This window comes from Ochotona princeps, chromosome 15 (genome assembly GCF_030435755.1).
Source record: "Ochotona princeps isolate mOchPri1 chromosome 15, mOchPri1.hap1, whole genome shotgun sequence".
Lineage (NCBI taxonomy): Eukaryota > Metazoa > Chordata > Mammalia > Lagomorpha > Ochotonidae > Ochotona > Ochotona princeps.
In genome coordinates, this window is record NC_080846.1 from 43,042,765 (window position 1) to 43,114,853 (window position 72,089).

General features: G+C 43.8%; 1 pseudogene; it reads left to right on the plus strand.

The window, feature by feature from the left end:
• Positions 1-2,976: 2,976 nt before the first annotated feature.
• Positions 2,977-42,268, plus strand: LOC101535196 (THAP domain-containing protein 1-like; annotated as a pseudogene).
• The last annotated feature ends 29,821 nt before the right edge of the window (positions 42,269-72,089 follow it).

Consider the following 72,089-nt stretch of genomic DNA (forward strand, 5'->3'; position numbering starts at 1 on the left):
CTTATAGATTGTCCACGTCCCAAACAACATTTGCTTTCTCCTTACATATCTGTGTCTATAGCTTTATAGATGGATGTACATATTTATTCACTTTCTTACTGAACTATTCTAGTTACGGAAATCATGATATTGTATTTCTTAGTACTTAACATTTATATCTACTTTTAAAAAAAGGTATTGCCAGGGCGCAGTGGCGTGGCCTAGCGGCTAAAGTCCTCGCCTTCAATGCGCCGGGATCCCATATGGGCACCGGTTCATATCCCGGCTGCTCCAATTCCCATCCAGCTCCCTGCTTGTGACCTGGCAAAGCAGTTGAGGACGGCCCAAAGCTTTGGGACCTTGCACCCGCGTGGGAGACCTGAAAGAGGTTCCTGGTTCCTGGCATCGGATCGGCGCACACCGGCCCATTGCGGCTCACTTGGGGAGTGAAACATCGGATGGAAGATCTTCCTCTCTGTCTCTCCTCCTCTCTGTATATCCGGCTTTCCAATAATAATAAAATCTTAAAAAAAAAAAAAAGGTGTTGCCACAGAGACCACAACATTATTGTCACATCATTGTCATTGCCATGAAATTTTTCACTAATTCAATATTATCGAATATTCAGGTGACAGCATTGTGGAACAGTAGGTTAAGCAACCACCTGAAAGCCAGCATCCCATAGGCGTTCAGTTTGAATCCCAGCTGTTCTACTTCTGATCCATCTCCCAGCTAATGAAACTGGGAAAGCATCAGAAGATGGTCCTAAGGGCCCTGTATGGTAGCCTAGCGGCTGAAGTTCTTGCCTTGTACATGCCGGATCGCATATGGGCGCCAGTTCATGTCCTGGTGCCCTGCTACCCATCCAGCTCCCTGCTTGGGGCCTGGAAAAACAGCTGAGGATGGCCCAAAGCCTTGGGATTCTGCACCCGTGTGGAGACCTGGAAGAGGCTCCTGGTTTTGAATCAGCTCACTCCCCATTGTGGCCACTTGGGGAGTAAATTAGCGGACAGAAGATCCTCCTCTCTGTCTCTCCTCCTCTTTGTATATCTGATTTTCCAATAAAAAACAAATAAATCTACTAACCTAGCCACTAACCTGAGAGACCTGGATAAAGTTCCTGGCTCCTGGCTTCAATCTGGCACAGTCCTGGTCATTGCAAGCATCTGGGGAGTAAACCAGCAAATAGAAAATATTTCCTCTGTGTGTGTGTGTGTGTGTGTCTTTCTCTGTGTGTATAACTCTGCCTTTCAAATAAATCAATTTTTAAAAGGAGATAGAAATAATATCTAATACACTACTCATAATAAAATTTCCTCCAAGTGCCCCCTAATATATTGTATAATTGTGCATTTTAAGGGAAGGGGATTATCCATATCCAACCAGGTTTCATGCATTGCTTTTCTTCTCTTTTATTCACCTCTATCAGTCTGATTTCCAGTTCTATTGACCTGGTTCTCAAGTTTATTCAAGAGTTCAGGCCAGTTATTTGGTAGAATGTGCCTTTTTCTGGGTTTATCTTTTTCTCTGTGATTCCATTCTGCTCACACAATTTTGGCAAGAATGATGCATTGAAAATGCTGGTCCCATGAGCTTTGAAAAAAATTCCAGAACAAAGATTTCACCAAGCCTGAGTGATCAGATTCAAAGGAGTAATACAATAAAATAAAGGTTTATTTTTAAATGGGAATTTAGTAGACACTGCTTGCAACAGAAAAATGTGATGCCCACAGTAAAATGTAAAATGGAATGTTCAGGATCATTAATAATCTGTGTGTGCTTGAAAAGGGCCCTTGTTATGTCTGATCTAGCAACCTCTGTTGAGCCATCAGAGCTGGGCAGGGTCAGAATCTGTCCTTCCTAAGTGGATAATGACGAACTTGGTGCAATCTCAGGAATGCAGAAGGCCATTCTTTAGCCACTTAGCTACACTGCCCCTATTATGTGAACCGCAGTTTCCATCCACAACTCTGATTCATCAGCGCCATTCTCTAATGAATACCTATGATCTGCAAGACCGCGTGCTTACTGTTTTATTGATCTGTTTCTTACAACCAGTTTATAAATAAATGACATTTCCATTTTACGGATGGGACACTAAGGTTTAGCAGTGTAACTTCTCAAAGGACCCAAGCAGTTCACTTGGGATTTGAGTACAATAATTAAAGAAAGTTCCATCATTTCATGCTCCTTCTTGGCTCCCCTGACTCATCCTACCCCGCCCCCCCCCGATTTTTCTCTTCTCTCTCTCTCTTGACCATACTTTGCATTTGACGTCTGAGAACAGCTTTCTATCCAAGAGGTCCTTGCAGCACTCCAAACCGTCACTAATTGTGCCATGTTTACCTTGATTGTTGAATGTTACATGCCAAATACCACACAAGGGAGGTGTGCTTTAATAATGCCCTGTGGTCACTCTGCCAGTTAAGCTCTGAACCTAATCTGACTTCAAACCTAAACTGTTAACCAAGACACTTTTCATCCTGACTGCAGGAATACCCTAGCAACTTGAGGCAAGACAATGGCCAGAGACTTGCTGGTAATAATAAAAGCCAAACTATGCACTCATTAAGCTCTGAATTCCGTGCTGCCAGAACAACACCAAAAGAAGCTGCCCAGAACATTCCCCTAAAGGGCCATTGCCTCATCATCTCTTGTAAGCAAGTCATTCCTCAAAACAACTCCTGCACAGAAAAGGTGTTCCCCTCTTGCTACAGAAAGAAACGGAGTCAAGATCCATTCACAGAAAGGAAGCACACATCCTGCCTGGGACGGTTGTTCCTCCTACACAAGCTCTTCAACATGCCTAAATTTAATAACAGTGGCTATTTCCCCGAAGCTTCAGAGAAGAAACGTTCCAAACGATACATCAGTACCCAGTCTGACTATAATCATAATGCCAGAAGCAATGATACCTACAATCGAAGTAGACACTGAGACGTAAGAATGCATATATACTATAGGCTTCCTGGATGTAGCCTATTGCAGGCAAACTGAATGAACTCACCGAAACACACTCAGGTGTTCTTCCAGTCCACGGAGCAGGAAATCCAAAAGGTGAAGAAAATTGTGGTAACTCTAGGAAATACTTACCGTGGTGTCTGCCTTTTCCATGCCTAATTTTTTTTTTTTAACTCCACATAGCCCTACTCCACTGCTGGTGCAATTGCAGGCTGGTGCAGCCACTAAGGAAGCCAGTATGGAGAATACTCAGGCAACTGAAAACTCACCTACCATATGACCCAGCAATCCCACGCCTGAAAATATATCCAAAAAATTCGATATATGAGAAAGCAGCTCTCATCCCTGTGTTCATTGCAGCACAAACAACAATTGTAAAAACATGGAAACAACTTAGATGCCTATTGAAAGAAGGCTGGATAAAAAAACTGTGGTGTATCTACTGTATGGAATACTACTCAGCTACTAAAAAGAATGAAATCGGCCCCGGCTCAGTAGCCTAGTGGTTAAAGTCCTTGCCTTGCAGCCTTGCATGCGCCAGGATCCCATCTGGGTGCCAGTCCTTATCTGAGCTGTTCCATTTCCCATCCATCCCCCTGCCTGTGGCCTGAGAAAGCAGACAATGATGGCACAAAGCCTTGGGACCCTGTACCCCTATGGGAGGACCCGAAGAAGCTTCTGGTTCCTGGCTTTGGATTGGCTCAGTTCCAGCTGTTATGGCCACTTGGGGAGTGAACCAGCCACAGAAGATCTTTCTCTATATATCTCCTTCTGTCTGTATAAGTGCCTTTCCAGTAAAACTAAATAAATCTTAACAAAAAGGATAAAATTCTGGGCCCGGTGGCATGGCCTAGTGGCTAAAGTCCTCGCTTTGAACGCACCGGGATCCCATATGGGCATCGGTTCTAATCCCGGCTGCTCCAGTTCCCATCCAGCTCCCTGCTTGTGACCTGGGAAAGCAGTTGAGGACGGCCCAAAGCTTTGGGACCTTGCACCCGTGTGGGAGACCCAGAAGAGGTTCCTGGTTCCCGGCTTCGGATCAGCACACACCGGCCGTTGCGGCTCACTTGGGGAGTGAATCATCGGACGGAAGATCTTCCTCTCTGTCTCTCCTCCTCTCTGTATATCTGACTTTGTAATAAAATAAATAAATCTTTTTAAAAAAAGGATAAAATTCTATCATTTGCCTCCAAATGAGCCAAACTGGAGAGCATTATGCTAAGTGAGACAAGCCAGTACCAAAAGGACAGATATCAGATGTTCGCTCTAACATAAAACAATTTACATTGAAAATACAAAACAGAAAAACAAAGATGAATAAATATACATGTGTAATCCCACAAATGAAGTAAGGAATGAAGGTAGACTCCCAATGAAACTTTTAAATATACCTAAACAATCAAAAATTAGAGTCTCTACTATTGCCTGGGCCAACAGTGTCATGACCCATGTAAAGAGCAGAAAGTTTGAACCATTTCTGTTTCATCTCTAATCTTAACTGCTTGTTCTCTCTTGACACTCTTTCTTATTATGGCTTAGGGGTTGTTTTGCTCATCTTCTTAGAGAATGGCTCTTTTTTATTTCAATTTGTACTTTTATGCTTTCAAATCCAATTATTTTTACTATGACTATTACCTTTTCGCATCTCCTATTCATTTGTGTCTTTTTCAATAAGTCCTTGTGGTTCATCAATAAATCATTCCTATGAGACATTTTGATTGTTTGTAAGCATCCAATGTTATAAATGTCCCTTTCAACACTGCTTTTGCCACATGTCATGGGCATTGATATTCTTGTTTTTATTGTCATGTCTTCCAAAAAGTATGCATGTATGTATGTATGTATTTTCCTCTTGTTGATTTCTTCAACAACACATGGGTTGTGCAATAGCATCATTTTCTACAAGAAGGATTTTGATTTTCTTTTTCATCGCTTTAGCAATGCCTTAGTCATTCTGTAGCATTCTGTTTGACTTCATGTTGATGTAAACGTTCTGGTTTTCTCCCTGTTGTGGTCTGTGTTTTCTGACTCTGTGTTTAAGAGGATGTGTAATAGAAGTGTAGTGGAGACTGACATGTCTAAATGTGGAGACATAGTGCAGCATGCATCCTTGCACCCAGACAAAAGAAGGACTCCCAGTGAAACTGTTAATTATATCCTGACAGTAGGATGCTGGACTCTCACATTGCCCATATCTACAATGTTGGGAAATACTTCAATAATGGAATGATGAACTCATGATTATTCATGAAGGATTACCTGTTGTAATAATAGAGGGGAAATTAGTAAGAGGGGAGTAGACTAGGGAGGAGGAACGGAAATCTCAGTGTTTATGTAACTGTATCATAAAACAATAATAACAAAATATCAAAAAAATTTTATTTATTTGTTTTCTGAAAGGAAGATTCACAGAGAGAAGGAGAAGGAGAGATAGAGCAAAAGACCTTCTGTCTGTTGGTTCATTTCCCAAGTGGCCACAATGGCCAGAGCTGAGCCAACCCAAAGCCAGGAGCCAGAAGCTTCTTCCAGGTCTCCCATGCAGATGCAAGGTCCCAAGGCTTTATGCCATCCTTTGTTGCTTTCCCAGGTCCACAAGCAAAAAGATGGATGGGAAGTAAAGCAGCGGGGACACGAACCAGAGCCACGATTTAGCCACTGAGCCATTGTGCCAGGCCCACTGTCCAATTTATCTGACCATTGTGGCTTCCTGTGACTCCATCTCCCTTCCAAGGCTGGCAGCACCATGAGTATATGCCTACTAGGGCATCATTACTAAGTTACCTTGTGAACATTTGAATTGGGAATCCTTGACGCTGGTGTGGTACAATTGTGTGCTAACCCTCCACTTGAAACTCTGGCATCCATATAGGCACTGGTTTGTGTCCTGGTTGCTCCACTTCCCATTAAGTTCCTGGCTTATGACCTGGGAAATGGCCCCATGGACCCACTGGACCATTGGACCCGTGTGGGAGACCAGGAAAGAAGCTCCTGGATCCTGGTTTTAGATCAGCTCAGCTCTGGCCATTTCAGTCATTTAGGGAGTAAATTAGCTCATGGAAGACCTCTCTTTCTCTGCCTATCTTTAAAATAAAATAAATAAATATTTTTTAAATCCTTTAAATAGAATTGGGGGATCCTATGTTCATTGTTCTTAAATCCAAGGAAAATTTCCATGTTTTTTAAAAAAATATATTTCTTGATTTAAAACGTCAAGCCTATGCAAAACTAGAAGGGATAATTCATCCAACCACCATAGATGCACCTGTTATGCATCTTTAATAAGTATCTAATCAAATCAACCCTGTTTCTTTTGTGATGTCAAGGTAAGGTAGCATTTTATTTGGTCTATAAATGATAAGCTTTTGTATACATATGCTGCTTTTAAAGATAGAAAACTTTTCAATGCAACTACATCAAATGAAAGAGTAATAAAGATCCCAAACAATTATTTTATTTTTAAAAGGCATAACCACATAACATTGCAGTGTGGTGCTTTTGTAACATAAAGCAAATCATGTCACTTCTCCTGAACCCCTTTCCCATGGTTGCCATCCTATTTTGAAGAAAGCCAAATTCCTGAACAAAACCAGATTTCACCAGGCCTTTCCTGGGTCTCCTATCCCGTTCCCAACCAGGCTTTCCCTGGCCAGGGTATACCAGTTGCTGGCCTTCTCTTGTTCTGCAAATGCTCCAAGCTCAGGCAACCCTGGAAGCTCTCCATCCAGTTGTTGTCCCTGCCTGGGAGGCACCTTGCTATGCTTGGCTCCTTCCTATCATTCAGGTCTCAGCTTACAGGAGGCCCTCTTCAACCACAAGTGTCAAGTAACCACCAAGTCCTTACTACCTTACCCTATCCTAATTCTCTCTGAAGTCCTTTGCCCGTGACAATTCCAGGATGCCCTGGACAGATTTACACTTATTGACAAGCAGGACTTAACGGCGGCTCAATCACTCAAAAGTTGGCCTCAATTTTATAGGTACCCTGTTTACAAGAGCCTGATTTGAGCCTGTTTGCTTTGTTCAGGATTTTTCTCCTCCTATGAGGATATAAGCTTTTTGATAACAGGGCTCTCTCTCACTGATACGTTCTCTGCCGTATCCACAGTGCTTGGCTCCAATGTGGTGGGGGGAGCCTTGATCCTGAGATCTGTAAAAGGGAAGAAGTGAAGAAAGGGTGTAAAAAAATGGGGATAGGCTAAGGGAGGGAGGAAGGTGTCAGGAAGGAGATCTCGGGCCCACACTTGCCAATTCCTGGTTTCAATTGTCTTGTACTCTTTGCACTAGACTTCCATACAACTTGTCTTTTTTTTGCTTACCATAGAAGGAATGATTTTCTATGGCTTATACATAAGCCATTACCAAGAAAGTTTTCTTTTTCCACTTCATATTGTACTTTGCTTACAGTCAATTGCTTTCTCCATTAAGGAAAACAAGAACTATTATCAGAGCCAATTAAAAAAAACGTGTTTTCCAAAATCATAAGCCATTGGGAAATCTAGATTTGCAAGCCAGCCGTCCAAATAAACAAAAAGTAATTGTTTCTGCTCCAAAATCTATAATAAATATCAGTGACATTGGTGATAAAACTGCAGAGTCTGATTATACATGGACTCCTATTTACAAAAAGGTTTCCGTGGAAGATCTAAGTACAATGTCAACGTAGCAATAAATCCTTGACATGACTAAGATTTTTTTTTATTACTATTCAAGTCTGTAATGCATGTGGGTTTCCGTGACCCTCCGGTCATTCCATTTCAGGAAATTCATGCTGTAAGTAGTCATTGTCAAATAAGAGCCATTCTGTAAGGCAAAGAATGGTTGAAGTATTCATTCATAAGAACAATCTACGAATCAGGCTTCATTCTGTTTTGTTTATGATGGGGGAATGGTGTGGACTTAGGATTGTCCCTGAACTTCAGATAATAAATAATGATAAGAAGATTGATTCATAATGCACAATATTGAGAAAAACTGAACCAGCTCATTCCCCAACTAGCAGTAGCAGTCTTGGAACAAAGGATGAGGTAGCCTGCTGGGGAAGAAAGGCACTTCGTACGGCTACTCTCCTTCCCAGCCCAGAGCAAGGGGATTTCTAACAGCCAAATGAAAACCAGAAGGCCTCAGCTGCAGACACATTCCTCATCTTCCTCCAGGCAGCCCAACCTCTTTACTTTCTTTCTTTTTCTTTTTTGAAGATTTGTGAATTTTTATTGGAAAGGCAGATTTACAGAGGGAAAGAGAGACAGAAAAACCTTCCATCTGCTGGTTCACTGTCAAAAGGCTGTATCCAGGAGCCAGGAACTTCTTCCAGGTCTCCCACATGGGTGCAGCACATCCCAAGGCTTTGACCATCCTCTACTGCTTTCCCAGGCCATAAGCTAGATCAAAACTACACACACAAAAAAAGTCCCTATTTTCCTGAGATTGCAACCCTGTGAAGGCCCAGGAAGAATAAAAGGCGAGTATCCCTTGTCTACAATGATTGGAATCAGAAGTGCTTCAGCTTTTGGATTTTTGTTTTTTGGATTTTTGAAATAGTTGGATTTAATACACAAGTGTGACTACAAAAATAACTCATGTTTCATGTATAGGCCATCCTCATTGGCTGAAGTTAATTTTATGTAATACTTAAAATAACTTTGTACATGGCAGAAAACGTCATTGAGCAGAATTTTCTACTTACGGAATCATACAGGCCCTTAAACCTTCAAATTTGGGGGTTGGTATTTTGGTGTCAGAGCTTTGTATTAGGGGTGACTATCTGGTGTCCAAATACCAGCCTATGACACTTTTCTGTAAAGGAGGTAGCCTTGTCGTCCGTCAAAGCGTGTGGGTTCAAAATGCTGTCATTGCCGGTTGGTCCTTGTGTGATCATAGGCTGGTCACCTAACCTCCCTGTGCTGCAGGTTTCTCTTCCATGAAAGGAGGATAATAACATGTACCTCATAAGGTTGTTGGGAGGAGTAGGCAGGGTCAACAGCATCGACAAGTAGAGCAACATACAACACGGAATAAGTGATTCAGGAGAGCTCCTTGTACTCACTGCTACCACAGAAAAGTATGGGATTGACCGAAAGGGCCTGTATTTGCAACATTTATGCTATGAACTCTATATTCCCAAACATCCCTGAGCAGGTTCCTGGTACCAGGCCCTTTTTCCCCAGACAAGAATTCTGAAGTTTCTTTGCTAGGGAAACTGAATGAATCCAGAAAAAAAAAAAAAAACTGCATAGAATGGCAATTACCCAGCACTCAAGCCAGACTCTACTAATCCCTCCAAGAACCATTGTCAGAGCTCATGTCACATCCAGGCAGGAAGCACGGCAAGTCTCCAGCAGCTCTCACTGAGACATGAAGGAAGACTCAGAGTTCATCACTTCATTTCAAGGTCACCATAAATTTATTGCTCCAAAAAGGTTATGATATGAGATCATCCTTTTTTATTATGTCCAAAGTTTTCTTCTTCCAGGGACTCATTCTAGAGTCCTCTACCATTCAAGAACAAACAAACAAAAAAAACTTTTAACAACAGAAAATCCTCAAGAAAGCTCATGGCATCTTATGGGAAACAATGAAAATACAGGAGGCTGAAGAAAAGCTGAAGCCTCTGAAAGATCGAGAAAGATGCCATATCTGTCAAGTACAATCAGACTCCTAAGAAAGAAAGAATAAACGGAGAAAAAGTTTGGGGACCTTAAATAAAATGGCTAAAGCTGACAAATGCCTACAACCACTGGTAAAGATAAGTAAACAAGTATGTACTGACCAATTGTGTCTCCCTCCTTCAATAGTGATGGCAAGAGCCTATTTTCCCTAGCTTGTTTTCCTCCCAAATCCCCTGTCCTGGGGTACACTGGAAGGCTCTTGATATCAGAGACATCGGCTGCATTACAGTTGTTGGCACTTGAGCCTGGAAGATGTCCACGGAGTGAAGGAAGGAATGAGTGATGGCAGAAATGGACCCCAGGTCTCACGCCTTCACCAGCCCCTTGGCTCAGTGTCTTCTGTCCCTCCCCCAAACAGATCCATCCCCCTGCCTGGAAGAGATGCCTGGGAAAGGTTTCATAAGGACATTAGTGCTAGACTGAACTACAGAGCTTGGATATGTGAACAGGCTCTGCCACGAAAGTTTCCCAAGAGAGTCATGTCTTTCAAAGTACCTATTAGCTTGCAATCTTTCTAAATGTCAACATCAACCAAAAGGAAAGTATCCATTTCTTTGAATGGTCTTGACTAATGTTGTTCTGAGAACATGCAATTCAAAATAACAATGATTAGTATTAAGTTCATGTGACAAATATACATCAAGTATATCAAGAATAAATTCTAGATTCCAAATATCTGACAAGAGTTCCTGAAACAGAAAACAAATAGAATACTCAAATAAAGAACACATCATTTCCCCAGAGTTTGAGCATCATTAATTTTTAGAGAATTTGTCACAGAAGAAATACAGCATTTTGAAACCAGACATAAAGTGAAGAGATACAATCCTTACTTCAAACCATAAATCAAAATTGATAGCAGGCAGATTTAAAACTGAAATGTGAAAGTCGAAATGTAAAAATGTTTAGAAAAGAATATAGCATAGAATCATTATGTACTTATAAGACTTACTTTCTAAATAAAACAAGTCAATTAAGAAAAATTATGACAATTTTGATGACATTAAATTTAACACTTGTATTTCACCGAGGATACCGGATTGAAGACTAATTGTTGCCTCATCCCTTGCTGCTGTTATCACAGTTGGACTGCATTTCTATGAACCATGGCCATCTAACTGCTTACTGGTCAATGAAGTGCATTTATTTGGAACAAGTTACACTCCTTCACTTTAAAGATCCATGAGTAACTCTTTTGGTATTTATTAGTGTTCAAGTCATTTTAAAAAACATTGGCTTTCTGCCCAGGAAGTAGGTGGACATGGCTGAGAGGAAGGACTGCTTTTTGGCGAAGGCGACCACTCTGAGCCCTCTCACCTGTCAGCTACTGCCTGTGTACCTTAGGCAAACGACATCACCCATGTGTGTCTCATGTATCTTCTATGTAAAATGTGGGACACGATGGGACCTGTGGTATGCAGGCATTGGAAAGCTCCTGTGCTACATGGTAAGTGTTCAAATACTTTTACTTTAAATAGGAAGTACAAGTACATACAGTAGAAGTGTACAAAGATACATTTTTCATTGTATAGGAAAACCCTGTCACACTGCAAGTACACAACAGCATTTTTGAATGAGCAAATAAATAAATAATATGAAAATAACTAACCACAAGGTATCTTTGGAGGCTGGCATAATCAAAAGGAATGTGGGTCTCCCTGTGCTATTCAGCAGTTATTCTCATTGTCCACAGCAGTTTGCATTAGCATCACATCAACTGAGGAGCTTTTTAAAAACGCTGGTACAGTGCAGGCACTTGGTACAGCAATTAAGATGCTGCATGGGATCCTTGCATCCCAAATCTCAGTGCCTGATTCTGGTTTTGACTCCTCTACTTCTCATCCAGCTCCTGCTAAGGTGCACCCTGGAAGGCAGCAGAGAATAGTATTCGGGTTCCTGCTGCCCACAAGAGAGATCAAGAAGGAGTTCTTGGCTCCTGGCTTCCTCATATTCAGCCCTGGATTTTGTAGGCTGTTGGGGAGTGAATCAGCAGATGAATACCTCTCTGTGTCTTATAAATAAAGTGAAAATAAATCTTTAAAAAACATAAAAACATCAGAGGCTCCTGTTGCTTGGTGTTATATCTGTAAAATGGAGATAATAGCAATTCCTACCTCATAGGAATGCTATAATAATCAAATGACTAATAAAAATGAAGAGTTTAGGTTCGTCGTGATGTCCCAGTGCCTAAATTCTCTCCTTGCATGCTCCAGGATTCCATAAGGATGCTGGTTCATGTCCCAGATGCTTCATTTCTCATCCACCTCCCTGCTGTAGCCTGGGAAAGCAGTCAAGGATGGCCCAAAGCCTTGGGACCCTGCACCAGCATGGGAAACCGGGAAGAAGCTCCTGGCTTCGGATTGGCTTTGGATTAGCTCATCTTTGGCCATTGCAGCCACTTGGGGAATGACCTAGTGGACAGAAGATCTTTCTCTCTCTGTATATCCTTCTCTCTGTTGATCTGACTTTCCAATAAAAATAAATAAATCTTTTTCTTTAAAAATGATGAGTTTAAAATAATGGCAGACATATAGAAGTTACTATATTCAATGTTATTCTTGGAGCCAGTATTGCCAGCATTCAAATGAATGCTTGATAGAGTCCCAGTTGTTCCACTTCTGATCCAGCTCTCTGCTTATCCAGCTGGGAAAGCAGTGGAAGATGGCAAAAGTACTTGGGTCCCTATACTTCTGTGGAAGATCCAAATGGGGTTTCAGTCTCTCAGCTCATCTTGGCCAAACCCTGGCAGCTGTGGCCACCTGAGGAGTGAACAATCAGCAGATGGAATCTCTCTATCTGTAACTCTGCCATTCAAATCAATAAAATACATTTTTAAATAATGAAGATTATCCTTAAAAATGTTAGTGTTTGTAGTCCACAGTCAAGAAAAAAGAAGAATGACTTAGGAAACTGTACAGAAATTTATTAGGCACCAGACACTTTCCACATGTAATTTGAACCCTCCTTGCAAAACTGTAAAGTAGGTAACATTGTGCCCATTTCACAGACGAGACTATAGAGGCCCCAAACCATATGATTTACTGAGTATACCTTAGGTACGTTTTCCTTCTACAAGGCACTATAAGACCATCTGGTTTTCTAAAGCCTTTCATTCCAAGTATACAACCTCATTATAATGTGCTGAAGATTGTTAAAACTGTTTACTTGCCAGATGCACCATATTCAAACTGTCTAAGGAAGCATGGAAACCTAAAATTTTTTGCTAAGTAAACTTTGTACCTCCACATCACCGGGAAAACTGACCTGCTCACTACTTCCTGTAAGTGGTGTTTTCCCAGGCTAAACCTTGCTGCTTTGGCCACAGTCCTGAACCTCAAAGGCGTCTGGAAGAGGCTGCCTCGGAGCTGCTCATCATCCCATGTTCCCCACCCTCTCTGTGTGTCTGTTTTTGGCAGCCCTGCTTAACCTCACCAGAAACACCTAATTTTGTTAATTTTCCCGAAGAAGTGACTTACCATTATTGATGACTTCTACTGTATCTTTGCTTTCATTTTCTTGATACTTTGCAGAATTGTTGAGATGTAATTTATCACAGCAATCTCACCCTTCCTGGTACATGGTTCTGATTTTTGATGGAGGGTACTACGATGATGCAGAGGAGTTGAATTATCCTCAAAAGTTCCGTTCCGATCCTGTTTGTCAGTTCCTCTCTGTTATCTGAAACCCTGGGCATCACCCCCTACCAGGGTCTCCAGTGTTACCTTTTCCAGAATATCCTGTAACTACAATCCTGTAGGATGTGACTGCTTAGATTCTTTCACTTAGAATCACATACTTGAGATTCAGCCATCCTGTTGGTATGTATCACGAATGAGTTCCTTCAAACTGCTTGGTGGAGGTCCACTGTTTGGGGCAGCAGTGGGGATGGAAGAGCGCGCTACAGTTCACTTCCCCATCCACTAATTGGTGGCCACTGGGAGTGTCTCTAGCTTTGCACGCTTATGAATAAAGCTTTTACCATTTGCATGGCTTTTTACGTGAACATAAATTTTTTAATATACTTGGACTAACACTTGACAGTGGAATTACTAGGTCATACAGCAAATGTATTTTAACTTTATAAGAAACTCCAGAGCTCTTTTCCCAAGCAGCTGTATCATTTTGTGTTCCCACTAGTAATGGATGAGACTCCCAGTTGCCCCACAACCCTCTCCAACACTGGGTGCTGTCAATTTAGAGCAGTTGGTTTGATTTGGGGCACACATTTATGTATGCGATAGCATCTCATTGTGACATTAATTTGCATTTCCCTAATGATGTTGATCATTCTTTCATACGCTTATTGGCTGTTCCTACATTTTTAAAGATTTTTAAAGATTCTTTTTAGGGTATTTGCTCAATTTTAATTGTTTTTTATTTTCATTGTTTTTTATTTTCAGTTTTTTTTATTTTCAAGGGTTCTTTTTATATTCTGGATAAAAGTCCTAAATCGCATACACATTTCCCGCTTACTTTTTTACCCTCCATAGGCCCACATTTGGCATTTCGTTGATGAGACTGCAGAGTCCTTGGTCTAGAACCACTAATGACAAGGAATGCAAGGACCAGATAAAATGGCATAGGATGAGAAATTCTCTATTGTACAGTAACCCAGCCTTTCCCTATCTTCATCCTATTCCACACAAGTTATAACAACACAGCATATCTAGGGTAAGAGAGAAAATAAGAACCAAAATAATACAAAAGGCTTAGAGTGGAACAAATTAGTATGGCAAGAGAAGCAGGTAGCATGTCAAAGTGAGGCAGGGCCTGAAAATGTCAGTTTTATTCCAGCCCCTTGTAAAGGGTGTCTGCTATTTCCTCTTCTCTGGGTCCACTGGGAATAATCTGATAGTCTGAGCAGCAGAGCCTGAGAGGAGGAGGGAGGAAACCATCAGCAAGAGAGAGGAAGAAGAGTGTCCTGTGCCCACCAGAGGTCTCAGGACATACTGAGCAAGGACTGTCTGAGTTACATCTTCTGGACTCCTAGGGCAGCTTCTGTTCATAGAAGAGACAGGCAGGGAAGGTGTGGCGGCAGGTAATACACTCCAAAGTAGCAGTAACACCAGGACAGACAGGATGCTCTGTTTGCAAGCCCCTTCGCAAAGGAGCACACTGTACTTACACCAAAGAAGGGGCTGAAAGTGGAGCCTTCTGCTAACGAACTGTAACCCCTCTGCAGCCTCAACGGTGAAGTGAGAAAGAATGAGCTCAGCTCCTTCCCTCTTTCCACTGTGCTTCTGCTTCAGAAACAGAGACCCAACTTCAAAATACACGGAAACTTCATGTTACCCTTTAATCCTATTTCCATTAGCTTTTTGAAACCTCATATTTTTTATAGTAAATGTAATTATGTTATAGAAATTAATTATATCATTTACTATGTTACTCTGTTATATAAATCAGTCACATAATTTATATTTTAATAAGTAGATAATGAATTACTGCCTTTTAACTCTAACCAAACAACCAAAACAATCCTACTAATTTCTGATTCTATATTACATACTAGCCCCAAGAATATAATGTGGTTTTCAAGTATCTGCAGCTTATAAGGAATGTAGAAAAGATTATTTGGAATTCCCCAACATAAATAGCCCATCTATTTTCATTTCCTTTGTTTTGACAAATAGACAATTAAACTAGCAATACACAAGTACACATTCCTATTGGCATAAATGATGCCAATGATCTGTGTCCTGAAATATATCCACCGTGACTGCTTTTATGCTGACCCCTAAACTTAGAGTTATTGCTTTAAGTATCAGCCTTTGGAGAGGGCTGCTCTACATTGTGGCACTTCGTGTAAGAGACGTGCTGCAGAAAACATCAACATGGATCCTCAGCAATACTGAGAAGATTAACCCCAGAGCATGCCACCGAGTGACCTGCCAGAGGTACAGTTGACAAAGTCTTCATCAGTCAGTACTGATAAAAATATCCTTGCTGGGTCATTTGCAATGTGCCTCTCAGAGCTAAATCAGTACTCCCATTGCAACATCAGTTAGAGGCCCTGTTTGGTGATGAGAGGGGCAAAGATATGAGGATGTTCTCAACAGAAGCTATTTATACTTGCCACGCAGTCCCTAATTATTTGCAGGGAGTGGATGGGAAGAGACAGAAAGCTGACATGACTAAAAATTGAAGCCACCCATTGCCTTCTGTGCCATTCTGGCTAGAAAGAAAATACTAGTTACTCCCGCCTAAGACAAAAGGTAAGAGACCTCAAGTTACGTGTAAGGACAGTCTGCCATCTACCAACTGATACATTACTGCTATTTCTCCTTTGTATGCTTCTAGTCCTACAACCATTCAGACTTCAGGAAACAAAAAAAAAAAAGACCAATTTTATAAGCCCCAAATTAAACAAGCACCCTCAGTAAAATCTCCATTCAGCCACAAAAGCAAAAAGTTGTAATCTAGAGGGCCCAGCAGCGTGGCCTAGCGGCTAAAGTCCTCGCTTTGAACGCGCAGGGATCCCATATGGGTGCCGGTTCTAATCCCGGCAGCTCCACTTCCCATCCAGCTCCCTGCTTGTGGCCTGGGAAAGCAGTTGAGGACGACCCAATGCATTGGGACACTGCACCCGCGTGGGAGACCAGGAAGAGGCTCTGGGTTCCCGGCTTCGGATCGGCACGCATCAGCCCGTTGCGGCTCACTTGGGGAGTGAATCATCGGACGGAAGATCTTCCTCTCTGTCTCTCCTCCTCTCTGTATATCTGGCTGTAATAAAATGAACAAATCTTTAAAAAAAAAACGTTGTAAACTAGAACATAGAAAATTAATTTAGTTATTTCAGCTATTCAGTTAATAATTTTAAAAAGTGCAGAATTCAATATCAGGAAACTTCCAGGAATGCAACATTCAATTATTAATTACATATTCATAAATTGATGTATCCCAGATTCAAAATACAGCACCGGAAGGACATTAAATAAAAGGTGCAAGGTGTAAGTTGGGAAGAAAGAACTATAATAACTGCATTTGTTAGGGCTTTAGGTGTCACGGACTATATAAAGAGCCTCACCTACGTTCATTAGATTTTTTTTCAACAATTACAGATATATTATTAGTCCTGTGTTACTGATAAAAATAAAAACTATGGTTCAAAAGATTTATCCTTTCAAGTTACATATCATTCAAGGACAATTATTAACATTCAAATGCTCATCTAACACCTTAATATTTTATCTTAAAAGGTTGTTCTTTATTCTACATGTTTATACCAACCTGACAGTTTATCACTGTACTTGCAACTTCTTATCTGGTCAAGTTACTGGTTCCTGACCCTTCAGAGCACCTGCTCTCCCTCTTGACCTTTTTTCTATGCATCTTGAAGCTGTGAGTCCAATGCGAGCTGCATGACTCTCTGCATATTTCCTAGCTCAGACTGAATAATCAAATCCTCATGGTTCCAGCGATTGTGCCCAAGGCCTCCTCACTGCCTAGAAATACCCACATGCCAAACACCGAGTGCTATATAAATCACCTGGTGGTGATGGGTGAGGAGGGAGCAACAGAGGAGGGGAGCCCTGTCCTGTTGGCAGTGGCCTCTGTGGGTGATCGCCCTTGAAGGACTGCAGAAACTGGGATTAACTTGGATAGCATAAGAACAGTAAGGTCTGAAACTATCAAAAGACACTGTATAAGAATATTTAACATAAAAAAAACTACTCTCTGTAAGTTAAAAAAAAAAAACACTACTGCCAACTCAAATAAAATCAGGTCTCATTTTGTAATTATATTTTTTGATATAAGCAGGCCCATTCTGAAAATGAGAAATCCAGAATGCTCTAACGTCCAAAGTCAACATGATGTCGAAAATGTTCTTAGATTCTGGAATATTTTGCATTTTTTGGATTTTGGGGGGATTAGGACTGCTCAATCAGTAAAATCCCAAAATAATTATGTAAATATTCAAAAATTCTCAGAACAAAATCTGAAACCCTTATGATAGCAGGCATTTTTGGATAAGGTTTAAGGACCTGTGCATGTGTATTTGCATAAATGTCTACATATGTTGATTTTTCTTATTCTTCCTGTATTATTTGATATCAATACTTTTTAATCAAATGTTGCAATGATATTTTATTTATTAACTAAAAAAGATCTGGGCCTAGGAGTGGGCTAAGTGGGGACCGTGGGAAACTCCCCGAGTGGGTCATAGCACCTACTGGTGAGCATGTGGTGCAGGCCTGGGAGTTGGGCAAGCTGGTCAAGGTAGCTCCAACCGATGGCAAATGTATGAGTTGGTTTTGGAAGGGGGCAAAACAGGCAGGACCACAAACCTTAGCTCACCGGCAAGTGCAGAAACCAGGTTAGAGCACAGGTCATGCCAGACTAGGCTGTACGCCTACCGGTTTGCATGAGCCGGAGATGGGAGCAGACTGAGCAGGTCCAGGTTGCAACACCTGCCAGTGAGAGGACTGAGGGCAGGCTGGGTCAGGCCAGGCTGCAGCATCCAAAGGCAAAGACCAACACAGGTGAGGGACTAAGCCAAGCTGGATCAGAGCAACCACTGGCACACAAGATCTGTGGCTGGGAACAGACCTGGTTGGGGAGCAAAGGGAACACCCTGGCTGGGTTATCGTTCCCACTGGTGAGTGCAAAGGCCAGAGTGGGGGCTGTTGTCTGGTCTGCAGATGGCTGCAGTATCCCTCCCACAAGTGTGGGCTGGGTCTGGGCCGACCAGACTGGGCTAGACTCCAGGACCAACTGGCACTCGTGAGAACCAGGGTAGGTGTAGGACGGGCTAGGCTAGGTCTGGGTGTGGCCAGGATTGGCTGGGCTGTAACACCCAACAGTAAAAACCAGAATGGGTGAAAGCCAGTCGGGAAAGGCCACTGTTCCTGCTAGGACAGGAGGCAGACTAAGTAGGGCTGATCCATGTACCCACAAGTGTGTAAGAGATCTGGCATTAGGAGAGGTTCTGATGGAGGAGTATGGCAACTACTCTGTTGGGACACAGTCCCTGCAGGTGAGCGCAAGAACCACAGTAGGGAGTAGCCCAGACCAGACCAGGGAACAGTACCCACCAGCATACATTTGGCACAGGTCGGGTGCAGACCAGGATGAACCAGTCCACATTCCGCTGGCAAACTTGAGCGAGCACCAGAATAGAGTGTGGATCAAGCCAGGCTCGGTCGCAACACATACCAGTACACGTTATGGCTGGGACTGGGTGTTGGCAGGGCTGGGCTAGGCTGTAACCCTCACTAGCACCAGCTGGAATTGGGGGTGGGTTGGACCCAGCCAGGCTACAGCACCCACTGGCAAATGCCGAGGAGAGGTGGGCCATGCCAATCTGGGCCACAGCACCCAACCAGGGAGTAGGGAGTGAAGCTGGTAGGGGGCTGTGGAGGGCTCTGCTGCTGGAGTTTGGATGGGGGCAGACCAGTCCAGGCAGGGTTTCATGTGGGTTGGATTAGGGAAATGCCAGGCTGGATTGACTATTCCTTCTGGTGCAAACATAAGTCAGAGTGACTGTGGGTTTGATGGGCTTTTCCACAGCAACAGCTGGCAGATGTTGGCACAGGGGTGCAAATTCTGTCAAGTTAAACTGCAGAACCACTTGGAGAGTGCAAGATCTGGGAATGGGAGTGGATCCAGTAGGGAAACACCTAATGTAGGCACCTCCCTAATGGGTTGCTACTCTGACTGGTGAGCATGAGAACAAGGACTGAGGTAGGCATAGTTAGACAGAGTGGCACCTGCCAGCAGTTGTGTGGATTGAATAGTAGGGTTGGTTGGGTTGGACTAGGCTTCAATACCTATTGTCATATATGAGAGCTGAATGGGATGTGGGACAGACTGGACCAGTCTGCTGTACATACTGGCAAGCATGGGAATCAGGGCAGGGGGCAGGCCTGATGGGGGATATTGCGGGTCACTCTGACTAGGCAGTTGCTCCCACTGACATATATGAAGGCCAGGTGTGTGGTGGGCAGGATTGGGCTGGGCTGCAACACCCATTGGTTTGTGTAGAAGACAGGGTTAAAGGCACAACTGACCCAGCAATTGCAACCAACAACATATGCATAAGCTGATTGTGGTAATGGACTGTGCTGGACCCTGTATTGGCAGGCACGCACAAGAATCCGGTCTGGGATTACCTCACATGAAGTTTCTTTGGGGATCTCCCCAGCTAAATTGCTGGACTCAGAACACCAACCATGGAGAGAATCATAGGTTTCATGGTCTGATCATAGAGTGCAAGGTAAGAGCTGAGCTGAGCTGAGCCTCCTAAATGGCTCACAACTGAGCCAATCTAAAGCGAAGAGGCTTCACTGGGTCTTCCACACAGGTGCAGGGCCCCAAGGCTTTGGGCCGTCCTTGACTGCCTTCCCAGGTCACAAGTAGGGAGCTGGATGGCAAGCGGGGCCACCATGACACAAATCGGCGCCTTATGAGACCCCAGATCAGGCAAGGCAAAGAGTTAGGCTGCTAGACTATCGCGCCAAGCCCTACAGATTATTTTAATAATTGAACTTTTATGTATCTCTGTTTTTCATTATCCTACAATAACCTGAATTTTATCTGTAACTTTTAGAAACAGCAACTGAGGGTGTTTTTTTTTCTTGACTTTAGGTTTCTGTTTTGTTTAATGTAAACATCAAAGATTTGGGGATTTAAGATTTTCTTGATTCTTGAACATTTCACTTGACATTTGTTACAACAAGTAGAAAAATAAATTGACCATTACAGTTAGATTGTCAAATATAAACAAAATGATTTAGACCAGCAAGAATATTTTTTTGCACAGAAGGCAAAAGTAATTTTTTTTCTATCGCTGAATTGGATTTTCTTAATAAACATTCTTTCACTCATCATTGAGTGACAGATGGTCTCTGGGGATTGGCTCTATTCTAACAATGTCTCTGTGGAATCCTGTTCTCATATCCATGGTAACAAAATTTCTAGGAGAATTCTAGTTGCAAACTTGGCAGGTTGCTGGAAAGTGATGGTGAGGAAACACAGATTAACATTTGAATATAATGTATAATTTCACTTTAGAAGTACCTGAAAATTATAATTTTTAAATAAAATCATTGTCTTTCTAAAATTGAAAATTAAAAATTGGATTATCATATGTTCCACTAATTTCACTGTTGGGTATAAACCCAAAAGAATTGAAAGTAAGGACATGAATAGATATTTGTTCACCAATGTTCAGAGCAGTAATCTTCGTAATTGCCAGAGGAGAGACACAGCCCCAATGTCCACCACTGCATGAATAGGTGAAGAAAATATTCATTCTTAAAATATCCAGCCTAAAAAAAAAAAACAGCTAATTCTGACACGTGTCACAACATGACTGACATTTTGCCACGTGAAATAAACCAGTCTCCAAAGGATAGCTACTCTATGATGACACTTTATGAAGTACCCAGAATACCACATCCATATGGACAGATGGTAGACCGGTGTTTTCCAGAGCTAGGGGAGGGGAAATGAGGACTTAGTGCTGAACAGGTACAGAACTTCAGATTTGAAGACAGGTCACAGCAGTGGCTGCACAGCCATGTGAACGGGTTTAACACCACTACACTGCATGCTTTCAAAATAGTGAAGAGGGTATACTTCACGTATTTTTTAGAAAAACAATTATCTAAACAGAAACATCATTGTCCTATACCCTTTGCCAAAGCTTATTGAGCCCTGAAATATGTTTATATTTCTAAATTGTCTTCTTTCCATGACCATGGTCGTTGGCATTCCTTTGGTATGGCCTGAGTTAACCAAATGTCCCAGGTCTTGGCCATTCCTCCCCTACTCCAACTTCTCTTTCCCAAGTTTCAAGAATTATGTACTACTCTTCATGACAAATTTTCTCAATGATATCCAAAAGAATGCAACAAGCACCGATTTATCCAACACTTAGATTTTTAAATGTTTTTTTTCTTTTTTTTTTTTTAATTGTGTGCTGATGCCTTTCCTCTCCTTCCCTAGAGGTAAAAATTAAAATGTGTTTATCACTCAGTGCATATTTTTATACTTTCACAACTCACCCATATATATGTTGTATATGTTGTATATATGTTATGTATATATATATATATTCATGCATATATTCATATATATATATATACCCATACCACATATAACATTGTTACATAAATGCTATCATATAGGTATATCTTCCTTCAACTCACTCCTTTCACATAGAAGTTTGGCCTGCTGGATTTCTGTCTTATTTTGACCCAATCTTTTCTATATCCCTGTGTTCTCTATTCCAAATGGATAAGTGAACCCCCTACCTGTCCCACCACTATATCTTAGAAGTAAGAAACTTGCTTTTGATTATACAGGTTTACAGCTAAGAGATCTTGCCTTCAGTCTCAGAGGAGACTTAAGGATATGGACTTGGGGATTTTACATTGCATGTGAGAAGGATATGAGTTTTAGGGGCGTCAGACTACTATGGACTGAAGATGACAAAACTCCCCAAACTCATACATACGTTTCAACTCTGAGGTTTTACAGTAATAGTTGATGGAATAATAGGGGACTTTCTTGATCTAATTATGGGTCTGAGAGGAGGGTCTAGAAGGAGATCTTTAGGTTATAGGGCCTATCTTGAGAGGATGGTTCTCACAGAGGGCCTGTTATTTCAGCTGAGTTTGGCTAACCTCCTCTCTCTGCTACCTGGTTCACCAGGAATCCCATCTGTACCCACTCCACTATTGCCAGCCTCTGCCTGCCATCAGACTAATGGGAACACCAATGCTGAAGCATGATTTAGAAGCCAAAATAGATCTTTCCTTCCCAAGGGAAAAAGTACATTCCAGATATCCATACTTTCTCAGTTCTAGCTGCTACAAATACTTCTCTCAGTGAATTTCTCTTAGATTTGTATGTGATATTTTTGCCTTTATAATGTGCATTTACTGTATTTTTAACTCATTCTCTACTCTGAAGTCATGAAGATATTTATGAAATTTTCCTCTTTTAGTTGTTTTCTTTTTAAGATTTATTTATTTGTATTTCAAAGGCAGATTTTACAGAGAAGAGGAGAGAGACGCAGAGAGAAAGATCTTTTATCCACTGGTTCACTCCCCAAGTGGCCACAATGTCCAGAGCTGAGCCAATCTAAAACCCAGAGTCAGAGTGCAGGTGCAGCGGTTCAAGTATCTAGGCCATCCTCCACTGCTTCACCAGGCCATAAGCATAGAGCTGAAATGAAAGTGGAGCAGCTAGACATGAACCAGTGTCCATATGGGATACGGGTGGAGGATTAGACTTTCTGTCAAATTTACACTGAAGCTTAGGAGCCAAAGAAATAGAGTGGAGGGACCAGCACAGTAGTTTAACAGGTTAATCCTCTGTTGGTGCTGGCATCCCATATGGGCACTGATTAGTGTCTCGGTTGCTTAATTTCCCAATCCAGCTATGTGCTTATGGCCTGGAAAGAAGAAGTGGTGTATGGCTCAAGTGCTTGGGACCCTGCACCCATGTGGGAGACCTGCAAGATGCTCCTGGATTCCAACTTCAGACTGGCCCAGCCCCATCCATCCATCCATTGTAGCCATTTGGGCGTAGGCTTTTTTTTTTCTCTCTCTCTCTCTCTCTCTGTATGTGTGTGCGTGTGTGTATCTCCCTCTCTGGAAGTCTACTTTCCTATTAAAATAAGCAAATCTTGAAAGAAAGAAAGAAAGAAAGAAAGAAAGAAAGAAAGAAAGAAAGAAAGAAAGAAAGAAAGAAAGAAAGAAAGAAAGAAAAGAAAAGAAAGAAAAGAAAAGAAAAGAAAAGAAAAGAAAAGAAAAGAAAAGAAAAGAAAAGAAAAGAAAAGAAAAGAAAAGAAAAGAAAAGAAAAGAAAAGAAAAGAAGAAACAGGTTGGAAAGATTTGGAGAATTCACAGTCAAGCCAGAGAAAGTCAAAAAGTGGATTCAGGGGAACAAGATGACAACTGGGAGACTATTGACACTATCTGATCATCTCAGAGCTCTTTGAAGATGCCCCTCCCATTACAATTCAAAAGATCTAGAAGGACAAAGCTGTTTCAAAGGACAGAAACCAGGGTACTCATGGGCTCCCTGCCAAGGGTCACCTTGGGATTCTACTCCGTGCCTGCCAGAGAAGTACTGGGCTGCTATTTCAGCCATGGTTCAAAGCAGGCCGAGGCACTGCTCATGCTGGCAGCAACTCTTGGCAGCATCCACAGGGCACTGCTTTTACAGGTGCACAAGTGGAAGGGGCATAGGGATCTTCCAGCCTCTGCCAAGATTTCAAAGGAAAACTGGAAAGGCCTGGCCCAAGTTTGCTCTAGTGTCAGAGGCCCTGCGAGGACCTCTGGTTTGGGTAAACCCTAGGGGTGCTGTGTATACAGCACCAGCAAGGACAGAACACATCCTGTGTCTTTAATATTCTTTTTCAGAATACTTACTTTAAAATCCATAGAGAGTGACCAGATGATAACCCTTATAAGCAAATCTTCCTTTCCCCTTTCACAATTTTATGTGAGGCCATCCCCCTACCCCTTGTCTTGTGAATAGTGCTTGCATAAGGGTTTCAGGAACCTGCTTGCTCTGTGGCATAGCACCCTAATCTTCCCCTTCCAAGAACTCACAGCCCATATATACACCACTTCATGTCCCAGCTGCTCCATTTCTGATCCAGCTGACTGCTTACGGCCTGGGAAAGCAGCAGAGGATGGCCCAAAGCCATGTGACTCTGTACCCGCATGAGGGACCCAGAAGAAGCTCCTGGCTTCTGATCCCTATCTTCGGATTTGCTCAACTCTGGCTGTTGCAACCATTTGGGAGTGAAGCAGCAGATGAAATACCTCTGTCTCTATAAAACCTGCCTTTCTGATAAAAATAAATAAATCTTAAAAATGCACATATCAGGAACCTACTAAAAGGACATTAGAAATGGCAGACCTTAGACGCAGCTGCCAAAGAAACCTCCAATTAACAGATGCTCAGCTCCACCATCAAAGGAGCCTGCACCTGCTGATACGCATTTCACAAATGGACCGTCATCAGAAGTAAACCTAAGAGGCTGGCACTGTGGCACAGTGGGTTAAGCCATTGCCTACATACAGCACCAGCATCCCAAGTGGGTACCAGTTTAAGTCCTGGCTGCTCCATTTCTGATCCAACTCACTGCTGGGGCTCTTACATATAAGTGGATGATTCAAATAAAGTTCCTTGCCTCAGTCGATGTTTACCTTGGCCATTGCAGTCACTTGGGGAGTGAATCAGTAAGAGGAAGACCAGTGTGTGTGGGGGGGGGGAGGAGGGGGTGGGTGTGGGTGTGTATGCACATGCATGCATGTATGTGTCTTTAAAATAAATAGTCTTTGGGTGAAAAAAAAAAAAACTAAGCCTGAATGTACATAACTATCAACTGATTGGGCTCATACTTCACCCTACAACTACTCCTATTGCCTTTAAAATCTGCACCCCCGCCCCTATTTTTTGCTGGCTTGTTTGGGCGTAAAAACCACATTTTGGATCAAGAAATCTCTTTCCTTTAGAATGCTGGCTTCTAGAAATCAGCTCTTTCCTGTGGCCAACACTCCTCTCCAGTGAACTGCCAGCAGCCACGGCCTGATGATTTGTCCAGGAACAAGACTGGATAGGTGATTGCCTGTTGTCTCAGTCTGTTTTCTGTTGTTATAACAACAAACCTGAGACAGGATGACTTACAACAAGGTTTATTTGGATCATGGCATGGGGGGGTTGGGAAGATCAAGAGCCTGGGGAAGGGCCTTCCTGTTGCACTACAACATGGCAGAGGGTGACACATGGTGGGAGGAAGACAAAACAAGCGAGAACCAGTTCACACCTCTCTTCCTCTTCTTTGTTAGCTACAAATGTCTTCACCAGGACCCCACCTTCACATGACCTCATCTAATTTCAAAGGCTGCACCTTCAAATACCATTCACATCTGAATCTGGGGCTCAGTTTTCAGCCCATAAACTTCTTGGGAATACATTTAAATCATAGCACCTATGGGCATGGGGAAGGAGGCTGCCCAACCCTTGGGTCTGAGCCGGTTTCTCAAGAAAGACTAAGCTTTAAAAGCACCTCTGCAGATGGAAGCAGTAATTGAATACACCGGAAACAGGAACTTCCTCTGACTTGCCCCAGCCTCCAGTCCCACCCACGCTAGGGACAGGGTGACTTCAGATGCTGTGCTACCAGCTTAGCAGGGATAGGGACACGGTGACAACAACCCTGTGAAAGTTGGAGGTTGCTCAAACCTAGGGAAAGTTCTTTCTCTTGGCAACAGCAAATCTTGCCATTCATCATGGAAAAGTAAATACTGGCACCCAAGAGATTAGAATCAACTGAAAGTTTGTTTTACTAATGCAGATCTACCTTAAAGATGACCCCTGCTGAATAGTTAATGTTTTCCATTATTAGAGAAAGCAAGCTTTGTTCCTTTTATTCCTCAGATACTCTGGCCTCTCCCCATAGCTCACTCCTGAAATCAAAGCAACAAGGACAGTCGAAAACATTGGACTCCCAAGACACACTCAACATGCAACTCTTCTGTATCCATCTGCAGGGGAAGTCCACACAAGCCATTCGCCAGTTGTCTGCAAGCACTCACTGGCTGTCCTGTGCTTTAACTCCATCCTTACAGTACTCCTCTACGGGGTCACCCACACACACATTTCAACGACGTCCCTTCCCAAGTGAGATGATGGCAGAAGCTGTAGGAGACAGAGAACATCGTTGTAAACTCAGTTCCCCGTGCTGGCATTCTAAGTCCTTAGCCATCTATACGCTTTGAAAGATTTATTTGATTCATTTGTAAGGCTGAGCTGCAGAGAGGGGGGGAGATGGGGTGGGGTGGGGAAGTGGCAGGCGAAGGGGTGTGTGAGGAAAGGCAGAAACAGGAAGAAATAAAGAGCGAGGTCTTCTTTCTGCTTATTCACTTCCCAGATGATCACAGTGGCCAGAGCTGGGCTGATCCTAAGCTGGGAGCCAGGAGCTTCTTCTGGGACTCCCATATGGATGCAGGGGCCCTCTCCCCCAACACTCTCTTTGTAACACTGACTTTCAAGTAAAAGAAATAACCATTGAAAAGAAGAAGGAGAAGGAAGAGAACAAAAAGGAGAAAGAATAGCAGGAAGAGGAGGAGGAGACAAGAAAAGGAGGAGGAAGAGGAGAAAGAAAGGCAAATAAAATAAACAGAAACTTTCACGCAGGTAGATAAGCTTCCCTGGTTGTTTAGCTGTTTGGTTTCTGAAAATCTGTTTTCACAACCCAGAGCCTGAATTATGCACCACATCAGGAAGGCTCTGGGAATATGAACTCCTTGGAAACAAGCCAGCTCTTGTTGCAAAGTTGTTATTTTCTAAAGATAGAAACACTAGGTCCGGGGGTGCAGGAGTCCTGCAGACATCTTGAGCATCACCATGGAGGTAAAGAGAACCGGGGACTCCACTGCAAATTCAGGCAGATTAAACCAGATGAGAAGAGTATTTGGGATGCCAGGTGTCAGGGCCATGAAGAGATTGCCCATCTTTTGCTCATGGGGTCAGAGGGACACCAGAGGGCAACATGGGGGCTATACCCACCCACAGAGCAGATCTATCTTCTCCAAGCGAATTATCTGACCCTCTTCTTTGTGGTTCTCTTTTCCGCAGTGTCATGTACTCATAGTCACAGTCCAAACACACTAAATGAAAAATTCCTGGGTACAGTGCAGTAGCCTAGCGCCTAAAGTCCTCACCTTGCACGTGCCAGGATCCTGTATGGGTGCTGGTTCTAATCCCAGTGCTCCACTTCCCATCCTGCTCCCTTCTTGTGGCCTGGGAAAGCACTCAAGGGTGGCCCAAAGCCTTGAGACCCTGCACTCATGTGGGAGTCCCAGGAGAGGCTCCAGGCTCCTGGCCACAGATCTGCTCAGCTCCGACCAATGTGGCTGCTTGAGGAGTGAATCGACGGATGGAAGCTCTTCCTTTCTGTCTCTCCTCCTCTCTGTATATCTGACTTTGCAATAAAAATAAATTTTAAAAAATAAAATTTTCTGAAATAAAGAAGTTATGTTTTAAATCATTTTGATTGTAGTATACAGATAGTTATTGTGTTATTGTTAGCTAATGTGGTTAATCTCTTACAATATCTATGTATATCAATCAGACTTTAGCACAGGTACAGACAAAACAACAGATTACATGAGCACACACATAGCTTCAGGCGTCCCTTGGGAGTACTGGATAAGGAGGGACAGCTACACTTGTCACATTGCTTATAAGTTCAGAAAGATAATCTGGGCTTGGGCCAATATCCTAGTGACTAAAGTCCTCACCTTGAACTTGCTAGGATCCCATATAATTTATTTTTTAAAAGATTTGTTTATTTTTATTGGAATCACAGATATATACAGAGAAAGAGATACAGACAGAAAGATCTTCCATTCACTGGTTCACTCCTCAAGTGGTCACAATGGCCAGGGCTGAGTTAATCCTAAACCAGGAGATTCTTCCAGGTCTCCCACGCAGGTGCAGGGTCCCAAGGCTTTGGGGCGTCCTCCACTGCTTTCCCAAGTAACAAACAGGGAGCTGGATGGGAAGTGGAGCACTGAAATGAGCACCAGCGCCCATACTGGATTCTGGCACATGCAAAGCAAGGACTTTAGTCACTAGGCTACTGCACTGGGGCCTCTACTTGCTTTTTAGTTCCTGTTTTCAGGAGTGGCTAGCAGTGGTCTGACATCCTGTCACAGCTCAGCTTGCTGGCATCACAGGAGTCAACCTAACTGTGGATTACGCTACTGGGAACTGAGACTTCCCTGCTTTCTTCAGGGTCAATACAATACGGCACTCATGTCTTGCCATTCTAGTGGGTCAAAGACAAAACCAAACACGCCTGTTGTCTGAAACTTAAGTGTTCCAGTAATTAGGAGAGAGGATGATGACGGCTTCCTTTAGATTCCATTTACTCCCAGATAAGAACACCAAGGCAGAAAGTGCATACACGGTCTGCCCCAGTCTCCAGTGTTCACAAAAGCCCGTGTCCACTAGCATCCAGATGTTTAAACACTGTGCTGTAACAAGCTAGCAAAGGTACTTTGGCCAGGCCTGTGATGTAAAGATTCCTTCACTTACTTCACATTGTTCATCAATTAAGGCAATTCTTACCATCTAATAAATTGGATGTTCTTTCATTGCACTAGTATTGGGTGATAAAGTTAGCATTAAATTTATACTATCTAAAATCTCCGATTCTTTTTTATCTTGTCATAAAATAATGTCAACTTTTAACAGAACTAGTAGAATACTCTGTAAGTTAGCAACATTTCTGTGCCTTCAACATCAGTGACTCATTAGCCTAGATTTGTTTCTTTTTCCCAAATAGGTTCAAATAACCTGGAGGTAAAAGTATTTCATCAGGGCCCAGCCCGGTAGCCTAGTGTTTAAAGTCCTTTCCTTGTATGTGCCAGGATCCCAGATGGTTGCCAGTTCTAATCCAGGCAGCCCTGCTTCCCATCCAGCTCCCTGCTTGTGGCCTGGGAAAGCAATCAAGGGTGGTCCAAAGCCTTGGGACCCTGCACCCGTGTGGGAGACCCAGAGGAGGCTCCAGGTTCCTGGCTTAGGATCGGCACAGCTCCGACTGTTTTGGCACTTGGGGAGTGAATCATTGGATGGAAGATCTTCCTCTCTGTCTCTCCTCCTCTCTGTTAACTTGACTTTCCAATAAAAATAAATAAATCTTTTTCTTTAAAAAAAAGTAGTTCATCAATCAAAAAAGGTAAAATAATTTCCCAGAAAATATTGCCTTAGTTAGTTATATTACTTAGAAGGATTAAATTAGATACTTTATTTTTAAAAAGATTCATGTATTTCTATTTGAAAGGTAGATGTACAGAGACAAAGAGAAGAGAGAGCGCTTCCATCCATTGGTTCACTCCCCATATGGCCACAACAGCCAGAATTGAGTAAAGCAAGGATCCTAGAGCCTCTTTTGGAAAGTCCATATGGGTGCAGTGGTTCAAGGACCTGGGTCGTCTCCCACTGCTTTCCCAGGTAGTAGGAAGCTGGACTAGAAGTGCAGCCAGGACACAAATTGGCACCCAAATGGAATCCAGGTGTCACAGGGTAGAGGATTATCCTGTTAAGACACCACAGGGGCACCAGATAATTCACATCTCATTTGTGGAATATCACTTCATTGTTATCAACGTCATCTATTAAACTTCTGGTTTTCTTCCACCCCCCTATCTTCTGATTTCATGGAGACCAAATTCATTATTTTTTTCATAAAATGCATTATAAAACTTGGATGGTCAGTAATGTTTCTTATTTTGTATTTGCCAAAAACTTGGAAGTACAGCTGCAGTAACTCGAACCAGTACCCAAAGTAGGCTGATGCCTCAAGCGGAAGCTTAGCCTACTAAGCCACGTTGCCGCCCCATGACCCCAGCATACTGAACTAGCCTGTCGGCAGACAAAACACTGACAGTTTTCCCTTTTAGTTCATGGTTCAATGTCATCTGTGATTCAGAGGAAAAATGGATTTTGTCCAAGGCCATTCTTGATGCTGCCACTGGCTTCCCAGACACAGAGACACTCGACGCATTTTGGCCCAAGGTTTATGCCAATTTCCCCTGCTTTCTCTGTCCCTGCTCGTATTCTCTCTTGTCTTTCAGTTCTTCCTGCGCTAGGAGGAAGCTGCTCTGCTGCTCTGCATACTTGCACAATGAAAAGATGCCTCTTACAGTTTGGGAGTCAAACTTCCCTCCAACTCCTCCCCCCCACACACTTTTTTCTATGATAATCGACTCATTGGCCACACCAGTGCGTTTGTCACCCACTGCTTCACTGAAATGTTTAAGATGCCAGCCTGTGGGTGTGGCTTCTCCCCTTCTCCCTCCCCTCCCCCCAGATACAGCAGCGAAGAAGAGAATGTCAAAACAATGGTCTCACCGCCTTCCCTCTAGCTCTTGACCCTTTGTACCCTAATCAACTAGGTAAAAATTATCAAAAATAAAATTCATGCAATTAAAAAAAAATCCCAGCCTTTCCCTGAATCAAAGTATTTATGTGGAGATTCAGTATACTTATATAGGATTGAACAGTAAACTGATTTTTCGCTAGAGAACAAAAGAAGTTTGCAGATGTGAGCTTGAAAAGCCTTGGACTCTGGACAAAGGACTGCATGATTTTGAATTTGCAATGGATATCAATTAGCGGCCACAGATAAGTGGAAAGAAATTACATTAGTGCCAAGGTCTTTAGTTTGCAAGCAGGAAGAACAAAACATTACATTTAAAACCATTTTAACAACAATTCATTCAAACTCACTGAATTGGGAGTATCATTGCATACAGAACTTGATTGATTTCACTCTCAAGGCCAAGGGTGGGGACACCCTGGAAGCAGGACCGGCTGTCTACTTGTGAAAGCAGCAGGGAGGGAGGAGAGTTACTCAGATCTGTTCTCACCCCTTGGGTGATCTCTGGGGCTGGTTGGTTTGTTTTGTGCTTGATTTGTAATCTTACTTTTTATGGTCCACATTTAAACCAGTTATCCCTGGAAAGGATAACAACATGAATAAGCAAGACTGACTGGATCTATCAAAGAGGGGCATGTTGAGTGGTTCAGCAAATGGATGCCAGAACCAGGCCAGGACAACCCCCTTCCTGCAGCCACTCTACACCCTGGTGAGCTGTCCACCGCAAACAAGGAATTCATGTAACTGCAGCCTGTGCAGAGGACGTGTTCAAGTCCGCTGCTAGTATCGCTGAATCCACACCAACAGGAGTCTTCTGGACACCTGCTCCTGGGCTGGGAGGACTGCACCGTCAGAGGGGCCTCCTCTCTGGGGACCAGGTTAGACTGCAGTTCCACGAGCCTCAGCTAGCTCACTCCTGCCTGACCAGGCCCTGTGACTTTGGACTTAAGTCCCCAAATGCCTGTATATCTTCATCTACAGATGCACATATCCTCAAAGGGACTGGAACTGACAAGTTAACAAAATCAAGAGGATTTATCAACCTGTTCTCCCAGGCAAATAAGAGAGCAGCATGATTTGTTAGAGAAGTGGGATACATACTTTTTTTTCAAGATTTATTTTTTAATTTTATTAGAAAGTCAAATATACAGAGAGGAGGAGAGAGAGAGAGGAAGACCTTCTGTCCATTAATTCATTCCGCAATCATGGCCACAATGGCCAGAGCTGTGCCGATCCAAAGCCAAGAGCCCGGAGCCTCTTCTGGGTCTCCCACACAGGTGCAGGGTCTCAAAGCTTTGGGCTGTTGTCATCTGCATTCCCAGATCATAAGCAGGGAGCTGGATGGGAAATGGGGCTGCCGGGACACGAACCGGCACCCATATGAGATCCTTGTACAAGCAAGGCAAGGACTTCAGCTACTAGGCTACCACGTCGGACCCAGAATACGTACTTTTAAACTCCTAATTCTGAGTTTGGTTGAAGTTCTTTTTTTTACTTTTTTTAAAGATTTATTTATTTTTATTACAAAGTCAGATATACAGAGAGGAGAAGGGACAGAGAGGAAGACCTTCCGTCCTATGATTCACTCCCCAAGTGACCACAACGGCCGGTGCTGCGCCGATTCGAAGCCAGGAACCTGGAACCTCTTCCAGGTCTCCCATGTGGGTGCAGGGTCCCAATGCATTGGGCCGTCCTTGACTGCTTTCCCAGGCCACAAGCAGGAAGCTGGATGGGAAGTGGGGCTGCCAGGATTAGAACCGGTACCCATATGGGATCCCAGCGCATTCAAGGCGAGGACTTTAGCCACTAGGCCACGCCGCCGGGCCCAAGGTTGAAGTTTTAATGCTGTGAAATAATAGAAATGATGTGTAAGTTTGGAATTGGACAGTCTGTATTTATCCAAGTTCCATAATTTTGTTACTTTCTCCCAGTGCAATTTTGTGGTCATTTTAAGATCCTGGACCTCAATTTCTTTACCTAAAAACTGGGCTGATATCTTCTACCCCATAGGTGTTTATATTAACAGCAATAACAAAAAACTACTGGAAGGAGAAAGATGCAACATGTTGTAAACTGTAAACATTAACCAAATGTGATTACTGCTGATAGAAACTAATAATTCTTCTAGAATGGGCTCCCTCTGCTTCCTCATTGCACCTTCCATGCCATCACTTAAATCTGCAGTCCTCTTCTTCCTGCCGCCCTCAGGAGCAGCCTAGAGGTGTCAGTTTGGATTCAGGAATACCCTAGAAATGATAAATAAAGGGGCTGGCATTGTGGCATAGCCAGTTAAGCCACCTGTGACACCAGCATCTACTATGGATACCAGTTCGAGTCCCAACTGGTCCACTTCCCATTCAGCTCCCTGGCAGTAGCGTGGGAAATGCCAGTGAACATGGACCAAGTGCTTGGACCCCAACATTCACATGGGAGACCCGGATGGGACCTCCACACTTCTGTAGGAGGCCTGAATAAAGCTTCGGCCTGACCAGGCCCCAACTGTTGTCAGCATGTTGAGGGCTCAGCCATCAAATGGGGGATCTTTCTCTTTCTCCTTCTCTGTAATTCTCTCCTTCAAATAAATAAATCTTGGGCCCAGCACAGTAGCCTAATGGCTAAAGTCCTTGCCTTGCATAGACCAATTTCCCATATGGGTGCTAGTTTGTATACTGGCTGCTCCACTTCCCTTCCAGCTCCCTGCTTGTGGTCTGGGAAAGCAGTTGAGAACAGCCCAAAGCCTTGGCACCCTGTCCCACATGGGAAACCCAGAAGAAACTCTAGGCTCCTGGCTCCAGATCAGCTCAGCTCCAACCATTGCAGCCACTTAGGGAGTGAACCAGTGAGTTGAAAATCTTTCTCTCTCTCCCTCTCTATGTGAATCTCCTTGTCCTTGTAAATAAATCTTGTAAAAATAATAATAAATATTTACCCTCAAAAATCATAATTACAATTAAAGCCACCAGTCATTGGGCACACTGTGTGCCTAAAGCTATGCTAAGTACTTCCATACGTTATCTCAAATAGCCCTGACAACTCCACAAGGCAGGAATTATACCCCCACCCCAGTTTATAGGCAGGCTCACAGAGACAAGATTCCAGATGTTACACAGAAAATACCTGATTGGGAGCCTACACAATTGATCACTAATTTTATCACTGTTATTTCAAAAACAATTATGCAAGCTCCTTAGACAAATACAGTGTTTTTGGACTGAAGATCCCAACTCCTGGCTCTTAAATCTTTACCATCATTCCTCCAAAAATAACTGTGGTTCTGAAACTCTTACTATAACATACTTCTGTTCTTTAACATTACAAGTTACAAAAGTCTCAATTATAAATAATCAATGCCGTTTCTAAAATGGAATCTATCTTGGTTTGTTCTAGCATTTTTAAAAACACTTGGCATAAAATCTGCCCCACACATACTACACACAGATAGTCTTAACATTTTTTTTTCTCTCCACAAAAGCAACAGAGAAGAATTTTCCCAGGACCCAAGCTCAAGATATTCCTGATACCAGACGCCTCCACAAGCAAGGCTGCTGTCAGTGGAACAGAAAAGCTGCCAAGAAGCCAGCCATTCCCACTCCACGTTTGGTCTGAGGCCAGAGCGTTGTCTTGCAGGTTTAAGAAAGACCTCCCAGGGCAAGGTGGACCCAGCAATGACAATATGTGACTGCCAGGGCCTGCAGGAAGAACAGTGAAGGAAGACTTGTTCTAAATGGCCAAGATCTGAACTACAAAAGTTGGACAACTCTTTTTGCCAATATAAAACCAGAAATAGTCAACACTGAAATTTACTTGGCATTGTAGGGAGACCTGGCTTAATGGCTTGAGTCATGCCAAACAACTTTTGAGGAGGGTGGCATCCTGGGGCTCCGGGCCTTGAACAAGTTTGGTTCCACAGGTTTGTCCACACTGTGATTCAATAGGAGTCCCAAGGAATATTCTGAGATGTTTAGTAAAGACTTCAGCCCAGGGCAACACAAGGGTGTACATGCCTCCCTGGCACAGAACCCATAAGGAACTTGGAAAGAATGTTTGCCATCTTTGTTCGCTCTGCCAGATTTTATATTTACAGGCTTCTTCAGAAAGATAATGATGTTTGCTCTTCATCTTCAGTAAATAATGGGACAGAAGGAAAGGAAAACGAGGTACCCAAAGTCCCTGAAGGTTCTTGGTCCTTTCAATCAACAGCTATTAACTGATGGCACAACATAAACCATGTGTCACTCGACCGCAGCCCTCGTGGAACCAGGAGTCTACTAGTAGGAGAGTCAGCCTACAACACTCCACCTAAGAGTATGAAAAATGGAAGCCATGACAAGTGTTAAGCAGGAGTGATCATGGTGCTTTAACACCCTAAGTTGGGGAAATCTGAAATAACCACAGAAGTCAACAAGGGTTTCCCTGGAAAGGCAGTGCTTGAGTTGAGACCTAAATAATAAACACGTCAGCTAGGTGGGAGGCACAAAGTTCTAGCTCAAGGAAAAACAGACACAAGCCCCTCTGTTTGGAGAGGGCCAGCTTGGGAAGGAATGTAGATTAGACCTTTAAAAACCTCTGCCCCAAAGTCTAAGATCTTCACCCTTATCACACTGTGCTTTAAGATAGTTTCCCTGTAGCATTCTTTTACACTAAGAACAAATAAGTCAAGTAAATGGTTTTATCTAATTTTTCCCCTAGTAGCAAAAGCCATAGCCACAAGCCCCTGAACTTGGTATGGGAAGTTGAGTAAGTGAGTTAACTTTAAAGATGAGAAGAATAACAAGACAGAAGATGGAGAACCACAAAAAAAAAAAAAAAAAAAAATCAAACTGCATATTGACCTAAATTTAACCCAAGACCATTGCTACCAGGACTTCCTAAACATCCGACTCCCAGAAAACCATGTCACCTCCAGCTTTTGCAAAGACAAATAAATAAAGTCATAGGATGGTCTGTGATTTTGCAAGATGTCTATGAAAAGCAGAAATCTAATTAAAAAGGGAAAAAACATCACTGTTGGAGTTCAGAAACGATACCCCAAGGTACAACCCTTTAGAGTGCTGAATGCTTTGGGCTAAAGAATATTGAAAGACCTCAGAAACAAAGGCTTTCTCTGACATTTTCCTGTCTTCCCTTGTATTTAGAACAAAGGCAAGCTTCCTCTTCTTGAAAGTGAGGTCAAAGAAACTACAACTCCTCCTCTCCCAATTAAGCCATAAAACCTAGGTATACCAATCTGACTTTCTCCTGCCCTTATGAGAGTTGAAATCAGGGCCAGCACCATGACACTCCATATGAGCACTGGTTCCGGTCCTAGTGGTCCCACTTGCAATCTGGCTCCCAGCTAATGCACCTGGGAAAATAACAGAGAACAATCCAAGTACTTGGGGCCATGCCACCACGTGGACGACCAGGATAAAAGTTTCTGTCTCCTGGCTGTGGCTTGGCCAGCCACAAGCCATTGCAGCTGTTTGGGGAGTGAACCAGTGGATGAAGAGCTACTTTATTTATCTGTCTCAGTTTAACTTTCTGTCATTTTGCCTTTCAAGTAAATAAAATAAATCTTTAAAAGGGGAGAATTAGGGCCCAGCGCAATAGCCTAGTAACTAAAGTCCTCGACTTGCCCTACTGCATTTCCCCTCACCTGATGCCCACAGCTCACACCCCTTGGTTCCAATCTTACATCTGTGTGATTTCCCATGCTTCATTAAATCTATGCATAAAAACAGTGGTTTTTTTTCCATTTCCAAAGGCTGCTGTATCACATAAAACTATGATTAAATCAATCCGTGAACACTGTTAACCTTTTGTTACAGGGTGTTGGCTGTGGCTCCTGCAATGGGTGAGGAAAAGCACCAACTTTCCACCCTACAAATACACCATGGGAATGCCAAAAAGTTACTCACTTACTTACTTAGTGCCTAACCCAAGACCCCAACCACTTTTCCCAGTTCAAGTATGCTAAGAGTTTAGACTTAACAAAATATAGAGATGTTAGTTTTCTTTTCCTAGAGTCTGAAATAGATTCTGCCCCTTCACCTACCCGCCACTACCATAGCATACAAATATAAATAAGGAGCAAACTAGACAAACTTCTTAGTCCTAGTTTGTTCTGGGATTAAATTCTGACTCTGTGGTTAGGCACATGATCACAAGAAGGTCACTTAACTGGGTCATGAAAGCCTTGTTTTCTCTATTGTAAACTATGAATTGTTTGAATCCTGGTTACTTGGAAACTGAGATAAAATAATACATTAATAAGCTTAGCAAAGTGCCTCTCATACAATCAGCACTTAATGAATCGGAGATTTTGTTTTTAAGGCCTAGGTGAGGGAAATTGACAATGACTTGAAAGCACATATCATTCCTACGGTGAAGTGTATGGATCCCAGGAGAAAAATCACCTGTGCTAAAATATCCACATATCAGGTCAAAAGAAACAGAGAAACTCAAGCGAAACCAGGCACAGAATGTACAGACTACACTGAATGGTCTTAGTCTCCTGAGTTTTCTCTTCATTCACAAGACAACAAATCATTGATAGACAGCCAAGAAAAATGGCAGGGATCACCAAGGTGTTTCAGAGTGCCTTCCACCTAAAGAGGCATCTGATGTTGAAACAGAATGTAAGACAGATGCCATATCCCCTTGAGGAGCTTCCAGGCAGGATAACACATAGGAAACCACTAAGAACTTGAGTGAGTAAAAGTATAATTAGAGAGCTGGACAGAAGATGTGAAAAGACTTGCCCCATCCACCATGAGCTGCAGCCTTTGAGACTGGCTTCCATCCCTACAAACAGAGTCAGTTTCTACTGGAAAACTCCTCATCCTTGCTGAGTTTGGCCTGAGGTTCTCAGGTTTGGCACAGCTTTCTCCAATAAGATTTTTCCTTACTGCAAGGAAAGAAAAATCCAGTAAAAAGCGGGAAAGCATATAGTGAGAATGCCCAAGGAGGTCAGGAATATGAATGATGGGGAGAAGATTCCAGAACCTTACTTTTCCCAAAGAATGAACTTTCTTTATTCAGCCCCAATATCTACAATTCCCAAAGTGCTTTCTTTTTACAAAGTTCAGAACACATCAGTTAAACAATCCACTGAGGGGAAGGCATTGTGTCACTGTAGGTTAAGCCACCTCTTAGGATACATGCATCCTTGGAATCCTAGATGCTCTGGGCTTCTGATTTGGCCTTCTGCTGAGACACCTGGCTCTTGTCTTAAGCCTGACCCGGTTCCCGTTGCTCGGGCCATTTGTGAATGAAAAACGAACCTGATAGAATAGGCAGCTGTCTCAGGAAAGAGCTGAGCGCCTATGCAGTTATGAACCCTCCCCGCTACCTTCTCCCTCCTTCCTATCTGAGATCTCACGGCATGAAGGGCTTCCTGGACTTGGAACCCCTAACATGCACCCACCCACCCAACACCTACACCCACCAGAACTTCATAATAGACCTAACAGGCCCCTTGGAGCAAGGTGGGGAAGGTTCCCCTAAGCTTCCCCCAGGGCAGGGGTGAGGAATACACTCAGCCACGTTACTGCACCATGACTAGATTTAGATATATAAATGTTGCTTCGGTCTGCATCTGTTCCCTTACTCAAAACGCCCACCCAGCAAGACTACCAACCAACTTATGATATGTGAATATTGATCTGTTGCTAAAGGTTACTTCTACATTCCTACCCTCCACTCACAGAAAATTTCTTTTCTTTTTTTTTAATTATTTATTTTTTATTGGAAAGGCAGATATACAGAAAGGAGATACAGAGAGAAAGATCTTCTGCCTGCTGGTTCACTCCCCAAGTGTCTGCAATGATCAGAGCTGATCCAGGAGCTTCTTCCGGGTCTCCCACACGGGTGCAGAGTCCCAAGTCTTTGGGTCATCCTTGACTGTCCTTCCAGGCCACAAGCAGGGAGCTGGATGGGAAGTAGAATAGCTGGGACATGAACTGGTACCCATATTGAACCCTGGCATATGCAAAGTGAGGATTTTAACCACTAGGCTATCATACCAGGCCTGCAGAAAAATTTCTACTAAAAAAAATTCCCCATGTCTTGGCCCTTCATATACACATATGCTAGTGTACAACTGGGTACATTAACAATATCAAGGGCCCGGCGGCGTGGCCTAGCGGCTAAAGTCCTTGCCTTGAAAGCCCCAGGATCCCATATGGGTTCCGGTTCTAATCCCTGCAGCTCCACTTCCCATCCAGCTCCCTGCTTGTGGCCTGGGAAAGCAGTTGAGGACGGCCCAAAGCTTTGGGACCCTGCACCCGCATGGGAGACCCGGAAGAGGCTCCTGGTTCCCGGCTTCGGATTGGCGCGTACCGGCCCATTGCGGCTCACTTGGGGAGTGAATCATCGGACGGAAGATCTTCCTCTCTGTCTCTCCTCTCTGTATATCAGGCTTTCCAATAATAATAAAATCTTTAAAAAAAAAAAAAAAGTAGGGGTGCTAGGACTGATGTGATGGGTCTCAACTGGCTAATGCTCCGCTTGCCAGTGACAATCCTATATGGGCATGTGTTTGTATCCCAGCTGCTCTATTTCCCACCTGGCTCCCTGCTGAATTGCCCAGTAAAGCATCGAAGGATGGTCCGAGGCCTTGGGATGCTGCACCTGCACTGGGGCATGGAGGAGGCTCCTGCTTTTTTCACTTCAGATCAGATCAGCTCCAGCTATTGTGGCCATTTGGCGAGTGCACCAGCAGATGGAAGATCTTTCTCTCTGCCTCTCCTTTTCTTTGTAAATCTGATCTACCTTTCTGGTAAAATGAATACATCCTTTAAAAAAACAATCTCTCAACAGATGCATGAATAAAATGTGGCATGCCCATATCTTGAAATATTCATCTTTTAAAGGAAGACGATTCTGACACACGATATCCTTGGATGAGCCTGGAGGACATTATGCTGAGTGAAATGAGCCAGTTATAAAAAGACAAAAACCATTTGCTGTCCTCTGAGTGTGGCATTCACAGAGACAGGGTCGCTGGAGCCTGGGGAGAGGCAACGACGGGGAGCTGTTAGCTTACTGGGTATAGACGTTCAGTTTAAAAGGTGAAAAATTAGGGAGAAGGACATACATTATCAACATGCTAATGAACAGAACACTTTCATAATGATTAAGGCAGTACATTTTCAGTTACACGTACTTTAATCAGAAAAAAATAAAATGAAATGAAACAAGAGGTAATTACAGCATCAGTCCTGGGTTTGAATCCCACGGCTGTGTAACCTCCAGCCTGCAGGCTGGGGCTAACAATGGCGTTCTCAGGCTTGTAACAAGGACTAAGGGGGTGACGCGTGTGAAGTGCGCGTCCCAAGCCCCGCCTCCGTATACGTGCAGCTTAGAAAGGTACCTGCTGTAACAGATACATTGCTGTCCTACCTCTTCAACAGGCCGTTTGAATCGGAAGACAGCATCTCATTCTCCAAAAATATGTCTCATGAATTTGACTTTGAACCTTTAAAAAAAAAGATTTATTTGTTTTCATTGGAAAGGCAGATATACAGAGAGGAGCGACAGAGAGGAAGAGCTTCCATCCAATGATTCACTCCCCAAGTGGCCAAAAGAGCTGGAACTGAATCGATCCAAGGCCAGGAGCCTGGAGCTTTTTCTGGGTCTCCCACGTGGGTTCAGGATCTCAATGCTTTGGGCCGTCCCCAACTGCTTTCGCAGGTCACAAGCAGGGAGCTGGATGAGAAGTGGAGTTGCTAGGATTAGAACTGGCACCCATTTGGGATCCCAACACGATCAAGGCGAGGACTTTAGCCACCAGGCTACAGCGCTGGGCCCTCAGATTCTAAGAACCAACCCTGTCTCCGTTACAACTGCCAGCTCTCTCTCATCTTGCCCAGCTACCACCAAAGCCACGCAATTGCCTGGGAGCACCCAGCATTCCCTGGTGTGGTCCAGCTTCTTTCTGTCCCCAGTGGTTTTACTCCCCCATCACTCTCCAGGGCCCTTCCAGCTTTGATGTTCAATGTGGCTGCCTGGCACAGGCAGAAGATAAAACCCTACTTGTTTCCTCTCTCTTCCATAAGACAATAAAATCTTTGGCAATTTAGAGGAACCTGAAAGATAAAAGACTGGCTTTCTTTTTCTTTTTTTTTTTTTTTAAATAAAACAAGTGCTGGTTTGTTTTTTACCAGCCACTACTTAAGAGCCACACCAGCATCAAAGCACATGAAACCAGCAGAGAGCCAAGGCAGGGTGCTCTATACCACCCCGTGGGGAATTTGGCTGTTTACAGGACAAACAGAAACTGGAGAGGGAAAGCTGTGTACAGAAGGCAGCCCCCTGGGGGAGCTAAGCTTACACACTCACACCCCTGCCACTTGGAAACCTTTGCTTTCCTAACATTTCCTCTAAGCTGCTTTATGCTTAGCAAGTGGACAGCACAAGGACAGGGAAGGACATGAAAAAAGAAAGCTGAACTTGTCTCCTGGGTAGTTCTGGAGCTCTTTTGTTATCTAGCTCAGAGGGCTTATGGTGGTAACAGTGGGCAGGTCTGAGGATGTCAAATATCCATTTGGGACACCTGAGTCCTTTGTCGGTATCTGCTCTAAGTCCATGTGACTGTACTCAGGTGGAGGAGGGAAGACAGAGGAGTCTACTAGCGTAACAATGAGAACCAGGAGGTGTCCCATGTGAGAGGGCCAGTGCTAAGTACCTAGCATGTAGCAGCCGCACATAGACAGTATCACTTTCCCCACTTTACAAGTATGGAAACAGAAGCTAAGATCAGTTGTCTGAAAGCAGAGGAGGGATGCAAACTCAGATTTTTACCAAAGTAGGTATCCTTCAGAGGCAGTACAGATATTTTCCATGGAATTAGCATTGTAGGGCAGGGGGTTAAGTCACCACTTGCAAAGCCAGCATCCCAGATTAGAGCGCCAGTTTGAGATCCAGTCCTCCTGCTTCTAATCCAGCTCCTTGCTAACGTGCCTGGTGAGGCAGCAGATGATTGCCCAAGTACTTGGGCCCCGGGCATCCGAGTAAGAGACCCAGATGAAATTCCTGGTTTCTGGCGTTAGCCTGTCCCCAGCCCTGGCTGTTGTGGATATTTGGGAAGCAAATTAGCAGATGGAGGCACTTTCTCTCTTTCTCTTCATACTCTTTCAAATGAATAAATCATTGTGTCATTTTGAAAAACACCAAGCAAAAGCCCATGTCTTTCCACAAGTTTCCACTGACTCGACCCAGCCTTTGTAAAAAAAAAAAAAAAAAAAAAAAAAAAAAATGGAAGCAGCTTTCAGGAAAAAAAGACTTTAAGCACACCAAGTACAGCAGTATTGGCTGGCACTGGTTTAAGGGGGAGTGCAACAACAAGCTCCTGAGAGAGAATGCTGTGTCCACAATACTTCTTTGCACTGGACCACATGACAAGAAGGAAGATCTTCTGGAGTCACAAGAGTAGCTGCCCCCACCTCCTTGAACACCTCCCGTTTCCCAGGTGGACGCTGTGTTTGGGCTGCTGATGCCTCCCCTGCAGAGCCCCACAAGCTCTCAGTTTTCTGTAACCACAATGACACCGTGGAGGTCACCATGCACCACAGGAAGAGGATTCAACAACTCAAACAAGTTGAAAAACTCACAGAAGCTCAAGACGGCGCAGCAGCGATGCAGAAGACAGGGATGGCAGCTCTGCTAAAGGAGGTTGCACACTTGCAAAAAGAGAAAAGATGGCTTTTCAGAAAGAGGTTACATGATCCTGCCAAATGGCTTCTTTAAGATAGTAGAAGTGCCAGCATAGAAAGAAGTATAGGTTAAGTTTTTAATGGGGCAATACCACATACCCTCTTTTAGCCTGTAAAGGAGTTTTGTTTGAAAAAAATAACGCTTGTTTATTTATATAAGAGCAATTCAGAATATTTTTAAGAATAAATTATATATATAGCGTAAAATTGTCGGAAAAAAATGCCAAGCAAGATGTAACTACATGGGCATCTCTTATCTGATTCCAAAAAAGCTATGTTGCACCCTGCACAGTAGCCTAGTGGCTAAAGTCCTCACCTTGCATACGCCAGGATCCCTTACGAGCACTGGTTCTAATCCCAGCTGCTCCACTTCCCATCCAGCTCCCTGCCTATGGCCTGAGAAAGCAGTAGAGGACAGTCCAAGCCTTGGGATTCTGCACTGCTGTGGGAGACCCAAAAGAAGCTCCTGGTTCCTGGCTTTGGATCAGCTTAGCTCCAGCCTTTGCAGCCACTTGGGGAGTGAACCACCACATGGAAGATCTTGCTTTCTGTCTCTTCTTCTCTCTGTAAATCTTCTAATATAAATGAACAAACAAACAAAAATGTTATGCCAAAGTCCTAATCCCATGACCCATGAACTTGACCTTGTTTGGACATAGGATATTGACAAATGTAATCAAGTTAAATGAGGATTTATTGGCTTAGAGTGAGCCCTAATCCAATGACTACTGTCCCCACAAAGAGAGGAAAAGTTGGGCAGAGATCCATGGGGTTCAGGTGGGGGCAGGGAAACAGTAACGCAAAGGTTCAGGAAGAAATTCCAGTTGTGCTGCCACATAGGCAGGGAGTACACAGGATGGCCAGCAGGCACCAGAAGGGAGGAAGGATTTTTCCCAGGAGCTTTCACCAGAATTTGTCTTCCCCAAGACCTTGGCTGCAGACATCTGGCCTCAAGAACTATGGGAAAGAGTATTTCTATGGTTCTAAGCCATCACATTTGCACTACTTCGTTACAGGAGCCTAAGAAACTAGTAGAGCATCTGTTTGAGTTGGGAGAGGGAAAGAGATTGGGGAAGAGGGGAAGACACTTTGCAGACAAATAACATGAAGATGATCTGCAGTTTATTGGCCTAGGAATGGAGCCAAGATGCCAGCCTCAAGTGAGAGAGATAAACAGGGAGAGAAATGGATGAGGAAGTGAGTGAAACAGGAGACTCAACGAGCAAGAAGGAAAAAGTAAGGAGCTGGATTCCAGATGGATGGGTCAGCTCCTTCCAAGCGAAGACTCAGACAAGGACCCAAGGGTCCCTGCCAGCCACTGCAGAGGTTCAGAAAGAGCAGGATGCTGTGCTGGTCCGGCCCAGCAGGATGGCCTTGTCTCCGCATCACACCTGCCTACTCACATCCCAACAGGGCTCTTACGTCATCGTCATCATCCATCGTCAGTGACTGCACTCCGGAACACGCATTTAGCACTCACCAGGGTCTGGAGGAGGTGATGAGGGGGGAGCTAAGAGGCCCAGAATACTGCCAGCCTGGATTACTCTGCACTATGAATTTCTTCTGGAATTTCCAGGCCCATCCCAAATTGGAAGGGGGCATTGGGTGTCTTTCTGGGCACAAGCCACCGTCCACACATTGAAACTTTGGCCCTTATACTGTGATTCCTTCTGCGTATGTCTACCTACAGATACACAAGGAAGCTCCAATAACTTCATAGAAAATGTAAATTAAAACATTTACTTTGTATGCAGAAAAAAATTTCAAAACTTAAAATATTTCTTTAAAAGTTTCTTTAAAAGTTCGTGGAAACCTTGGGCCCAGCTCAATAGCCTAGTAGCTAAATCTTCACCTTGTATCTGTCTTCTGGGCACCAGTTCACATCCCAGCTGCTCCACTTCCCATCCAGCTCCCTGCTTGTGGCCTGGGAAAGCAGTCAAGGACGGCCCAAAGCCTTGGGACCCTGCACCTGTGTTGGAGACCTGGGAAAAGCTCTTAGCTTTAGATTGACTTAGCTCCAGCCATTGCAACCCCTTGGGGAGTGAACCAGTGGACAGAAGATCTTCCTCTCTGTATCTCCTTCTCTCTGTATATCTGCCTTTTCAGTAAAAAATAAAATAAAATAAAATAAACCTTTTTTTAAAAAGTTCATGGAAGGGGCCAGTGTGATGGCTCAGCTGGATAATCCTCCACCCACAAGTTCTGGCATCCACCCGGGACCCTTTGCCCATGTGGGAGACCTGGAAGAAGCGCCTGCCTCCTGGTTTCAGATCAGCTTGGCTCTGCCCATCGCAGCCATTTGGGGAGTGAACTAATGAATAGAAGATCTTTTTCTCTCTGTCTCTCCTCTCCATAAATGTGCCTTTCCAATATAAATAAATAAATAAATAAATAAATAAATAAATAAATAAAAGATTTTAAAAATAGGCTCATGAAAAATGTGCTTTAAAAAAACTTTGTGGGCCTATGCATATATATGTATATATAAATATACACACGCACATATGTATATCTTTCTATTTTCACTTCTGAAGGCAAGGCTGCCATTTAATCACTCCATCCACTCTGTGTCCCTGTAGAGACTGGTACAACATTGTTGATCATTAGTTGATAAGTGAATGTTCTAAGTATTCCAGAACTCAAACAACAAAATATCCAAAACAATAGAAAAACAGGCAAAGGCCATAAATACACAACTTACAAAATAACTATAAATGGTCCTATCACATCAACTCTGCCTACAATACAAGGAAGGTAAGTTAGAAACATGAGAAAACATACTTCAGAGCCAGTGCAGTGGTTTCATACGTTAATCCTCCACCTGCAAGCACCAGCATCCCGAATGGGTGGCCAGTTCATGTCCTGGCTACTCCACTTTTGATCCAGCTCTCAGCTCACGGCTTAGGAAAATAGCAGAGAATGCCCCAGCTGGAAGGACCCAGAAGAAGCTCCTCAACCTCAGCTTGGATCAGCTCAGCTCTGCCTGTTGCATCCAGTTGGTAAGTGAACCAGTAGATGCAAGGTCTTTGTCTTTCTCTCACTTTGTAAATCTGCCTTTCTAATAAAAATAAATAAAAACTGGAATACGCATTGCGCTGTATTTCTGTACTGTTTGTAACAGGAAGAGATCTGAGATAATTCACAGGAAAACCACCTGATAGGAGCAAGGATCACCAGGCTGGGTAGCTAGGGAGAGAGTACAGTTTCTCAATCATGTTGCCTAATGAAAAAATAGTTCAAGTTGAAAGCAGATGTATGATATTAAGTAATATGAGTTTATACAAAGAGTTAGAAGAATCCTGTTGACCATGGCAAGCAGGTTCACAGGAGGAAATAACAATGAGATGCAAGAGGCAGAAGACCCCGAGTTTGAGAAGCTTGCAGGTCAAAGAGATACACTCAGGTGGAGGGACAACTTTCTGCACACTGGGTGCTACAGGGTGAGCACGGACGGGGCCCTCTAACTCACTCGTATGCCCATTTTGACCCTCCTCTGTTCTGGAAATAGTTCATATGAGACTCCGTAACCATGATCACCACCACCACAGCAAAACTCCGCTCTTGAAAACTCCGTGAGGTCTCTTCTTGGCAGAGTCAGTTACCCAAACAAACTTAGCATATTAACAGTTACCGGTTTTGGTCATGGGAATCGAATGCCCCAGAGCCTATGGTTTATGAACGTCATTTCCCATTGAAACAAGAACAAGAATATTGTGTATTTTTGTTTCTCTCCACAAGAATGCAGGCTCAAAACAAAATGGAAAGGAAACCTAATCTGATGATAACTCTCTTAGAACTCGGAGGACAGAGCGGGGAGGAGGAGGTAGAGATCCGGCCTGCTGCCCTCCAGTGCTCCCGTGCTCATCACAGGTCTAACGACTCAGGTTCCCAACACCGTGCTTCTGACTAAGGCCAGGGAACAGTTCACTCTGTAGGTACACAGTCTGCCCTATGATCCACTCTTGGAGGTGGATAATAAGTCAGTTGAACCAAAGCACCAGCTTTCCGCATTGAAAAAGCCTTCAAGAATCTATCATTCCAGCCAGAGTTGTCACCAGCATCTTAACACAAGGTTTTCCTTCTTCCAGTCATTTCACAGAGTGATCACAGCACAAACACTGCTTCAATATATAATTTATGCAAGTGTCAACAACTGGTTTTGGCCTTTCTCATTCATCCGTTGATTTAAAATCTCACCTTTTAAAATACACAAAAGTATTTAACTGATGAGAGTCAATGACATTTGGATATAGTTATTTGCCCAAGGCCACACAGGTGATGAGTAACATCGCCAGGATTCAGACACAGATCCCAAGCCTTTATTGTTTCCTCTGCCAGGAAATATACACAGGGTAGATGGATGTGGAGATCTACGAAATTCCTAAATGGCAATAGATTGACCATTTTCTTATCATGAATCTATGATCACAGCTCTTTCTGAGAGATCTGTAAATAAACAATGCTAGGCACCAGTATTGCGTATGTCCCAGCTGTTCCACTTTCCATCAGGCCCTCTGCGTATGGCCTGGAAAGCAGTGGAGGAAGGCCCCAAACCTCTGGGACCCTGCATCTGCGTGGGAGACGCAGGAGAGGCTCTTGGCTCCTAGTTTCAGATTGGCCTAGCTCCAGCCGTTGCTGCCATTTGGGGAGTGAACCAACAGATCTCTGTCTCTCCTTCTCTCTGTAAATCTGCCTTTCCAATAAGAATACATAAATCTTTCTAAAAGATAAACAAAGTCTTTACAAATGTCCTGAAAGCAAATGGAAAATTTTAAATCATCCACTGATTCACCATCCCTGGCTCCCTCTCCAACCCCTGTTTGCTTTGGAATGCAGGGCCTGGAAAAAGCCACTGAGAGAAAAGCAAGGAAACCACGGAGTGTTCGCAGTGCTTGCCAAAAGGGCAACGGGAAGTTTCTTGCACTTTGTTTAGGTGTGAAAGCATAATTATCATTATCCTACCCACTGAAGTATTTTCAGCTTCTTTAGAAGGGATGCAGAAGCACGGATTGCATGATCAAGTTTAAAACTGACAAGTAATTAGCAGAGAGAAAAGAGAAATGAATTTTATCACCTTTTTGTTAACATATTGAATTTTATCTCCTTTACTGATTGATCTTTCAAGTGATCTTTACACGATCTTTTGACCTCACTGGATGTTGTTAGCAGTGAATTTCAGCTATGCAAAAAAATATCTACGAAAAATAATTTTTATCATGTAGGTCGTAAAGCTGATGTTCCCAAAGCAGCAATGGAGAAGTGCGGCGGACTGCATCATCTCTATTAGGAAGGCAGATTTCTGGCCCAGTACTCTCCATAATACCAATGCTGGGAAAGTCATTTTGCATCATCAAGAGCCCAGTCAACAAAATTGGAAATGAGTTTCCGACCTGCCTTCGGGACCTGAAAAACAGTTTGCAATTTAACTCAAAATGTGAATTTCCTTGGAGGAAACTGACTTCTGTGGCAGGCTTTTTATTATAGATAAAACCACCTTGCATGTCAACTCTAAGCTGAAGCATCTTGTCCCTTTCCTTGGCTTAAGAAGCAAGAAAATAATAAAACTGTTTCCCCAGGTCTCAAAGTTTTCTGTGTTCCAAGGAGCAGTGAATGGGACTTCCAGTACAGTGAAGGAGTTTTACACATCTTGCCTTCCCTACCAGATGTAACTTTCCAGTTTTTGAGGGGATTTTGTTTGTTTGTTTGTTTGCTTGTTTGTTTTAGCTATTAACTGCAAAAGTGCTACGTGCAAATGTCCTTCAGATTTAGGCACAGTTATCGCAGGATTCAATATAGCCAATGCCTATGGTATTCCCTACTGTTATCGAGGAATGTGGCAGCAATAAAGAGGAGAGAGCCTGAATTAATAGAGGTAAGGCAGGATCATGACGTAAAAATGTTAAGTTTTTAAACTCATGATTCTTTTTATGTAAGTAGTTTTTTAAAAAATATTTATTTATTTTATTACAAAGTCAGATATACAGAGAGGAGGAGAGACAGAGGAAGATCTTCCATCTGATGATTCACTCCCCAAGTAAGCGCAATGGCCGGTGCTGTGCCGATCTGAAGCCAGGAGCCAGGAACCTCCTCCAGGTCTCCCACGCGGGTGCAGGGTCCCAAAGCATTGGGCCATCCTCGACTGCCTTCCCAGGCCACAAGCAGGGAGCTGGATGGGAAGTGGAGCAGCCGGGATTAGAACCGGCACCCAAATGGGATCCTGGCACGTTCAAGACGAGGACTTTAGCCACTAGGCCACGCCGCCGGGCCCATGTATGTGGGTAGTTTTACATCGGCTCGTTTAAGTCAAGGTTTTTGTTTTGTTTTGTTTTGTTTTTTGTTATGTAAAAGGCAGAGAGAGAGAGAGAGAGAGAGAGAGAGAGAAAGAGAGAGAGAGAGAGAGAAGATCTCCCATTGGTTGCTTCACTCTGAACGACCACACGGCCAGGGCTGTATCAAGCCCAAGCTGGGAGCCCAGAATCCAACAGTGCTCTGTCTGGTTAGGAAAGACCCAACTACTTCAGCCATCACTTCTCCTGCAGTCTGCATGAGCAGCAAGAAGGAACTGAAAGTGATGTTCACCCTCTAACCCATGCTTTCAACTTGGGACACAGGCAGTCCCAACTGCTATGCAAAATGCCAGCCCTCAAGATGTTTTCTGACTTTGATTCTCTATAGGGAAACATGCACAGTGGCAGAGGGTCACGGAAAAGGCCATATGAGTAGGATATGGAAAAGTAATTTTCTCCCATTTCCACCAGCCAGGAGCCCTAGGCAATGACAGACTGTGGACAGTAGCTGCTAACTATGACTGAAGCCTCAGGGCGGGCAGATCCTTTTATGTGTATTTACTGCATTTGTTTTGCTAAGGTAGCAAACTGCTCAAACGACAGGAGCCGGGGCTGTACTGCTTAAAGAGGTCTTTCTCCTGCTGTCCAGCGAGCTCACCCTGGCAAATTTCCCAGCCGTGTAATGAGCTGCACTGCTACCTACACCTTAGATTGCTTACGAAAGTTAATGAGCCAAGCCAAAGGTTAAACACTTTGAATATTTGCACAAAGTAGTTACTCCATTGAATGCTTTCCATTCTTATCCTCATTTTACAATTAGAAATCTGAGGCACAGATAATCTGGTAAAGATGTAATTTTTCTGGAGAAGGTATCTGGCATAGTGGTGAAGCTGCTGCCTGGATGGCTACGGCCAGAGCAGAGAGCCGCTTGGAGTCCTGTCTCTCCCTCTTCCAAGCCAGTCTCCTGCCAGTGCACCCCCAGAGAGGGACTTGGGTTCCTGTCACCTATGTGGGAAACTTGGATTGGGGTCCTGGCTTCTACCAAAAAGCACTTCACCAGCTAACTGTTGTCTATGTCCTCTCCAATTCCTGGTTATAAACTCAGAGTACATTAATGCATTCTACAGATTAAATAAAGATCTATATTCTGCAATAGCTATTATATTAAGACCTCTTTCTGGAAAAAAAATCAGTCTACTGATCTGTGAAATGGGAAACCCAAACATAGGGAGGCACTTTGTGGGTGAATTCCCCCTCCGTCCTGCAGTTTCTGGCTTACTAGCCAGTCATTTTCAGAAGCTTGACGTTCATCAGAACTCAGCTGTTTCTTAGAGAGTCTTTTTAACCAGGCTTATCATCCAGACCCACACACTGGGATGGGCATTGGGAGGCAGCAGGTTAGCGTGATAACTGGGGCACTCACATCCATACCGGGGTGCAGGATTGACTTCCAGCTGCTCTGCTTCTGCTTCAGCCTCGTGCTGACAAACCTGGGAAGGCAGACAAGCACAGTCCAAGTGCATGAGTTTCTGCCACACACGTGGGAGACGTGGACTGAGTTTAAGCTCCTGGCTTAAATCTGACCCAGTGCTGTCTGTTGCAGGAATTTGGGGAATGAATGAATAGATAGAAGATCTTCCTCTCTACTGCTCCACCATTGTTAATAATTAGCTAATTTTTATAAAGAAAAAACAAGACCCATTTAGTAGGCAGAATGTTGTATGGTTAACTTACCAGGAGATACAGTGCCATGTTGTTGAAGTTCAAAAAAGCAATATCCCATGAAATAAATCCTTAAAAAAATAAAATGCACAATGAGGGTTTTTTTTAAGATTTATTAATTTTACTGCAAAGTCAGGTACACAGAGGAGAGACAGAGAGGAAGATCTTCTGTCTACTGATTCACTCCCCAAGGGGTCGCAATGGCTGGAGCTGAGCTGATCCAATGCCAGGAGCCATGAGCCAGGAGCCAGGAGCCTCTTCTGGGTCTCCCACGCAGGTGCAGGGTTCCAAGGCTTTGGGCCGACCTCGACTGCTTTTTCAGGCCACAAGCAGGGAGCTGGATGGGAAGCGGAGCTGCTGGGATTAGAACCAGTGCCCATATGGGATTCTGGCGTGCAAGATGAGGACTTTAGCTGCTAGGCTAGTGTACCGGGCCCATGCAATGAGTTTTAACGCCCATTTTTTGAGACCCTGCTTAAAGAAGCATATAGAAAAATACTCCATTTCATCAAAAGAATTAAACAAAAGTATTGTTTGTGAGTCTGGAATTTGTTTTAAATGAGAAATGAATGCTTCCAGAGATCTAACTTCAGTTAAGGCAACCACCAAGCTCTAACCAATCAAAGCTTTTTGTGTATCTCAAATCCTTTTCTTCTCACACACTGCCTGCTGGTGTTGTAGAGCTGAGCTCTCTGACTTTTGGTTCTGAGGACTGCCCAACTTGCACATCTTCCCTTGCTTAATTAAACTCTGTTAAATTTGATTTGTCTTAAATTTCCATTTTAGCAAATGTAGTTGCTGTTAAGGTGGACTTCCATTTGGTAGTGGTTTTCCACTAAAGGTGACTGACTAAAGGCTTTCCAACAATTAGCTTAAAAATTTTTAATGAGTCAAATTGAAGAAAAATATAAAGGAATTCACATTACAAACACTATTTGGATATATGCAGGTTGTGGAGCAGATTGGAAATGACTGCAGCTCAAGAAAGGCAGGGCCCTCGGGGCCCGGTGGCGTGGCCTAGCGGCTAAAGTCCTCACCTTGAACACGCCGGGATCCCATATGGGCACCGGTTCTAATCCCGGCAGCTCCACTTCCCATCCAGCTCCCTGCATGTGGCCTGGGAAAGCAGTCGAGGACGACCCAAAGCTTTGGGTCCCTACACCGGCATGGGAGACCTGGAAGAGGTTCCTGGTTCCCTGCTTCGGATCGGCGCGCACCGGCCCGTTGTGGTCACCTGGGGAGTGAATCATCGGATGGAAGATCTTCCTCTCTGTTTCTCCTCCTCCCTGTATATATCTGACTTACCAATAATAATAAATCTTTTAAAAAATTATTTAAAAGAAAGAAGAAGAAAAAAAAGGCAGGGCCAGCCCAAGCAGAGAAGTGTTAAGGCTTATAGACACACCAGAGAGGCTGGGAAGATTGGGGCTGAGACTTACCTCCTATCTAAGTTGCTCAAAGATGTCTGGGGACAAAGCAAGACCACCAGGGAAAGATGAGAGATGGCGTAGGGACAGGGACGTGGGAGCAACAAAGGGACAGGCAGCAGGCGCAAGTGCCACTGATGGCGTTCTCAGTGCCCTGGGGGGACCAGTGTTGTCCTCTGCCTGCCCTAGGTTAGGACTGCATTTTCGGAAACGTCAGCTCAAAGCTTTGCTTAGAGTCTCATTTTTCTTTGCAAAATAGACAGACCCCAACTGTAAAATGAGAATTTTCAGAGAGAAAAGAATTAAAATAATGAAGCTGCTTGTACTTTTGACATTGTCCAGTTACTGTCACAGGTGGTTTTGGGAGATGAGGCAAGAGACAATAGAGTAATTGTTCCTAGAAAAAGACAGTGACGTTGTGCAAATTGAAAGCCGCTGCCTCTTACATCAGGTGTTGTGTTTCCTAAGCAAAGGGTTGGTAGGGCAGTTGCCTGGCATACACAATATATTTCTAAAAGCCACATCTGTATTTTTTTTTCCTAGCCTGTGTCCAAACCAATCTTCAGGGGATTTTGAAAATGCTTATGGCATTTGTTTATGTCATGATTTCTTTCTAGTTCTCTTAGTGATCCTAGTATGTTCAAGTTCAGGCTTTATTTAAAAACTTTTAAGTAGAGCCCTAAATTCTACTCCTGTTTCCCTTGCTATCATCACCCCCAAGTACACACATTGTTTGTGTTTAGGCTGTAAAGGGAGAAAGTTTCTCCATTCCCTGCAAAGGGAAGAAGAGCCAAGGAAGTCAAGAAACCTCTTGAAGCTGCCACATCAGTCTGTTCAAAGGAAAGGAAGGAGAGTAGGTTTCAAAACAGTAGCAGGGGATTCGGGCCCAACGCGATAGCATAGTAAAGTTCTCATCTTGCATGCCCGGAATCCCATATGGGCGCCAGTTCGAATCCCGGCAGCTCCGCTTCCCATCCAGCTCCCTGCTTGTGGCCTGGAAAAGTAGTTGAGGACGGCCCGAAGCCTTGGAACCCTGCACCTGCGTGGGAGACCCGGGAGAGGTCCTGGCTCCTGGCTTTGGATTGGCTCAGCTCCAGCCGTTGCGGCTGTTTGGGGAATGAATCATCAGATGAAAGATCTTGCTCTCTGTCTCTCCTCCTCTCTGTATATCTGACTTTCCAATAAAAAGAAACAAAACTTAAAAAAAAAAAAAAAAACAGTAGCAGGGGATTAGACTTCAACATTAATCTGGGACCTGCAAGAAGAAATCTCAAACCCACATACTATAGGCAGAACTTTGAGGAGAATAGGAAGAGAATTATAAACCAGGAGTCTGGAAGTCGTTCTGGGAACACTTGGCTGAAAAAGGTCGCTGAAGGGAGATTTGCTGATTGATTCGAGAAGTGCATGAACGGTGGCATAAGCAGGCGGGACCACGACAGGCCCCAAAGAGAGACAACGGGGGAACCTACAGCAGACGTTTGTTCTTATGCTTCTCCGGCCTCAGTTGAATTTGAGTTTAGCAGGTGAGGTCACGTGCAGGCATCCTAGCGCTCCTTTATCTGGACCTGTGTGTTGGAAGACACAGCACCGCTTCCCCCACATTCCCCAATCAGAATTGTATAAGCGACCTTCCGAAGATGAAAGAACTGAAACTCACTAAAGACAGGTGAAAACACAATACACAACCATTTCCCTAAGAAGTCAGGAGAGTTCCCTACAGTTGGCATAGCTGTTGTCCTATGACAGCACCCCGGTTTCAGGGCGCATGTATTGCGAGGCCAGGTGCTTTGTCATGAGCTAGGAGACAGTGGGCGGAGAGGCTGGGCCAGGAGCCAGGAAACAGGAACCCGAGTCCTGACTCGGCGCTGTGCAGCCTGGGGAACGGGCATCCCAAGCAAAGCAGAACTTCTGCTCCATCACAGAGATGCAAGAAGCAGGATACGAGTTCAAGAAACTGTGAGCAGCATAGCGGTCATTACAAAGGACCTCCCTCTGCCACTTCCATGTGAGAAATTTCCAAGCCTTTGGGTCGGCACATAGAGTACTCAGCAAACACCTGTTGTACAAATGGTTGAGAGGAGGCAGGAGCACACGGGGGACCGCATCATCACTCTGGGCCAAGCAACTTGGATTTGTCTTATTGGCAAGAAAGAAGCACCAGCAAAAGAAGACTTTACTCAGGCATTTTAGATATGGCTCTGCTGTGTGAAAAAATTAACTAAGGGTTTGGGAAATGGCAGAGGCAGGCCAAGAGAAAGACAGTGGTCGTACAGACAATGCATAAATGGCTTGGAGAAATGGGAGCTGAGACAGACAGTAGTTGGTGGGTGAGTTTAGGAGGGAAAATAAATGGCAGAAGCTTTGATTCTTGGGCTCTTAGGTAGAAGGTGCTTGACGGTGGCACCAGGTGAAGGAAACAAAGGGCAGAGAGTTGAACCAACTTTCTAGCATCAAATTAACCAGTCAGGGTCCGGCGGCGTGGCCTAGCGGCTAAAGTCCTTGCCTTGAACGCCCCGGGATCCCATATGGGCACCAGTTCTAATCCCGGCAGCTCCACTTCCCATCCAGCTCCCTGCTTGTGGCCTGGGAAAGCAGTCGAGGACAGCCCAAAGCCTTGGGACCCTGCACCCGCGTGGGAGACCCGGAAGAGGTTCCTGGTTCCCGGCTTCGGATCGGCACGCACCGGCCGTTGCGGCTCACTTGGGGAGTGAAACATCGGAGGGAAGATCTTCCTCTCTGTCTCTCCTCCTCTCTGTATATCTGACTTTGTAATAAAAATGAGTAAATCTTTTAAAAAAATTAACCAGTCAGAAGCAGAGTCAGATTCCGACCCAGCTGGGCTCTCCATCCTGCTCTCTTAGCCTCTGTGCACATGGTGATCTACCGCCTTGCGTCATGAGCACGCAGCCCTCATCCTCTCTTCCCCCAAAAGCAAAACACAAAATAATCAAAGCGATGATTTTAATCACACAAAATGTCAACATGCAACTCTAAGTTCATGAATACTATTATAGTGGATTCTTCAACACGTAATTACAGCCTAATCCATATTTTAATATATATCTGGACTCCAAAGCAAACAAGATATCCTGTTATTTTTGTATCCAGTTTTCATCATGTTTTCTGTAATTAATTTAGAGTAAATAAAAGAGCATATAGAATTTGTTAAATAGGAAAAGCCAAATATGGTCCTTCTATGCATTATAAGTATCATAGAACACTAACATACACTTCAATATATCTTTGATAACATACCTCTGTTAGATTGTTTTTTAAAACCTAACATGGTTCTTTCTATTACTTTGAAAACAGTAACAAACATTAAAAATTCGCTTCAATTCCTAAGAGGGTTTTTAGGACATTAATTGTGAAATGGGCATGAGTTTTAAAAGGTCAGGAATGACTTCCCGGCACCAGGGTAGAACTTTTACCAGAGACTCCATAACCCAGTGACCTCCAGAAACAGCTGCAACAGGAATAAATCTGGGTTATCTTTCTTGCACAAGTGGCAGTGGAGGGCTAATTTTTTACTTGGCCCCCTTGTTGGATGACTCACCATTACAGGCACACAGCTCACGGCCTCACAGGCCTGCTCATCTGACGAATACACTGGTCTGTTCGGAGTTCAGTCCTGTTTTCATTTGGCCTTAAGGCTTAAGACTGAGACTTCATCCTCTTGGAAAAGCCAGGCTGAGTAGGAAACACGTGACACATTATGAGAAATGTACGAAAAGACGGTTAGCTTCCTTCCTGGGTTACATCACGCTCCAGGACTCACCATAACCTCAACAGTAGCCCAAAGCAAGTCTTTTCCCTTGACCTTTGGCTGACCCTTCTTTCACTTCCATGAATTTTCTCTTCTTTCTGGCTGTTCCAGTTTTGTTACCCCATGAGATTCAGCCACCAACAGAAAGCTGAATTCAGGCAGGGCAACAGACTGTTCTCTGGTGAGTCCATCCTAACTTAAGAACATTGGAAATACAGCTACATGCCGGGGCTGAGAAAGCGCACTGATTGTATCTGTCATTCATTTACATTTTTCTTTTAATTTTTTAAATATTGTTCACATAGCTGAAAGGAATGCATAGCCACGTGGGCCTCCAATTCCAGTGGGCAGGGTTAATGCATGAGGAAAGTGGGTGGGACAAATGTTTCAGTTATTTTATTTCTTTTTTTTTTTTTTTTTTGCTCCTGTGTCCACAGAAACTTCAACTTTTTTTTAAGATTTATTTATTTTTATTGGAAAATCAGATATACAAGCAGAGGAGAGACAAGAAGATCTTCCGTCCTCTGACCTACTCCCCAAGTGGCTGCAATGACCAGAGCTGTGCTGATTTGAAGCCAAGAGCTCAGAGCCTCTTCTGGGTCTGTCACACAGGTGCAGGGTCCTAAGGCTTTGGGGCATCCTCGGCTGCTTTCCCAGGCCACAAGCAGGGAGCTGGATGGGAAGCAGGGGCACTGGGAAACGAACCGGTGCCCACATTGGATTCCGGTGTGTGCAAGGCAAGGCCTTCAGCCACTATGCTATCATACTGGGCCCTATGTAATATTTCTCTACATCTCTAGCAATTTTAAGATATTTCCACTTTTCTGAAAGTTAGAGCTACAGAGAAAGAAAGAGGAAAAAGAGGCAGAGAGAGAAGGAGAGAAAAAGACCTTCCCTTAGCCCCAGGTGAGTGGATTTTTTACACCCCAGATGGTGACAACCACCAGGGCTGGGGCAGGTCAAAGCCAGGAGCCAGGAGCTCCTCCCAGGTCTCCCACACGGGGAGCAAGCCCCAGTCACTTGAGCCATCTTCTGCAGTTTTCACAGGCACATTAGCAGGGAACTGGATCAGAGGTGTAGCTGCCAAGACACCAATCAGCACTTACATGGGGTGCTGGCATTGCAACCCTCTAATGAACACAATAGCTTTCTCATTGTAAACCATGGATTACAGAAGAGAATTGCACATTTTCCAAGTGCTGATACGAAAGAACTATCAGCCAGAAATCTGTATCCTGAGAAAATATAGGGTAGGAATGGGGAGGCATCTTAGAAGTTCTCAGATAAAGAAAGACTCGGGCCCGGCGGCGTGGCCTAGCGGCTAAAGTCCTCGCCTTGAAAGCCCCGGGATCCCATATGGGCACCGGTTCTAATCCTGGCAGCTCCACTTCCCATCCAGCTCCCTGCTTGTGGCCTGGGAAGGCAGTCGAGGACGGCCCAATGCATTGGGACCCTGCACCCGCATGGGAGACCCGGAGGAGGTTCCTGGTTCCCTGCTTCGGATCGGCACGCATCGGCCCATTGCGGCTCACTTGGGGAGTGAATCATCGGACGGAAGATCTTCCTCTCTGTCTCTCCTCCTCTGTGTATATCTGGCTGTAATAAAAAATGAATAAATCTTAAAAAAGAAAGACTCAAAGAGCCACTGCTATCCACATCAATGAATGGCTAAAGCAATTTCTCTAAACAAAAAGAAATTAATAAAAAACAACAACAGGAAGAAAGATTAAAAAAAAAAGACAGAAATGTAGAAATATGAGTGAATACCATGCACGTTCCTTCCCTTGAGTTTTCTAGATTGACAACTGAAGAAAAGATGATGACATTGATACAGTGCTGAGAGTGCATAAATAGAATACTTAGGACTTAAAGGGGTCAAATGTGAACATTAGCTGACTGTAATAAGCCAAATATACAAATATATTGTAAAACCTAGAGCAACTACTAAACAAAAACTATGCAAGGAGAAACATTCAAGTGCACTATAAAATAGTCAATGATCTAACAAGGATAGGAAAAAGGAAACAAACAGAAAACAAGATACATAGAAACACAAATAAAATGGCATGTAAACCCTAGCATATCAATAATTACATGATATATAAATGACCCAATACACTCTGTGTAAGTCAGAGTCTTGGGGAGTCGAGTAAAAAAACTATTCAACAACATACTGTTCACAAGAAACTAATTTCAAATATAATTATATAGGTAGAATGAAAGAAGATGAAAAAATAAATGTCATATTAATATTAATCAGAAGAAACAGCAATGACTATATTAAAATCATATACAGCAGACTTTGGAGCAAAAAAATATCAGAGATGTAGAAAAATATTATATAGGGCCCAGCACACTAACCTAGTGGCTAAAGTCCTCACCTTGCATGAGCCAGGATCCAGTGTGATCACTGGTTCTAATCCCGGCCCTGCTTCCCATCCAGCTCCCTGCTTGTGGCCTGGGAAAGCAGTCAAGGACCGCCCAAAGCCTTGGGACCCTGCACCAGTGTGCAAGACCCAGAAGAGTTTCTGGCTCCTGGCTTTGGATCAGCACAGCACCGGCCGTTGCGCTCACTTGGGGAGTGAATCATCGGACAGAAGATCTTCCTCTCTTGTCTCTCCTCCTGTCTGTGTATCTGACTTTCCAATACAAATAAATAAATCTTTAAACAAAAAAGAAAAATAATAAATAATGACAAAGGGATCAATCCATCAAGAATATATAGCTATCTTAAATATGCAAAAAGCAGAGGCATAAAATACATGAAACAAAACTGTTAGAAACTGCAAAAGATATGGAAATGTCTACAATCACAGGTATAAACTTCAACACCTTCATCCTCAACAACTGGCAGGACTAGACAGAAAACCCACAAGGACATAGAATAGCTCTATACCTATGGACTATGGCACAGTAGCAATACACATTATGTTCAAACGTCTACAAAGTATTTACTAAAATGGACCATATTCTGGGCCATAAAACCAACTTCAACAAATTATAAAGAGTGTGTTATCTAGCCACAGTGCAATAAGATTAGAAACCAATAACAAAAAATTACCGGGAAAAATCTCCAAACAAGCTATTTCCAAACACTTCACGAGCTATAGATCAGGTCCCGAAGGAAGCTAAAAACATTGGGCTGAAAATCTATGTCAAAATGTGCTTGCAGTAGGGGAGGGAACTTGATAGCTTTGACACTACCATTACACAGAGGAAACATCTCAAGACAATAACGTAAGCCCTAGCTCAGGAAATATGTGCAAGCAAAAGTGAAAGAAACCCAAGGAAAACAAAAAAAAAGGAAATAATAATTACAAAAGCAGAAACCAAAAAATGAAAAAAATCAATGAAACAAAATTTTGTTCTAAAAGATGTAGATTATGAGCATTAGGAATGAGAAGGAATAGCAGCATAGACGAGCAAAAAAAAAAAGCTTAATAGGGAACTACTCTAAATAACTACACACACAAATTTACAACAAAAATAAAATGGAGAGCCCGGTGGTGTGGCCTAGCAGCTAAAGTCCTTGCCTTGCATGCACCACGATCCCATATGGGCGCCAGGTCCTGTCCCAGTGGCCCTGCTTCCCATTCAGCTCCCTGCTTGTGCCCTGGGAAAGCAGTCAGGGACAGCCCAAAGCCTTAGGACCCTGCACCTGTGTGGGAAACCCAGAAGAGGCTCCTGGCTCCTGGCTTTAGATATGCTCAGCTCCAGCTGTTGCAGCTACCTGGGAGTAAATCAGTGGACAGAAGATCTTTCTCTGTCTGTTCTTCTCTCTGTAAATCTGCTTTTCCAGTAAAAGTAAACAAATAATTTTTAAAATTTTTCTTTTTTCAAAAACTGAGGACCTGCATATGGCACAATGAGTTAAGCTATCACTTACAATGTAGACTTCCCACATAGGACCACCAATTCCAGTGCTAGCTGCTCCACCTCCAATCCAGCTCCCTGCGATGCCCCTGGAGAAACAGCCAAAGATGGTCCAAGCGCTTGGGTCCCTACACCCATGCAAGAGAAGGAGACAGCGTTCCTGGCTGTCGACTTTGGCTTGGTCCATTCTCAGCTGACAAGGCCATTTGGAGATATGATCCAGTGGATGAAGGAGATTCTCTCTCATTTTGCCTTTCAAATGAGTAAGTCTTTAAAAATTTTTGTTATACAATTTCTTCCAGAGACAAGAGGGAATAAACAGCCCTGCTTGTTAGTTTGCGCTGGCCTCTTTGCTCATGGAAGGTGTCTACTTTCAGTTCTAAAGCACTAAAGCACCTGCCCTACTTAGGGGAAGTCCAAATCCCCACTGCTGCTCTTGCCCAGGTTCCTTTGCCCTCCATCCCCCCTCACCACAATCATTCCTCAGCCCTGAGATCCAGCCTAGCCTGTGTCTGCATCACTTCCTCTTTGAATCTCTGAGCAGCTGAGACCCCATCTCACACTCACACAGCTCCCTGAGCCCTTGCTAAGGCACATCATTCACTTTTAGTTAATTATTTGCAATAGCATACCTCAACTCTGCCTCACCCTAAGTTGTAAACTAGGAAGTGTGTTTGAGTAGGAGATTGGACTGCCTTCTGTATTCTCTGTCCCTGGCTTGGCCTCAGCCACATGGACTGAGAGGCCACTGGATCGATAATCACTGGGTGTGTAAGTCAGGGTTCTTCACAAAACTAGAACCAAGAGAATGTGTGTGCGTGTGTGTGTGTGTGTGTGTATAGGTGTGTACACAGCTATACACACACACCATACATATACATTTAATCTTAAATCAATATTTATAATCTCAAGTCAATAGCTTTTATGTGGACATCTAATCATGTATGACATAACAATGTTTCTGTTGATAATAGCCCACATAAAAAAGGGACCTTAAAAATTCATGGAAATGCATATTATGAAAAAACATGCATGGACTTCAAAAAGTGTTTTTGCAATAAAATATTTTTATTCTAATTTTTGATAGACTTTATAAAGTACCTTTTTATAAGAATCATCCCATATCCCTTCTAATAATGATGACGGCTATTCTCTGCTAACTGCTCATTATTCTCCAGCAACTGTTTTTTTCCCTGTATTGTGTAATTTAGCTCACGTAGTCATGGGATGGGAGTTTTCCAGAGCAGGTGACCAAGGCTCAGGCAGGTTAAGAAGATATCTAAGGTCAACCAGCAAACCAATCTTGGAAGCAAAGGAAGTGAAGTCCCCTTCTTCAGCCTTCGTCTGAAGTCCCCATCCTGAAAGAAAGGGCATGACAATGCTACCTAGCGCCATGGCCCTGTGGTGCTGGACAGTCTGGGTTAAACACTGAGCCTGCGATGAGAACAGGTGTGGGCAGAGGGAGCAACTAACCCCTTGCCAAAGAGAGCCCGTGCAGGAAGGCAGTTGGATATCCAGGGTAAGTGACGGTGGTGAGTTTCAAAGAGTTTGGAAATTGACCTGTCGCAACCAAAGCTGACCAGCAAGGTGAATTTTGCTCTAATTTTAGTAAATCAAATTGACCCTGCTTCCAGATGGAAATTTGGTGCAAGTCACCCACCCCTTCCTCAATTCAAATACCTAGTTGCTCTTTTTCTATAAGCTGTTCTCCTTTACCAGCTACTGTTAGTTCCCTTGAAATCTATGAGGGAAACAGCTTCAACGGCTGCCAGGGACACACATACCTTTCAGCTGTAAAGTTTTCTGTGTGTCTCTTCTTCCCTCCACACAAAGCTCAAGGGTAGGATCACAGGTAAGCTCAGGCCTCGTGGGTGGCCTCCCAGAGAAACACTTGATTTAGTTCTCATGACATCGTCCTTTGAAGTCATTCAACCAACTTTAGAGTCTACATACCCATGATTCATTCATGTGCACATAGCATTCCCATCTTGGCCCTCTCGGTGGCCCACATCCCAGCAAAGCTGCACTTGGCACAGAGAAAGGGTTCATTTAAGAAGAGGAAGCATTCGCTAGAACCTCCCCTGAGCCAAGAGGGTGAGGGTGCTGGTGATTTATGTGCTGTTCTACTGCCTCTCCCAGAACGTCCATGAGATTAGCATTATCCCCTTGGCAGAAAAGAGCGGGTAAAGTGACCTGCCCAGCTCACACTGCCTCTCTGCAAACATACCAAGATGTCAGCTGGGGGCGTCTTCTCTCAGACACAGGTGCTCTTTCCTGTACATATTCTGAGAAGTTGTCAGCAAAAGTTCTTGCTTGTGTCCTGAAATAATGATCTAAATCAAATCCACCTAAATGGTGGGAAAGCAAGTTTAGGAAATGACAAGTTTCTGTTAATTTGTTGTCTTGTTCCTTATTGGATGTAGGCACAAAGAAATGTAACTGTTCCATGCCTAGTTCACACCTTTTTTGGTGTATCAAGCATTCCTTGTGGTACAGATAGGCCATAAAAGGATGGCTCAAGACAGACTGCTGGCCTCAACCAGCCCCCAACCTGGCAGGTGGAAACAGACTGCAACTGTACGCTGAGTCAGATGGTCCTACACAGCTGCCAACAGATGCAATCCACCGGGAAAGATCAAAGTCAAGGATCAAGTGAACCCATATGAGAGCTTCAGGACCCTCCATTTACAGCTCCCTTACATAACACACTCAGCACCAAGCACTTGTTTAAGCACTTCAGAAATATGAGCTCACTAGAGCCAGCATCATGGCATAGTAGACTAAGCCTCCACTCTGGCATCAGCATTCTATATAGGTGCTGGTTCCAACTGCTCCACCTCCCATCCAGCTCTCTGCTAATAGTCAAGGAAAGCATCAGATAATGGGTCAGGCCCTTGGGCCCCCCTGCACCCACGTGGGAGATCCGGAGAAGCCTGACTCCTGGCTTCCAACCAGCACAGCTTCAGCCATTGTGGTCGTTTGAGGAGCACTAGTTTATGGGCACTAGTTCAAATTCTAGCAGCTCCACTTTCCAGCGGCTCCACTTTCTATCCACCCCCCTGCTTATGGCCTAGGAAGTCAATAGAGGAAAGTTTAAGCTCTTGGGCCCCTATACCTATGTGGGAAACCTGGAGGGTGACCCTGGCTCCTGCCTATGCACTGTCCCAGCTCCAGTTGATGTGGCCATTTGAGTAGTAAACCAGCAGATGGTTCTGTCTCTTTTGTAAACCTGCTTTCAAAATAAATAAATAAATCTTTAAAAAAAAACAAATACTTCCAAAAAAAAAAAAAAAAGGCAAGGCTTGAAGAGAGATCCAAGTACGTGCTCAAATTAAACAGGTTACATTCATTCCTAATGACGATATAAAGCACATAATGTGCAAAATTGTAAAATATGGAAAAAATATGAAGACACTTCAAAGTTCACAGAGGACCTGGCATGATAGCTCAGTGACTAAATTCTGGCCTTACAACCACCAGATCTCATGTGGGCGCTGGTTTGTGTTCCAGCTGCTCTACTTCCCATCCAGCTCCCTGCCTATGGCCTGGGAAAGCAGTGGAGAACGGCCCAAAGCCTTGGGACCCTGCACCCACATGGAAGACCCCAAAGGGGCTCCTGACTCCTGATTTCGGATTGCCTCAGCTCCAGCTATTGTGGCCAATAAAAATAAATCCTTAATAAGGGGGGAGTCCAATAAAAATAAATCCTTAATAAGGGGGGAGTAGGTGTTGTGGTGCAGACAATTAACTCCCTGTTTAGGATACCTGAATCCCACATTGGTGCGCCAGGGTCATGACTCACCTCCCTGCTAATGCACCAGGGGCAGCAGACGGTGGTCCTAAAACCTTGACGCCTGCCACCCAGGCGTGAGGCCTGGGAGCAGTTCCTGGCTCCCGGTTTCAGCCTGGTCTAGTCCCAGCTATTGTAAGAGTTTGAGGAGCAAAGCAGATGAAAGGTCCCAGTTTCTTTCTCTTTGGGTGTATGTGTGAGTCCTTTACCCTCCTTTTCAAGTAAGTAAAACCTACGAAAACATCTTGGTGCAAAAATTGAAATCTGTGCATACAAGGAGTCTTCCAAAATCTCACAGAAATGTGTGTTATGAAAAAAATCTATGTATGAATTTCATATATATATATATATATATATATATATGAATTTCAGAAAAATTGCAACAAAGGACACTTGGTTTTTAATTTCATTTTTCCATAAACTTTTTCAAAAAGATTTGTTTATTTTCATTTGAAAGGCAGGTTTTAGAGAGAGGAGATATAAAGAGGGCCTTCCATCTGCTGGTTCACTCTCCAAATGGCCACAATGGCCAGAGCTTAGCTGATCTGAAGCTGGGAGCCAGGACTTATCCCAGTTTTCCCACATGCATACAGGTTTCCAAGGACTTGAACCATCCTCCATTTCTTCCCCAGGCCCTGAGCAGGGAGATGGATTGGAAGTAGAATAGCCAGGACAAGAACCATGTGGGATGTCAGTGCCACAGGGCAGAGGATTAGTCTACTGTGCCACTGTACTGGCTTTCCATCCCACTTGTAACACACAAAAACTGTAAAGTGTTCTTATTTTAAGGCACTACATGCTGGAAGTCAGTGACAAAGCAACTGATTGCAGACATGGAAAAATTTAAAAACATGAAAAAAATCATGTAAAAGTGCTTCACATCACTTTTTCGGTGTGGCTGAAGTATTTCTAATATATTTTTATTTTATATTATTTGCCTATTTAGCAGTCAGAGAGAGAGACAAGCAGGAAGATCACTACCCACTGTTTCATTTCCCCAAATGCCCAGATGCTGGGAACTTAATCCAGATCTCCCATGACGATGGCAGGAGTCCAACCACTGGAGCCGCAACTGCTGCCTGCCAGGATGCGCATTATCAGAAAGCTGGGATTAGAACCAATGCCAGGACTCCAGTATAGGAGCAACTTAACCACTGCACCTAATGCCTACCCCCATATTTTAAATTTGTAATTGGACACATAATAATTCACCAATTCATAGGGTACAGTATATTTCTACATATGTATACCACACATAATGATCAAATAAGCAACTGGCACATCTATCTCCCTCAAAGCTTCACAATTTCTTTGTGTTGAGAACATTCAAAATCCTCTTCCCCAAAAGCACAAGAAATAAAAGCAAAACTAGACAGATGAAACTTCATCAAGTTAGCAAGCTTTTGTACTGCCAAGGAAAGAACCAACAGAGTGAAGAGACAATTTACAGAATGGGAGAACATACCTATTTTTTTTTCTTTTTTTTTTTTATTAAATTTATTCATTAGAACATACCTATTTTTAAAGAGTTTTTCTCTTCGTTTTTTGAAAGTATATATATATATACTTTCAGTATATTATAATATATATATAATACATATTATATAATATATAATATATTTATATATAATATATAAAGTATATATATACTTTCATTATATTTTATATATATATGTATTACAGGCCAGTTCTCCCCTACTGCTGGCTCAGAAGCCGAAGGTTTCCTGGGAGGCGTAGACCATGTAGAGGAAGCCACCCTCGTTCTCCTGCTTGTAGATGTCAGTATATATATATATATAGAGAGAGAGACAGAGAGAGAGAGAGAGAGAGATAGATATTTGAAAAGCAGAGTTGCAGAGGCAAGAAGAGAGGCACAAAAAGAGAAGGACTCTTCTGCCCCCTGGCTCGCTCCCCAAACGGCTGCAATGGCCACAGCTGGGCCAGGCTGCAGTCAGACCCCAGAGCTGCATCTACTTCTCCCATGTGGATACAGGGGTCTAAATACTTGGGCTCTTCTGCTGCTTTCTCAGGCACATTAGTAAGGAGCTGCATTGGAAGTGGAGCAGTCAGGACTTGAACCCACAACCATATAGGATGCCAGCTTCACAGGCAAAGGTTTAGGATGTTATACTACAATGCTGCCCCGAAAGCCAATATTTGCAAATTATACATCTGACAAGAGGTTAAATGTAGAATAATAAAAATCTCAAATAATTCATTAACAAAAAGAAATCCAATTAAAAATGAGGAGATCTAAACAGACATTGTTGAAAGGAAGATATACAAATGGTCAAGGGATGCATTAAAAGGTTTGATATCGCTACTTATAAAGGAAATGCAAATAAAAATCACAATGAGGTATCAACTAATTGTGGTATGATTGGCTAATATCAAAAGTTCGAAGGATAACAAGTGTTGGTGACGAGGTAGAGAAAAGGGAACAGTCACACACTATTGGTGGGAATGAAGGTGCGCACAGCCATTGCGGGAGACGTAACGGAGCTTTTTCAAAAACCTAAAAACAGCTGCATCAAACGATCCTGAAATCCCACTGCTGGGTCTACACCCGAGGGAAATCAAATCCATCTGTTGAAGAGATACCTGCACCCCCACGCTTACGGCACCACTATTCACCATGGCCAAGAAACGAAAACAACATCAGAGTCCATCCAGAGATGAGCAGATAAAGAAACTGAATAGTGTACCGACAGAATATTACTCATAAAAATATGAAACCTCATCATACGCGACAATGTGGATGGCACTGGAGACTAGTGCTAGGTCCAGAAAGATAAGCGACACACAATCACTCACATGCTGAGTTAAAAAAAACATAGGTGATCTCACAGACAGTAAACATACAGGCTGGGAGGTGAGCAGGCAGGAGAGACAGGCAGAGGTTGGTGCATGACAGATACAGATGGGCACAAGCTCTGGGATTCTACTACAGTAGGGTGACTATAGATATTGCTAATCTTATGTATATTTTCCTATCTTTTTAAGAAACCTGTAAGAATCTTAATGCATTTGCTATAAACTAATGTTAAATGCTTGAAAGGATAAACAAATTTACCCTGACTAGATATTAACAATGCATACATATAAAGAAACAGCACACAGTATCTCCATACATACACTAAACTTTAAAGTATTGAATTTTTAAAAACTTTTTTCAAACATTAATTTATATTGAAAAGGGCTCAATTAAATCGTTGTTTTGTTTTGTTTTGCTTTGAAAGGCAGACACACAGAGAGAAATAGATATGGAGAGAAGATCTTCCATCTGCTGATTCACTCCTAAAGCCACTGCAATGGCCAGAGCTAAATTAATCTGAAGCCAGTAGCAAGGAGCCTCTTCTGGGTCTCCCACGTGCAGGGTCCCAAGGTTTTGGGCCATCCTTGACTGCTTTCCCAGGCCACAGGCAGGGAGCTGGATGGGAAGTGGGCCCACCAGGATACAAACTGGCACCCATTTGGGATCCTGGTACATGCAACGCAAGGATTTTAGTTACTGAGCTATCGCATCAGGCCCAAAGCATTAAATTTAAAAAAAAAAAATGTTTGAATCCTCTTTACCAGCTATTTGGAAATAAACAATGAATTGTTGTCAGCCCTTATTAGCATACTGTGGTATATGGGACATTGGAAGTCATTCTTCCTGTCAACTGTACCCCACAGCCCCCCACCCCTGCGCTTGTTCTCCACATCAAAAGTGCCTGGGTGACGCCAGGAAAACAGCACATCAAAAAGAGTAACAATGGGATCAATAACACAGGATTTACTGAATATGACAGTGTCCGAAATTGCATGTGTTTAATATTTAATAATACAGAGCAGCTCAAGAATGGCATCATTTTGACCTGTCTGGCCTGAAGTTACTAACTCTGGGGTGTTGGGAAATTCTCCTCATCCTGCCTTGCTTCAAGGGGCTCTGTAAACGGGATGACAAAGATGCCTGGTGAAGACTGAGTTCGTTCACGGGAAATACCCAAGGGGGAAAAAAGGCCAGAACTTATCAAGAGCTATAGAAGCACTTGCTGTTGGAAAAGTTTCGTAACCTTCTTGGTACATATTTGTACACAGGAGGAAATGAAGGCTTAGAATTTAAAATGCGCCAGTTGACCCACCTAAAACACGGCTGAGGTAAAGGTCCGAAGTCAGGTGTGGCCGATTCCAGCCCTGGACTTCCGAAAGAGCTGGGGGCAACCTTTATCCAGGCTGCAGGTCTAGGAAAGGAACCGCCCAAAACTCCTGCTCCCTGACCCTCTCTCTCTGGAAATGCCAATCCCAAGGCAGCTTGGAATGAAGAGGCAGGGCCTCGGTGGCCTGCCGCCAAGGGAAACAGATCCAATAAACTCACCTGGCGGTGGAGGCGGGACTGTTTATCACCAGGGAATCAATGCTAAAGGAAACTGCTAGAACCAGAGGTCAGGCTTTTTTAAACAAACAACCCTGGTCACCATGGGATTCAAAGTGCACCAAGAGCTGGCCAGCAGATCCGAGCCCTGTGGCAACAGACAACCTTAGGAATTTACCCTGCAGGCTGCAGCCAGGAAGGCCCAGGCTTCTCAGAGAAGGGCGGGTTGAGTACCTGACATTTTTGTGACTCCTCTGATGCGGGTGCCCCATCTCCACCTTGCTCATGAGTTAGTTAGGTTGTGCGTACGTGCAAACATCATCTTCAAAACATCCTTGAGGGGGCTGGGTGGTGAAGGCTGCTTTCGGGATGTCCCCAGAGCTTGTTGGGGTGCTGTTTGGAGCTCCTTGCCAGCCAGTTCCGTGCTAATGCTCCTGGGAAGGCAGCAGAGGACGGCCCAGGCGTTTCGGTTCCTCCCAAGCAGTGATGCAGACTGCGGTTCCCGACTCCCTACTTCCTCCAGGCCTGCATTGCTGCCTCTATTTGGAGAAGGAAAACGAAATACATATACATATATATCATCTCCCTCTGTCTCCCCCTCTCCTCAAAGACATCTACGTTTAAAACACAAACTCACAGGCACATATACACACACTTTTAAAAAAGGATTTATCTATTTTTTATTACAAAGTCAGATATACAGAGAGGAGGAGAGACAGAAAGGAAGATCGTCTGCGATGATTCACTCCCCAAGCAGCTGCAACAGCCGGAACTGCGCCCATCCAAAGTCAGGAACCTGGAGCTTCTTCCAGGTCTCCCATGCAGATGCAAGGTCCCAAAGCTTTGGACTGTCCTCGACTGCTTTCCCAGGCCACAAGCAGGGAGCTGGATGGGAAGCAGGGCCACTGGGATAGGACCTGGCGCCCATATGGGATCGTGGTGCATGCAAGGCAAAGGCTTTAGCTGCTAGGCTACAACGTTGGGCCCTACATACCCTTTTGAAGTCTAGCCAGTCACCAGAATAAGACCAATTCAAATATACCTCCTACACACCTGGGCAAGAAATCTCATTTGATAACTTTCCTAGGTCCACAATTACTCATTGCAGAGTGTATTATTCAATCAGGTGACTTTAAAATGTTACTGCAGGTACTTGTCACATATCTTTGTTCTTATAAACTATTACATTTGACATTTTCTTAAAAGAAAAAGCATCAGTTATTTTCAATCACTGAGTTCTAAATACCTGATAATAATTTTATTAATAAATTTCAGATTTTAAAAAAAAGGGAGGGGAACTCTCTAAAAAGAATCCTGTAACGGGGAGGAAAAGGCCTTTCCAACAAGAATAGTCGCTACGGGTCATTTTCTCACAGTAATCCCAGAGGAACACACAGTAGGTTCAAGATCACTCAGAAGAACCTGGATTCAGAGATTGGCTCTGAATTGATGAGATCATGGGCAAGTTTCACGAGCTGCCACCTTGTCTGCAAAATAATGATATGAATGTCCAGTTCTGAGCTGGTTGACAAAATAAAACTGCATGACCAGTACCTAATCCCCTTCTCTAAGGAGGGTCCCTGTTTCTCTCCCTCCGCCCCATCTAGCCATACCAACGGCAGACTTGTTCTTAAAGGAACCATTCTATGCCTAGAACTTGGGGCAGTGGCCAGCCTGCGCACGGCAGGTAAACACCGCTTCATGTGGACTTGGGTGCTGAGAGCTCCTAGCAGCGAGACCCATATCAGCCTGTGTCCCACACAGCGTTCAGGTTCAGTAGGAAGGTTTGGTTACTACTTGTGCCCCTCCCATTTTACACAGTACACACACAGATCCGGCTTCGGAAATCAAGCGGGTGACACAAATCAGCTCAATTAAGATAACAAGAATTGGGCCCGGCGGCCTGGCCTAGCGGCTAAAAGTCCTCGCCTTGAAAGCCCCGGGATCCCATATGGGCGCCGGTTCTAATCCCGGCAGCTCCACTTCCCATCCAACTCCCTGCTTGTGGCCTGGGAAAGCAGTCGAGGACGGCCCAAAGCTTTGGGACCCTGCACCCGCGTAGGAGACCCGGAAGAGGTTCCTGGTTCCCGGCATCGGATTGGCACGTACCGGCCCGTTGCGGCTCACTTGGGGAGTGAAACATCGGAGGGAAGATCTTCCTCTCTGTCTCTCCTCCTCTCTGTATATCCGGCTTTCCAATAATAATAAAATCTTTAAAAAAAAAAAAAAAGATAACAAGAATTGAGTCCATGACAAATTGGAGAGTATCACTTGTAAAGCCCTTCAGCTAAATAACAGGCACTTTTTCTGACCAAACAAGATGATCCGTCTGCAAACTTTGCCCTTCTACACGTAGATGTACCATCACAAAGCTTTGTGACTCATGAGTAATTTCTTACACATCATTTCACTTGAGTATAATCCTCTGTGGAAAGCATTGTTGAGATCCTCTCACACCCATCTTACAGTAAGCAAAACTGAGCCTCTAATGGAATAAATCAAACAATGACTTTGAACCCCCACGTACTCATACCAAGCAGGGCTCCAGTTTCTCTTCGCATGACACTGTTATTAATACGTTGCTGTTTCTCATCTCCCATGACTTTCTCAGGGACAAAAACCGAACTCCATCGACAGGTAAAACTTGTGTCAGGTGTACCTCTGATACCCACCGTGGGTCATGGTTCCCTGAGAACTCAGGTGCTCTTGGAAACACTGCTGCCTTGCAACCAGAGGAACACGCTTCACACCGGCCGTCTGCAGCGGGGCTGTGGTGGAGAGGTGGAGTGCAGCAAACAGGCTGAAGGGAGGCGTGGGGAAGCAGGCATCTCATACCAGTGTAAGGACTGTTTAAAGGAACTCTAGCTTGCAAGGAGAGCAAGGAAATTAAGAGTCTGAGCAAGCAAACAAGCATCTGATTCCGGTAGAGCAGTGTTGTCCAGGAGAAATCAAATGTGAGATACATATGTCACTTCAGATTCACTTGTCACATTTAGAAGAAGAAAAAGGGGACCTGGCATGGTAGCCTAGTGGCTAAATCCTTGTCTTGCAACCGCCAGGATCCGTGAGCCAGTCATTGCAGCCACTTGGGGAGTGAGCCAACAGACGGAAGATCTTTTTCTCTCTCCTTCTCTCTGTAAAATCTACTTTTCCAATAAAAAATTAAAAGCAGCAGCAGCAAGAGGAGGTGGAAGAGGAGATTGCTCACTGGGCACAGCAGTTAAAACACTATTTTTTGAGGGCTGGCACGGTGGCATAGCTTCCTAATCATCTGCAGTGGTGTTGACGTCCTATATGGACACCAGTTCATGTCCCGGGTGCTCCACTTTTGATCCAGCTCCCTGCTAATGGCCTGGAAAATAAGCAGAAGATGACTCAAGCCCTTTGGAGCCTGCACCCGCGTGACAACCCCAAAGAAGCTCCTGACTGCCTGGCTCAGCTCTGCCTGTTAGCAGCCATTCAGGAAGTAAACCAGCGGATGAAAGATTTCTGTCTCTCTTTCTCTTTCTAAATCTGCCTTTCCAATCAGAATAAATAAATCTTAAAAACACAAACCAAAAGACTCCACCATTTTGGGACAGCCATATCCCACATCCCATGGTTCAGGTTCATCTCCCAGCTCCATTCCCCATTCAGCTTCTTGCTAATGCACACCCTGAGAGGCAACAGGTGACAAGCTGCCCGGCCACGTGGGAGGGTTTCAGGCTCCTAACCTCTCCTGGCTCAAACTTAGCCTTTGCAAATGTTTAGGGAGTCAATATTTAGACTCCCTCTCCATCAGTAGCTATCTCTTACTCACTGTTTCTCTGCCTTTCCAATTCATAATTTTTTAAAAAATTCAAAAGCAGGAGCAATTAGTTTAAATACTACATTTTGTTTATTGTATGTGTAATAATATGTAATGTACTTAGGTCATCTTTTCAACATGTAAATTGAAAAAAATGAATTCGTTTACATTTTTTAACATAAACCTTTGAAATTCAACTCACCCTCTTTGCCCTAATCACGTGTCCGGGGCTCAAATCTCACCTGTGGCTGGTGCTGCCATCTTGGACGCCACAGGTTTAGAACAAAGAAATTCCCCAAAGTGTGTATTTCTGGCTGGTAGAAGTGAGTGACAAAGCGTTCTTCAAAACTGCAAAGGCACCTGTCCCGTTATAAGGTTACTCCTCAGGGCCAGATTCAAACTTCCCTCACCCTGTGCAGCTCTGTCCGTCTCCAGCCAGTCGCTCTGCCCAGCTGAGCAGAGGCCGTTGCGTTTGGTTCCCTGTTTCTGCCTTGTGAAACCTCCGTCCTCAGCACGATCCCTTTCACATACTTGTTATTCTAGTTCTGCCTTTAGTGGTGCTGTACGTGACAGCAATGAGGGTGACATTTTTTTCAAGCAAGTCATGTAGTTTGAGTGGCACGGAGATAAAATGGCTGTGTGAAGTTTAGAATTGCTACAGTTGCATGGCTCTGCGTCATGAGATTCTTATCTCCATTCTACAGCAATGAGAGGACATAGACAGCCTCGTTAAGTGTTTACATAGTAAGCACAGTATGCTGTGTTTCTGTCTCCGTCTCTCTCGCTCCTGCTTGTTTCAGAGAAACCAGAAGCTACCGCCTGAGCCCCCAGCCACCCACTCCCACAGATGGACGCTTTCTACAGC